This window comes from Astyanax mexicanus, chromosome 1, assembly GCF_023375975.1.
Source record: "Astyanax mexicanus isolate ESR-SI-001 chromosome 1, AstMex3_surface, whole genome shotgun sequence".
NCBI classification, from domain to species: domain Eukaryota; kingdom Metazoa; phylum Chordata; class Actinopteri; order Characiformes; family Acestrorhamphidae; genus Astyanax; species Astyanax mexicanus.
In genome coordinates, this window is record NC_064408.1 from 75680580 (window position 1) to 75742361 (window position 61782).

The 61782-nt window shown below is 38.9% G+C and overlaps 2 protein-coding genes and 1 long non-coding RNA gene across 19 annotated transcripts; 2 read left to right on the forward strand and 1 right to left on the reverse strand.

Moving 5' to 3' along the window:
- Positions 1–17438: 17438 nt before the first annotated feature.
- LOC125804520 (deleted in malignant brain tumors 1 protein-like) lies at positions 17439–22270 on the forward strand. Its single transcript, XM_049483242.1, has 7 exons — positions 17439–17748; positions 18083–18385; positions 18477–18776; positions 20193–20507; positions 20609–20923; positions 21240–21563; positions 21746–22270. Exons 1-7 carry the CDS (start codon positions 17538–17540, stop codon positions 22078–22080), a joined length of 2103 nt encoding a protein of 700 aa, XP_049339199.1. The 5' UTR covers positions 17439–17537; the 3' UTR covers positions 22081–22270.
- Positions 21935–49810, forward strand: LOC125780515 (scavenger receptor cysteine-rich type 1 protein M130-like). 17 transcript variants are annotated; one of them, XR_007440616.1, is made up of 32 exons: positions 21935–22066; positions 22736–23042; positions 24042–24113; positions 24346–24654; positions 25044–25097; positions 25190–25354; positions 25484–25573; positions 26270–26332; positions 26896–26958; positions 28841–29149; positions 33058–33101; positions 34658–34720; positions 35669–35864; positions 36002–36316; positions 36405–36728; positions 36911–37231; positions 37798–37866; positions 38929–39237; positions 39722–39880; positions 40010–40102; positions 43859–43958; positions 44219–44283; positions 44399–44425; positions 44547–44607; positions 44695–44776; positions 46671–46846; positions 46987–47027; positions 47106–47171; positions 48121–48218; positions 49160–49255; positions 49356–49426; positions 49663–49809. XR_007440616.1 is itself a non-coding variant. In XM_049483221.1 (21 exons), exons 2-21 carry the CDS (start codon positions 22793–22795, stop codon positions 43864–43866), a joined length of 3276 nt encoding a protein of 1091 aa, XP_049339178.1. In that variant the 5' UTR covers positions 21935–22066; positions 22736–22792; the 3' UTR covers positions 43867–43960. The 17 variants fall into 17 exon arrangements, 9 of the variants coding, with proteins under 9 accessions (XP_049339178.1, XP_049339176.1, XP_049339183.1 ...); XR_007440612.1 differs by having other exon boundaries at positions 44402–44425; positions 46671–46851; XR_007440610.1 differs by having other exon boundaries at positions 44402–44425.
- Positions 49811–55453: 5643 nt separating this feature from the next.
- LOC125804522 (uncharacterized) lies at positions 55454–57930 on the reverse strand. The gene is made up of 5 exons (XR_007440620.1): positions 57859–57930; positions 57033–57130; positions 55996–56091; positions 55825–55895; positions 55454–55588 (listed from the first exon to the last, which is right to left on the reverse strand). It is a non-coding gene; the product is annotated as an uncharacterized LOC125804522 (long non-coding RNA).
- Positions 57931–61782: the final 3852 nt, after the last annotated feature.

The following is a 61782-nucleotide window of genomic DNA, read 5'->3' on the forward strand; positions in this document are numbered from 1 at the left end:
GGACTCGTAGAGCAAACTTCTCGAAGGCTGCAATGTTTCCACGCTTCACCTTCGGTGCCTCCATAACAGCAGCTATTATCTTGAGAACCACATGGCGGGGCTGGCCGAATTTCTCATCCAACGCTGCCATGGTGTCTGAGTATGGAGTAGGCGAATTTAGGTAAGAATCAGCTATCAGACAGGCCTCTTCAAGTTTCAAGTGGTCGATAAGGAGCTCTGTGCTGTCTTCAGGTAGCAAATTCTCTAGACTTATCTTAAGTCTTGCGTACTCCACCGGATCTCTACTCTTGAAAATTGGAATTTTCGGCTTGGGTCCCCTATACACCTTCTCCCCAAACGCAGATGATACAAAAGACTGCTGGGCACCCAGATGTGGAGATGATTGGCCTGCTCGTGGGCTAGGCGATGAACTGGAGTGTTGGCCAGGTCCATATCGGGCTCTGAAGTTTGAGGGACTGAAGACTGGGGAAGGCGTAGGCGTTCCCATGGTTGGCGGTGGCGGAGCAGCTGCGGGCCTGCCAGGGTGCTTGGGCCCAGAGAAATAGCCTGTTTGCTGGGTGGAAGGCGAGCTAGCCATTGGCGTTGATCTTGAGGCAGCACTCTGCTTCAGTAGCTGTAGCTCATTCATCATTCTGTCTATTGCTGAGACCATTTGACCTTCATCGTAGCCTTCTGACTGTGGTGGCCATGGTGTGGGAGGGGGTGGCCAGTCACTGTAGTCCTCTCCTTCTCTGTCTGTGGCACGTGGTGCTGGAGGTGGAGGAGGGGGTAGATCTGGCCACTCTTCCTGTCGATGCTCTGCTTGAGCATTACTGAGGGTTGTCACTCTCTCTGTAAGCGACTTCACTTTTCTAAAAACATCTTTAAGTTCAGCCATACTGTCTAGTATATGCTGATGAGATAGCTGAAGTTTCATGTTCTCAATGCGAATCTCCTGTAGTTCAGCTCTGCATGCATTGACTGAGTCACTGCTCACATCATACTCAGCGCTGGATGGACGGGGCATCCCAGGCCGTTCACGCTGCCTCTCATGTCCTATGGCATGCAAGTGGGGATGTTCGTCCTCTTGTTCGCCGAGGGATGAATCCCACTGGACTTGGCGCCTGGGATATGAGGTGTAAGGGCGTGTGGTGGGTGTCATCTCGACTGCTCCCTCCATGTTGGATGTCCACTCCCTCCCTGGTGAGTGCATCTGCATCGCTGTCGGTCCACTGAGATGTTGCCTATAGCTGGCTGCATCAAGCTCATAATCTCCGAGGTAGGCAGGGAGACGGGTCTGCCGCTTAGGACAAACTGCTTCACTGCTTTGTTGCATCTTGATCCCAAATCAACAAAGAATCCGGCTCGAAGGACCTCAATGTTGGTGAGGACCACTAAAGGACTGTATGTGCAGGTTCTAATGATGGGATGTGTGTTGTATGGGGGGTGTCGGTCAGAACACCATGAAGCAGTTGTCTCCTTTTCATTTCTTTATTAAACTTCACACTTCAATTAAATGTGCAAGAGTCTCAGTGGTGTGTGGTTTGGTTGGAATACACGCACACAACTCCTCACATGCTATTCTCTTGAGGCTGTGATCTAGCCAACCTGAAGTGGTAACTTGCCTGAAGCAACAGAGTAAAACTAAACAGCAGTAGAACTAGACCAAACTGCACGTGAAGGGGGCGGGGTTAAGATTCAATGCCAGAGTCTTTCTTACACTATCACCTCTGCAAGTTTGGGCAAATTTCACTGTATTGTTTATATTATTATTATTATTATTTTATTCATGTTTAAAATTAAATTTCTCATGATCTCATGATCTCTACAATTTGAAAGAGTCTGTCCTAAGCTATGACTCCTGCAAGTTTGGGAAAAATTCACTGTATTGTTTATTTTATATTATTTATTTATTTTTATTATTCATGCTTAAAATTAAATTTCTCATGATTTTTCCATAATGCCAAAACAGGTCCACTTCCATATGAAAGAGTCCATCCTAGGTTAGCTCCTTGACAGTTTTTAAAACTGCCGGCGTACTGTCAGCAGGCTCCCTGACAGTTTTTAAAACTGCCGGCTTACTGTCAGCAAGCTCCCTGACAGTTTTTAATACTGCCGGCGTACTGTCAGCTAGTCCCCTGACAGTTTTTAATAGTGCCGGCGGACTGTCAGGAAGCTCCCTGACAGTTTTTAATACTGCCGGCGTACTGTCAGGAAGCTCCCTGACAGTTTTTAATACTGCCGGCGTACTGTCATCTAGTCCCCTGACAGTTTTTAGTAGTGCCGGCATACTGTCAGGAAGGTACCTGACAGTTTTTTTTTTTTGTACTTTATTTTTATTGGCACTTTAAAAGAACAAGCAGGCATACTCTACACCAGATAATTCCAAAAATTTAAAAAGAGAGAGGTTACATAACATCTACCTTCAGTCCTCATGATCTACATTATTAAGAAAAAGGTCCCATTTCCTCCAGAGTCCGTACATTCTTACTTTCTGCAGTCTCAAGGTTAGGGTCATACATTCCATTTGCTGAATCTCTTTAACTATTTCCATCCAGTGGATTATTGTTGGGGGTGCCACTTGAAGCCACATCCTTGTGATAGCTTTTTTGCTGGCAACTGTGAGAATTCTGAATAAGTATTTGTCCTTCTCTCGCCAGTTATCTGGGATAAAACCCAGGTAAAGAGAGGTAAAGTTATGTGGTATGTCCAACTCTAAAACTGTGGAAACTGCATCCCTGACCTCTCTCCAATAAGGGGTTATCACTGGGCAGGACCAGAAAATGTGCGTATGGCCAGCATTTTTTTCACCACAGTTTCTCCAGCAAGCTGGGCTTCTCTTTGTTTGCTTCCAGGTTTGTTTGGGGGATATGAAAAAACAGATAATAGATTTCCAACCAAATTCCCTCCATGACCTTGCCAATGTTGTTCTAGGTTGGGAATTGCAAATCTTTCCCCATTCCTCCTCTGTAATGTTCATTTCAAGTTCTTTTTCCCAGCGTTTTTTAATATAGCTGGTTGAAGTTTTCATGGAAGACAAGACAGCCCCATATATTTTAGCAATCATTCTGTCCAGATTTCCTTTTTTATATACATCAACAAAAATCTTTACCAAAGGTGACACATCCTTATCTAACTTTCGAACTTCTGTTGCAAAGTAACTTCTAATCTGTAAATACCTGAAGAAGTCTTGTTTTTCCAAATTAAATTCTAATTTTAAGTCTTCAAAGCATTTTAAAGTATCCTTCTGCATCATAACGCATAATGATGTAATACCTTTAGTAGCCCAATGCTTAAATCTTTCATCTTGCTGGGCAGGTTTAAAATGTATGTCATATCCTGGCCAAGAAAGCCTTTTTATGTCTCTATGTAGTTTATATTTAATTATCATATCTGACCAAATCTTAAGTGGGACCCCAACCCATTGACTCTGTTGTTGTTCTAAAGATTTTATCATGTTTATACTACTCAGAACTGATTGCAGTGGAAAACCTAGTGAATCGGTCTCAATGTCTTTCCATTTGGCCTTATATATAGGGCTACACCAGCATACTATAAATCTCAACTGGGCGGCTACAAAATAATTCTTTAAGATAGGTAAGGCCATTCCTCCACTATCCTTTGGAAGTTGTAGAGTTGCATATTTGACCCTAGATTTTTTCGCATTCCAGATAAATGTGGCAATTTGCTTATCCCACCTTTTAAATTGGCATTCTGGAATTTCTACTGGTAGAGATTGAAAGAGATACAGTAACCTTGGCAGAATATTCATCTTAACCGCCTCAATTCTACTACTGAGATCCAAGGGTAACAAGGACCATCTACTCAAATCCTCTTTTATTTTAGCAATAATCGGGGTATAATTTATTTTATATATATATCTCCTAAGTCTTTTGGTAAATTAATTCCTAAATATCTAATTTGTGAGGAAGTCCAACTAAAATTAAATTTGGATTGGTAGATTTGTGTTAATGTACAATTATATAATAGAGCTTGAGTTTTATGCTCATTGATAACATAACCTGAACAGGATCCAAAATATTTTAGAAAATCCATAAGAATTGGTATGCTAATTTCTGGGTCCTGCAAGAACAGAAGTACATCATCTGCATACTTACATATTTTATGTTCCACCTTACCTATATGAATTCCCCTCAGATCTTTATTCTGTCTTATTGCTTGGGCCAGAGGTTCAATGTATAAGGCAAATAGTGAAGGGGATAAGACACATCCCTGGCGTGTGCCTCTTTCTAACTGAAGTCTTTTTGAGAAATGGCCATTAATCTTAACTATAGCAGAGGGCGATGAATACAGAGTTTGAATGCTTTTTAGACTTGCCTCATTGAATCCAAATTTCTCTAAAACTTGATAAAGATAGTCCCACCCAACTGAGTCAAATGCCTTTTCAGCATCAAGGCTAAGTACCACAGCCTTTAACTTCCTTTGATTAATAGAGTCTAAAATATGCAATGACCTTCTTATGTTGTCCTGTGCTTGTCTATTTTGTATGAAACCCGACTGATCATTATCTATTAAATCTGATAATATTCTTTGCAGCCTTTTGGCTAAAATAGAAGCGTATAATTTATAATCTACGTTTAAGACCGAAATCGGTCTATAGTTGGCTACATCTATTTTATCCTTACCTTCCTTCGGTATTACAGATATCATTGCCTCATTCCATGAGGGGGGGGATTCTGCTTTTTCTAGGACCCAATTGAAGCATCTAAGTAACAGAGGAGTTAATTGTTCTTTAAAAGTTTTATACCACTCCGAGGGGAAACCATCTGTTCCAGATGATTTATTACCTTTCAGATTACTAATAGCCTCTAAAAGTTCCTCAGGTGAGATTTCTGATGTTAAAAAAGAATTTTGTTCTTCGTCAATAGTTGGAAGGTCTATAGAGTCCAGGAAACTCCTCATCTTATCAATGCCTGCATTCTCTGGTTGGGTATATAATTTCTGATAATATCGCTCAAATGCCATTAAAATCTCTTCAGGTTTAGACGTTATTTTCTTTGTTATTGGTTCTTTTATCTTTAATATATTATTTAATGACTGTTGTTTCCTGAGTTTCCAGGCCAACATTTTAGTAGCTTTTGGACCCTGCTCATAATATCTTTGCCTGGTAAATCTGTACTTTTTTTCAATCTCATCCTCGTAAATTTGATTAATTTCTTGTCTTACTTTTTTTACTTCCAGGAGTAATTTAGAATCTTTGGTTTGACTATGTTCCCTTTCCAAATGTTTTAATGTAGTTTGCAGTTCATTCATTTTAGCCAATCTCAGCTTTTTTATTGTTGACATCCTCATTATTATTTTTCCTCTGAGCACAGCCTTTGCAGCATCCCATAATATTGTGGGTGAGACCTCCCCACTATCATTTTGCTCCAAATATACTTCTATCTCATCCTTAATAAATGATATAAATGATGATTCATTTAATATGCCTACATTCAGTCGCCATAGATGATTTTTAGCTGGGCTGTCAAGAGAAAGTGTAAGGTAAATTGGACTATGGTCCGACAAGTCCCTCTGACCTATTGTACATCCTTTAACCCTCCATCTATCCACACCAAACATAAAAAAATAGTCCAATCTGGAGTATTCCTGATATCGTGTAGAGTAAAATGTATAATCTCTTTTTGAATAATTGACATCTCGCCATATATCTATCAGTCCTAGCTCTTGGGTTATTTTCCTAATCCTCGACATTTTTAATGGCTTACTCCTCTGTTTATTTGTACTATCAAGTTTCGGATTTAATGTTACATTGAAGTCCCCCCCACATACTAGTATTCCTGATGCCTCAGTAGCGATCAAGTTGAATACTCTGCCATATAAGGCCCACTGTTCATCTGGAGGAGCATATACATTACAAAGGGTTACCTCATTATTGTCAATTTTTCCTTTTACCATAATGTATCGCCCTTCTTTATCTTTGGATACCGAAATACATTCAAAATTGACCGAGTTTGAAATTAACGTTGCCACTCCCCGTCTGCCTTGCTTAAAGGAAGAGAAAAAGGTATTTCTATAAACAATTTTTTTTAATTTTTCATGTTCACTATCAATTAAATGTGTCTCTTGGATCATAATTACATCAATCTTTTCCTTCTTCATTTTAGCTAATATTTTTGCTCTCTTTATGGGACTGTTTAAACCATTAACATTCATTGATATTATCTTAAGTTGACGATGCATGTCCTCTAAAAATAAGAATCAAATATTTAAAGTTACCTGCGAAAAGTGCCATGAACAGAACATTTTTAAATTCAAACAAAATCTGAAAAGTAAATACACAAAACAATGAGATTTCCAATGTCAACTGACCATCGTGGTCTCTTGCCTCTGAGAGAGAAGTCCACAGAAAGGACCCCCTACAAGAGTGGTTGTGTAGGAAAAACACTCCTACAAGCTAACCAATGTTAAGAAACTCCCCAAACGACGACTTAGTATATCAAAATAAATACCAGGATTAAGCGTTAAACTTTGTACTTCTGCGGAAAACCTTTTACGGCTTATGACGGAATCTTAGTTGAGTATTTAACACTTAATTATCATGTGGGTCCCGTCGGAAGCCTCTCAATTTTTCTCGAATAGTTGCTTCATGCAGGTCGTGGTTACCCTGCTGTACTCCTTGCTGGTGTACTGAACGGCGCTGTGACTTTTTCCCGTCCACAGTGGACCAGGGGAGAAGCTTTTCAAGTTTATTTTGTAAAGACTGAGGCTGTGTTTTTACCCGGTAACCCGACTGGACCCCTCTGTTTTCCAGGTCTTTTGCCGCTTCGTCTGCACTTTCGTATGTGGTTGCCCCATCTTCCCAGAAAACCCTCATACGTGCGGGGAAAGGAGTCTGAAAACGGATCCCCTTCCCTTTCAGCGCTTTTCTAATAAGGGTGTATTCTTGCCTTTTCTTTAAGACCTCCTTGGCGTAATCATGGTCGAAATATATGCGTTGGTTCTGATAGTGGAGTGGTTTTCTCCATGCTTCCCTCAGAACTCTTTCTTTCACTGTGTACTGGAGAAACCCGACCACGATTGATCTCGGAGGGGCACTTTGGGGCTACCTTGGCGCTAAAGCGCGGTGAGCTATCTGGATACCTAGCGGGGTCTCAGCTCCCTCCAGCAGCGTCGACAGAAACTCCTCCAGAAAAGCCTGTACAGAGGAACCTTCAGCCCCCTCCGGTATTCCAGATATGCGGATGTTATTTCGCCTCGAAAATCCCTCCAGCTCAGTTAGCCTGCTCTGTAGGACTCTCTGCTCTTTTAGCGTATGTAGCAATGCTTCTTTAGCCGCTACGTTCCATGTCTCGGCTTCCCCAATACGTTGTTCCGCCTCGGATATTCTCGCGGAGGCTTCCTGGGTTGCCTCCGTGGTCTCATTTAACTTCTGAGAGATATCCTTCTGTATTTCCAGCAGTTCCGCTCGCATATCTTTCTTGAGTTCATCTCTGAAGACGGTGAGTGCTTCACGAAGTTCACTGCTAATCACCTCCTTCATCATTCCCCTTAAGGGCTCCTCTGTTAGCTGCTGTGCGCTAGCTCCCACCTTAGCCTTCTCCTCCATCCGAGTATTTGTGTCTTCACTCACCGTCTTAGGATTTTGCTTCGAGGTGCTCTTTCCTTTATTTCCCCCCGACATTTTGCACGTTTACTCTTCTCTTTTTTCTTCGCTTAATTTCTATATTTCAGGGGGGAAAAACACCCGTCGCTTGGGAGCTCTTTCTTTATGCTGCCATCTTAGATCCCGCCCGACCGGAAACGCCCTACCTGACAGTTTTTAAAACTGCCGGCATACTGTCAGCAAGCCCACTGACAGTTTTTAGTAGTGCTGGCGTACTGTCAGGAAGCTACCTGACAGTTTTTAAAACTGCCGGCATACTGTCAGCAAGCCCCCTGACAGTTTTTAGTAGTGCCGGCGTACTTTCAGGAAGCTACCTGACAGTTTTTAAAACTGCCGGCATACTGTCAGCAGGCTTCCTGACAGTTTTTAAAACTGCCGGCGTACTGTCAGCTAGTCCCCTGACAGTTTTTAATAGTGCCGGCATACTGTCAGGAAGCTACCTGACAGTTTTTAAAACTGTCGGCATACTGTCAGCAAGCCCCCTGAGAGTTTTTAGTAGTGCCGGCGTACTGTCAGGAAGCTACCTGACAGTTTTTAAAACTGCCGGCATACTGTCAGCAAGCCCCCTGACAGTTTTTAGTAGTGCCGGCGTACTTTCAGGAAGCTACCTGACATTTTTTAATACTGCCGGCGTACTGTCAGCTAGCCCCCTGACAGTTTTTAGTAGTGCCGGCTTACTGTCAGCAAGCTCCCTGACAGTTTTTAATACTGCCGGCGTACTGTCAGCAAGCCCCCTGACAGTTTTTAAAACTGCCGGCGTACTGTCAGGAAGCCCCCTGTCAGTTTTTAGTACTGCCGGGTACGTGCCTGGCACTGCCGGGTCGATGAAAAAGTGGCTGGCGGGTGACGTCACGCAGACCCACCACTGCCGCCTGTCTCCCGGCAGGCAAAGATCCAACCCCAACTGTTTGGACGTTTAACTATGACCACAACTTGGAGGACAATATGCAGTTAAACATTTGATCTTCGGACTAGGTAACTTTTTTTGGACGTTATGGTGACAGGTGCAGGAAATTGACATTATTAAAGAGTACATATAATTTTTTATTTATAATATATCAACATCATTGTTATAAATATTGTTAATCGGTATGAATATAGACTATTTGATTAAGCGTCATTTATTAATAATTATTTATTATTAATTATTTAGTAGATTATATTTTTGTATCTATTTAATTAATTAACGAATTTAGGTATTTATGTATGTATTTTTCTATTTGAAAATGCAATCTGTGCAGAAAATTGTTAGGTTGATTTTAACCAGTCAACACCACTCTGATTTGCTGAGACCGCACTGATCACAACCATAGACTGTATATAAGTATAGACAGCACGACAGGGGTTGAAAAGTGAAGCCACAATGTCTCTTACGCCCTCTGGTGGCTGGTTTCAGTACAGCTTTTAACCCTAAAGCCTATTTCCATTCAACTGAATGAAAGATGACGGAATTTTAATCTAAAATTACACATCCAGGATTTTTTTGGAAAGTTGATTTCTGTACATTCTGCAAGCCCCACTCCTTTGTTAATAACCCCAGTGTTTTTTGTTTTTTTTTACAGTACCCTCAGGAAAACTTTCTCTCCAGTTTTTTTTTGGGTAAGTGGAACATTTCTCTCCATCAGTTCATTAGTATTCATACTGTAGATCCATGCGGTTCTTGACTCACTTTCCAACTCGCGTTTTAGGTTTCCAAACCAAAGATTTATTTCTTTACAAAATAATACACAAGAAAACTGAACAAAAAACGATTAAAATGCTTATAAACAGAAAACTAGGTACTTATATTCATGTTCCTAATTCCTAAATCCTAAAACTGCGGTCAGAAAAGGTGAGGCTCCTTTGGCTTTTTACTGCTTGTCTTGTTTTTTCTCCTGCCCAAAAAACACTGTAATTATCCGAATCTAACCTGCTACAGGTGCCTAGTGGTAACACACATTTCTAATGCCGTTACTGTTATACTAATACTGTCCCTTACACATACTTCGTTCTTCTCCCTAATTTTAGTATTTACGTTAGGTTTTTAACCTAGCCTTAGGTACTTAACGATAGTTAACTAGGTTAGCCAACTCAGGTTAGCTAAGTAAAGTAACTAAACTTGTTTGGTGAAAATTACGTGGAGTGACTTCCTGACTTTCCCAGGTAACTCAAATATGAGCATGCTGAGGTTTGTCTCATGGAATGTACGTGGAGCTGGTTCGGGGGAAAAGAGGGTAAAAATTGCCCATCGGTTAAATGATTTAAAGGCTGACATTGTGTTTCTACAGGAGATACATGTATCTAAAACATCTGCGCAAACATTCTCCTTTCCACAGTTTCCTCACACATACTCAGCCTGTTATAACTCCAAACAAAGAGGTGTAGCTATATTGATTAACAAAAAGTTAAACTTCACCATCAGAAACACTATATCAGACCCAGAAGGCAGATTTATAATACTTAATTTATCTATTCAAAATATTAATTTTTGCATTGCTAGTATATATGCGCCAAATGTTGATGACCCCTCCTTCTTTCATACCTTTTTCACTTCACTTTCTGATCACTCTGACACCACACTGGTGATAGGAGGAGACTTCAACTTGGTACTTAATGAAGAGATTGACAGGCTCAGTACAGCAGTGAGTCAAAGGAACTGGCAGTCTGCAGACATTCTTAAACAGTACATGAAGGATTTTGGTCTATGCGATGCTTGGCGTTCACATCACCCCACTCTGAGAGAGTATAGTTTTTTCTCACACGTACATAAATCTCACTCTCGCTTAGATTACTTTTTAGTTAGCCGCTCTATGTTGAGGGAAATCACAGACACTCAAATTCACCCTATCATTATTAGCGATCACGCACCAGTGTCTATGTCTTTGACACGGAAAAGAGTTATACCACCAGCTAGGAACTGGAGATTTAATACATCATTACTTAATGAACAAGATTTCATTAATTACTTCAAAAAAGAGTGGGCTATATATTTAGAACATAATGACCTTCCTGGAATATCGCCATGTGTTCTTTGGGAAGCAGGGAAGGCAGTAATGCGGGGTAAAATAATATCTTACTGCGCACATAAGAAAATTAAAGAAAAAACTCGTGTGTCAGAATTGGAACAGAAAATAAAATCATTAGAAACAGCCTATGCTGCTTCACCACAAGAACATATAATTAACACCCTGCGGAAATTAAGATTGGAACTAAATGAAATCATTGATAAAAAGACACAATTTATGTTGCAGAGGCTGCGTTTGGAAAACTTCGAGCATGGAAATAAATCTGGAAAATTCCTGGCAAACCAATTAAAACTAAATAAAGAAAAAACAGCTATTTCTTCAATTAAAGACTCTGTTGGTAACATTACTCATGACCCACAGGAAAATAATAAAAATTTTAAAGACTTTTATGAGGCATTATACTCATCACAGATTAATCCATCTGATGCTGACATTGAAGAATTTTTGAAAAATATAAATCTACCTAAACTAGATGAGGAACAGGTTATGACTCTTGATTCACCTTTTTCATCTTCCGAATTCTTTAAAGCAATACAGGATCTCCCAAATAATAAAGCTCCAGGTCCAGATGGCTTTCCTGCAGAGTTATATAAAGAATTCTAGTCTGTGTTAGAACCCATTTTTTTTAGAATGGTCACTCAAATCAAGAAGGACCGCATAATATCTCCAAACATGAACTCTGCCAACATTACCTTGCTTCTTAAACCAGGCAAAGATCCAACACTCCCATCCAGCTACCGCCCAATTTCGCTTATAAATGTAGACCTTAAAATAATTTGCAAAGTTCTTGCAAGGAGGTTAGAAAAAATCACTCCATCCATTATACATTCGGACCAAACAGGTTTTATCAAAGGCCGGCACTCAGCCGATAACACACGTCGACTAATAAATGTAATAGATTACTGTTCCATTAACAAATTAGAAACCATAGTTGTCTCTTTAGATGCAGAGAAAGCATTCGACCGGGTAAATTGGAAATTTCTGTTAGCAGTTCTAAATAAATTTGGATTTGGTCCATCCTTCATAAACTGGATTGAAACATTATATAGCTCTCCCAATGCACGGGTTAGGACAAATGATCTTATTTCACAAAGCTTTAGTCTGCAGAGAGGCACCAGACAGGGCTGCCCGCTCTCTCCCTCACTTTTTGTATTTTTTATTGAACCACTAGCAGCAAAAATACGACAAAGTATAGATATTAAAGGAATTCAAACAGAAAATACAGACCATAAGATAAGCCTTTATGCTGATGATGTATTACTTTTCCTTAGGGACTCACAAACTTCTCTGCTAAAGACAATCACACTCATAGATAAGTTCTCATCTGTATCAGATTATTCCATTAACTGGAGTAAATCAACAGTTCTACCTCTGAATTGTACATTTCAGAGCACTACGTCACTACAGTCGGGCAACATTAAATATTTAGGTATACATTTTTCCCCCAAGCTATCAGACCTGATACGATTGAATCATACTCCTCTACTAAAAACAATAGAGGACGATCTCACACGATGGAATTCTCTACCTATATCTCTTATTGGGAGAGTTGCTACTGTAAAAATGCTGATTCTACCTAAAATCAATTATTTGTTTTCATTAATCCCTAATAAACCTCCTGCTGCTTGGTTTAAGTCATTAGACTCAAACATTTCAAAATTTTTATGGAAAAATAAAACATCGAGAATAAGTCTGAAGACTTTACAGAAGCTAAAATGCCATGGTGGTCTAGAACTACCAAACTTCTATCACTATTTTTTAGCCAATAGATTGCAATATGTTACAAGTTGGATTAAAACAAACCCTTTAGGCAGCCCTTGGCTGGACCTAGAACAAACACTCAGTGGAAAAGTGAAAATCTCTGACTTACCTTTCATTAGCTCCAGTATTAAACACTATAGCTGCTTTAAAAGCCTAAACATAAACACCACTCTGACAGCTTGGTGGGAGTTTTTAAAGATAGCTAAGTCTTCACTAATACCATGTAAAAGGACACCCATTTGGAACAACCCAGATATATGTCAGGAAAAAACAGTTATTAATTTTTCGCAATGGCAAGAGAAAGGAATTAAGAATTTAGAACATGTTATACAGGAGGGGACCTTTATGTCATTTGAAGATCTTATTTCAAAATACGAAATTAGCAGTAGCAAATTTCTGGAGTATCTACAATTAAAGTCCATTATACAAGCAAGATTTAATTTAAATAATCTAACATTAGAAATCCCAGTATTGATAAAAGAGTTCATGAATCTCTATACTCCTAAATTGTTATCAAAAATATATAAGTTATTATCCAAAATTAATGATTCAATATCCCTCCCAATTACAAAATGGGATCGAGATCTCTCCATGAACCCAGATAAGAACTTTTGGACACAGATATGTTTAAACAATTTCAAAATGACGAAAAGTCCAAATTTACAACTCATACAATACAAAATTCTCCATAGAACACATTATACAGGGCATAGAATGTTCCAAATGGGCCTTAGAGAAACAAATATATGCACTAACTGTTCGGGCAATCATATTGAGAATTATATACATGCTATATGGTTTTGCATGCCTGTTCAGAGATTCTGGAAGATGATATGTGAAGACTTATCTACCTGGTTTAATTGCAATATCCCAGCTTCACCCAAACTATGCATTTTAGGTGATGTAAGTGAACTAAACATGGAAACAAATATATTGCACATAGTTCTCACTGTCTTATGCATCGCTAAGAAAACTATCCTCATGAAGTGGAAATCAAAAAATGATTTATGCATAAATCACTATAGAAATTTACTTTTAGACCACATTAGTCTGGAAAGAATGTCTGCAACCTCAAAAAACCAATTGGCTACATTTGAATCTCTCTGGTTCCCACTGATCAGCTCCATCACATGATGGGGTGGGCGGCTGTAGTCGTGTCTCCTGGTGCGTCCGGCAGGTGGCTGGGGGGGAATCGGGGGATTCGGGTGTCTGATGGCCCTTGGACTGGGGACGGTGGCTGCCGCTTGGTGATTTCTGTGTGCGGGCCCTGGTTGTTGGTGGGGGGGGGGCTGGATGTATGCTCTTGTGGTCTTGGGGTGTGGGTCTGGGGGGCCCGTGGTGGTGGGTGCTGGCCCTGTCCGGTTGGCTGGGTTCCCCTGTGGCGGTCGGGGTGCGGAGTCCGGGGCCCTGGTGCCCGTGGGCGTCTGTCGCCTGTTTGGGTCCCTCCCTGCGCTGGGGAGGGTCTATGCCTCTCTTGGGCGCGCCGTCGTGGGGGGTGGTGGTTTGGTCCGTGTTGGGGTGTCTGGTTGGCATTCCAGGATTCTGGGTGCCCTCCCTGTGGGGAGGTAGGGGCGCTCAGGTGGGGAAGCGGCAGTCTCCCACTTAAGACCGGTTGGTCCTGGGCTCAGGACCACTGTGTGTGTATGAGAAAGAGTGGGATGTTGAGTGTAAATGTGTCTGTGTGTGTGTGTGTGTGTGTGTGTGCGTGTGTGTGTGCGTGTGTGTAATATCTGTTGTCTTTTGTATGTGAGTGGGGTGTGTATTTATGTTGTATTGCAGTGTGGGGATGGGGGCGCTGTCTTGCAGAGCGGCGGTGTCCTGGGGCCGTAGCCGCTCTACACCCTGGACTTGCCTTCCCTGTACTGCGGTTGGGTGTATGGAACTGGGTGCCTAGTGAGCCAGCAGTAGTTGGCTCTCTTCCTCCGGGGGGTAGTCCTCTGCCCCTCGGTCCTTTCCTGGCCCTTCCCCGACTCCTACTCAGTCTAACATCGCATTACACATACAAACTCATCATACAGCTTACACACATCATATTACACATAGGGTTTTGGGGGGCAGGTGCTCCCTGCTCCTCAATTTTATTTTTGCATTTTAGACATTGAGGGCCTTTGGGGGGGCAGTGTGGTTGGGTGCTGTTATTCAGTTCTCATATTACAGCTGTCCCTCCAATAGCTTTCATTCATTCTTCTCATTATACACATTCATATCACTGCAACATGCTGGGTGGGGGAAGGAGGGGGGTCAGGTCTTCTCACACCCTGGTTTCGTGCACCCTGCCTGGGGTGTGGGTCGGGTGGTTGTTCGGGGCCGGGCTGGCTGCTTCCCTAGGTTGCCGCTGGCTCGGTACTGGTGCCCGCATTAGGTGTCTATGTATGTTCTGTGTGTGTGACTGGGGTGTGTGACTGGTGTGCGTGACTGGTGTGTGTGACTGGTCTGTGAGTGAATGTGCACGTGTGCGACGGGTGTATGTGTGACGGATGTGTGTGTGACGGGTGTGTGAATGTGCATGTGTGCGTGAACAGTTGGTCCTGGGTTTGGGGCTGACTGAGCATGGACACCTGTGGGACATGGTTGCGTAGGGCGGGTTTTTGCCCTCCCTACCGCTCCACGCTGCTCTCCGCCGATCGTCACTGCCGTTCCTGGGGGGGTGGGCGTCCGTGGGTCCATGGGTGCGTGGCCGGATGCCCTAATGTGGTCTCTGGCCCGCCCCCTTGGTGGCCGTGGCCTGGGGGTGGCTTGGGCCCCCTTGGCGTGGGAGGGGGGGCCTGCCGGGTGTCGGGCTGTTCCCGGGTGCTTGGGATCTCGGGGGCCGCATGCTCGGCTCGTGCAGGGGGTGCTGGCCTGCCGGAGGGGTGGGCTGCTTGCTTCCTTTGGCTCTCTGGACTCTTGCTCTTTGCCATGGGGGCTTCGTCTGGAGTCTCCCCCGTCCTCATCTGGGGTGTGCACATGGTTACCATCGGGATGTGTGGCCGCGGGTCTTCTGGGCTCCTAATGGGCTGTGGATGGTCTGGGTCCACTGGGTTCTTCCCTATCTGCCTCTGGATCGCAGGGGCATGGTGGCGGTTTCTTGCCTCCATTGTGGTAGGCATTTCATGACATAATCCGTAACACATGACATATTTTTGCAAAAAACAATAGAATAGAAGTAACTGTGCGTGTGTGTGTATGTATTTATGTGTATGTATTAATATGTATGTATATTTATGTATGTGTGTATATGTATAAGCATATGTATAGTTAGATATGTGAGTATGTGTATATATGTATGTTTGTTTATTTTATGTTTATTTTATTTTATTATTATTTTTTTTGTTTGTTTGTTTGTTTGTTTTTTGTTTAGTTTTTTTTTTTTTTCTCTTTTCTTTTTCTTCTTCTTGTACCCCCCTCCTGTACCTCACACTCCGATCCTTCCAACCCTGAACTCCCACAACTATATCCACACAAAATATATATATATATATAAAAAAAATAATAATAATAAAAAAAAAAAAAAAAAAAAAAATAATAATAATAATAATAATAATAATAAATAAAATAAATAAATAAAAATAAAGTATTAATTGTCCTCCGAAGAGGGGGGGTGGTGGTTGGGCCAAAAAAAAAAAAAAAATTACGTGGAGTGGGCGGGGTTTGAGCAGTCACACGGCCCCGCCCCCCGCCTCCCACCTCTGTCACGCCAGTTCTGGCTCCAATTTGCCTCGACTGCCTCTGCAAGCGCAGGCAAGATGGCAGCTTCCATTTCGGCCATATTTTGGCTTTAAAACGCCTTAATGAGAGTAAATGGGGACCGTCCAGTCCATACTTTTATACAGTCTATAATCACAACCCAAACTCCACAACGCGCCAAGCAGCACATTTTTAGTTGCTGCGGAAGCACAGCTCATTTAGGCTCAGCTCAGCTCACCTCAGGACTTGTTGTGCTACTAAGATATAAGGTAAGTTCGACCAGGTCCTTTATTTTATGATCATGTATGTGTTTGTAGTGTCTTACACCACCTGCACGTGCTGGCCTTGCCTCTCTTTCTAGGTAGTTAGCTAACGTTAGTTGTCTAAGGATAGCTAAACATTGCCATAGTTTAAATGTAATATGAATTGCATTTGAAAATGAGCAGATTTTTAAAACTTGTCTTATGAATAAGCTAATTTGAAATAGTTTTTTTGTGGGAAAAACCTAGATAAAATAGCTTAATGACGAAGTGTGAGAAAATTAAAACAGCACAATATTTTTCCTCAGGTGTAAGCTTAGCGCTGTTAGCTTAGCATTAGCTCAGTGTTCGTGTGAAGAATAAAGTTAACGTTATATGTAAATTTCATATAAATAAGCCAACTTGTTGTTGAAATTGTTTTGTTAAAATACTGCACATATTTCTGGTCAGGTGTTAAAAGTGTATCCCCGCATTATATTAGCATTAGAAGTAACGTTAAGTAACTTACATGTAAATATTATGTAAATAAGCCAATTTTAAATAGTTTGTTGTTGGAAAAATTCAATAAAAAAGCCTAGCGATTAAAAAAAACCTTGCAAGATTAAAACTGCACATATTTCTCGTCTAGAGTTCAATGAATGTGTATTCCCACCATTAGTTTAGCATCAGCATGAAGAATGTAAATATTATATAACGTTAAATAAGCCAACTTTAAATAGTTTGCTATTGGAAAAACTTAATTAAAATAGCCTAGGGGTGAGACAAGGAATATTTCCAGTCCAGAGTTAACTGTGTTTTTGTAAAAGTGTATGGCTCCCCCGCTGCAAAAAGCCTGCAGTGTGTGGAGCGGTAGAGCTTAGATCGGGCCCAAAAATCCAGCCCGACCCGGCCCAAATCCATGCACTTTCTGCCCGAGCCAGACCCGACCTGAGCCATAAACTGTCCTTCTGAACCCGAGCCATTTTTTAGTAATTAGAGCGTTAAAATTGAGCTATTTAAAATATTTTCGGGCTGTTTGAATTAGCGAAATCTGTTAAGAATTATGTTAAATAACCTTGCGACGCTGAAGAAGCATAGACCTATTATTATTTCTTTTTTTTTATTCGCTTTTTTCTTTCTTTATTCCTTGTCTGTTGTACAGGCAGTGTGAGGTTGGTAGATGGTGACAGTCGCTGTGCTGGGAGAGTGGAGGTTCTTTATAGAGGACAGTGGGGATCAGTGTGTGGTAATAACTGGGATATGAGAGATGCTGCAGTGGTGTGTAGAGAGCTGGTCTGTGGAGAAGCTGTAGATACATATCATGAGTCTTACTTTGGATCAGCATCAGGACCAATCTGGATGGATAATGTGCACTGCAGTGGCTCTGAGTCTACACTGAGGAACTGTGAATCAGCAGGATGGGGTAAACATAACTGTGATCATTCTAAAGATGCTGGAGTCATCTGTTCAGGTAAATTGTATCAGTAAATTATTTTATGTTCCCTTCTGTTAACTAGGAACAGGAAACTGTTCATAATATATCATACATGTAAAACAAAGTCTTGTAAGTGGTGGGAAAGGACCCATTTTAGAGGCTTAGGGTCCATTTAAGCGTAGTAGTACTGTTTGTAAGGAAACAGATAGCGTTCATTTAGTCAACTTTTCCACTGAAGGTTAAATGCCATATCTCTTTTGACCATTCTTGCTGTGTTAATGTCAGAGATTCAATGACATGGAAAGACATTTTCATGTTGAAGCAGTGACTCACATATGTTTAAATTCAGCTTTATGTTCACAATTTTTAGGAGTCCGGGTGGTTGGTGGTTCTCACTGTTCTGGGAGAGTGGAGGTTCTTCATGGAGAGAGCTGGGTCACAGTGTGTGATGCTGACTTTAACCAGCAGGATGCAGAGGTTGTGTGTCGAGAGCTGGGCTGTGGTTCTCTTGTGGAGGTTCTGGGAGCAGCTGCTTTTGGTAGAGGGGAGGGTCCGGTGTGGTCAGAGAAGCTTCAGTGTAGAGGAACTGATTCTCAGATTCACTTCTGTCCAAAAACATCTTCACTCAAACACAACTGCTCCCATGATAATGATGTGGGACTGGTGTGTGCAGGTAAGTGTTTTTCAAAAAAATGTTTCCCATTTTTACTCTTACTAGTTCATAATTCGGTAATTTTTTCTTGTTCTTATTTTCTCTTACACAGACAGTGTGAGGTTGGCGGATGGTGGCAGTCGCTGTGCTGGAAGAGCAGAGGTTTTTCACAGAGGACAGTGGGGAACAATTTGTGGTGCTGGTGCAAATTTCATAGCGGGTTTTGTCATGTATAAAGAGTTGGGCTGTGGAGAGCCGTTTAGGACTGATGCAGCTGTTCCAGGATCTGCACCGATCTGGATGAGTCATGTGAAGTGTACTGGATCAGAGTCTACACTGAAACACTGTGGATTATTAGGGTGGGGTGAACACAGCTGTAATCATAATATGGATATTGAGCTTACCTGTTCAGGTATGTTTTAATTAGACAAAAACTGTAATACGTACGTATTACATGTATTACATTTGTGAACTTTCTGAGAATGTTTCGACACATCATAGACAAAATCAAATCAGAGATCATATGATGGAATGTCACTGTTTTGTATACCTATTCCGTATTAAATATTCTATTACATAGTAAATTCTGACAGTTACAGCTAATGTGAGAAGCAGTGATGTTTTTTTTTAACATTTGCTTTGACTTTTATTTTATTGCTGAAAATATTAACCCAAGATATTGTCTAGTCAGTTTCATTTTGTTTGATAAAATTTAATTTAATAAAAAAGGGTCTGCAGTACTGATTTGCTAGAGCACAACATTTGTTTTCAAAATTATAACCTGAATGAAACAAAATGCATTAGTCCTTTCCACTTCCAGACAACTTCTCAAACACTTTATGTGCCAAAACAAAACCAGTCAACACACTGTAATTAGAAACATAGTGCCATTTCCAGCTTAACAATTTAGTGCTGGACGATATGACAAAACTTATGTCACAATATATTAATTTTAGTCGATGTGTTATCGTTTTGATATAAATGTGTACAGCTCAACTGAACAACTTCCTGATGTGTACATTATCACACACTGAGATTGCCAGACTATGGTATTCTATACCACTCTGCTGTTTCGCTTAAAAAAAATCAGTCAGTAAAGATGCTGTAAATACTGTACATATCTTTAAAAAAATGTTATAAATTGATGCTCCTTTATTCGTATGCAAATTACAAAAAATATAAATGAAGGTCACACATGCCAGATATTCTAGGCTACTCTAAAATTGTTAACATTTTTACATTTATTATTACAATAACAGCTTAAATGCTTTGCTGTGTAATAATAAAATATACCAGCCCTGCTTAAAATGATTAAAAATAATATGCAAATATGGACAGAATTAAGATATCAAATATGGACAGAATTTAGATATTTAATTATATTTTGACCAACAAAAAAAGTCAGAATAAAAAAAAAGTTTTTTTTTTTTTTTTATTGTTTTTCTATAAATCTTTTGTTATGATTTTCAAAATGGCGGATTAGCCACTATGGCTATTTGGCGATGCCAACTGTTTTCCTAGCTAAATTAATCTGTATTATTAACATGGATGAATTGGATAGATTATGTGGTTTGATATGATCTGTGAACTGGGATCTAGCGTCGGAGGTCAGAGGGCACAAAGTAGGGTAATTAATGAGCAGTATTTTTGTTATTTGTGTTCATTTTTTTTATTCATTAATGAAGTGAACATGTTAATTTGACAACTCTAGTATTTTTTCATCTCATTACTAGCCTTCTGTTTTGTTTAGCATTTGTCTATTATACAAGTCTTTATTTAATCTGATTGTGAGAGAGAGAGAGATTTGACATTTTTGCATTACACACAGATCACAGGACATCCAGACTTGCTGATGGTCCTCATGTTTGCTCTGGGAGAGTGGAGGTTTTTCATGGAGCGTCTTGGTTCACAGTGTGTGATGCTGACTTTGACCAGCAGGATGCAGAGGTTGTGTGTCGAGAGCTGGGCTGTGGTTCTCCTGTGGAGGTTCTGGGAGCAGCTGCTTTTGGTAAAGGGAAGGGTCAGGTGTGGTCAGAGGAGCTTCAGTGTAGAGGAGATGAATCTGAGATTACTCTCTGTCCAATAACCTCTTCACACAAATACAACTGCTCTCATGGTAATGATGTGGGACTTGTATGTTCTGGTACAGTATAATATGTGATATTATCGTCTAACATTTCTTTATATAATATACAGTATAGGAGAGAACTTGCTCTTTTACGAGTCTCTTGGTTGTAAATTCAGGTCATACTCAGGCTCGGCTGATGAACGGCTCAGACTCTTGTTCTGGTCGAGTGGAGCTCCAGTACCTCAGTGAGTGGGGTACAGTGTGTCATGTAAGCTGGGATATGAGAGCTGCCAGTGTCCTCTGTGCTCAGCTGAAGTGTGGGAGTTCTGTGGCTGTGTTGGGGTCAGACTGGTTTGGGGAGGGGAGTGGCCGGATCTGGGCGGATGTGTTTGATTGTCAGGGGAACGAAACACACCTGTTAAAGTGTCTCATTTCATCATGGAGTCGAACTGCATGCTCTCATAAACAGGATGTTGGACTCCTCTGCAGTGGTGAGCTTTTAAGAATCTTAAACATTCTTATCAACGGGCTGTAAAGTGATTTTAGGAGGAAGTGCCCTTATAATGTTCTTATATATATATTTTTTTTAACTTCACTTCAATTAATTTACTAATGTATCTCAGTTTTGAACATGTATATACATTTCCATAGACAATTTTGATTTCTGAAAATCAATTTCTAATTTTGCTCCATATATAGCTCAGCTAATGCGTTTGTGTTTAATTTCTAAATCTGATTTATTTCAAGTGCTGTAAAAACAATCTTATTAAGCCTGTAAAATCTAAAATATATTTGTGGTACTTTCAGGTTCTTCTCTGGCGTCTCATGAGGGTGTAGTGAGATTGACTGGAGGGATGGAGTGTGAGGGGGAGGTAGAGGTTTTCTTCAGGCAGGACTGGAGGAGAGTTCTGCTGGACTCCTGGAGTGAGTCTGAGGCCTCTGTGGTCTGCAGACAGCTGGGCTGTGGTTCTGTACTCAACACCTCCAGCTCCTCTTCATCCAGTCCTGAACACAGCTACATGTGTGTGACGGGTTTCAACTGCTCTGGGAGTGAAGCTCATCTGAGGAACTGCAGCAGCTCACAAGCAGTTAACTGCAGCTCCACGGAACAGCTCTACATCACCTGCTCTGGTACATTTAATTCAAATTATTTGGAGTTGTAGTGAATAATGCCTGTTGTTAGGGGGAAATTGTTTTATTTTGTTTTATTGTAAGGGTTATTATAATTATTATGAATCTGAAATGAACCAATCATCATGTGACTACGGGTGAACTAAGAAATCATACTTTGAACTGGTTTCTCTTAATTTTAGGCTACAGCTCCATCAGGCTGGTTGGTTCTGGGGGAGACTGTGCTGGAAGGCTGGAGGTTTTCCACAGTGGATCATGGGGGACAGTGAGTGATGAATTGTGGGATATTGAGGATGCGCAGGTGGTCTGCAGACAGCTGCAGTGTGGAGTCGCCCTCAGTGCTCCAGTACCAGTACCAGCCCGGTTTGGATCTGGAACTGGACCCATTTGGCTGAATGAGGTGGAGTGTGAGGGGAACGAGGCGTCTCTGTGGAACTGCAGATATCAGCTGTGTGGAGAGGATGAATGTGGACACAAGGATGATGTAGGAGTCGTCTGCTCAGGTACAGTGTGCTGATTGCTGGTGTTCTTACATTGAACACTTCACCTGTCAGACCTCTAAATTTTCTCTTCAGTGCTGAAAGTGAGACTTAGTTAAACTGTTAAAATAAGACTTGTTAAACCAATCTAAAGTTGTTGCCATGTGGGTCAGCCAGACCTCTTCCTGTACCTTTTTTTCTTGTTTTTTTGAATGTGTCAGAATGTATCTAAAGGGCAAACTAAATTGTTTCAAATTGATCTGTATTTTGGTGTCTTTTTTATGTATTATGATAAAAGTGCAGTTTACTACAAAGTCAGCAGTAGAGTGCAGTAACACATTCTCTTCTAACTTTACTACAGACTAAGACTTAATTTATTCTTATTTTTGCGCCAATTTCCAAAGCTTTCTTTAAAACAAATATATTCAGGTTTTTTTTTTTTTTTTTTTTTTTTTATACAATATACACTTTTTTGGGATCCTTTTCTGTTTAAAGGCCCTGGCACTGCTAACTTTTGTACCATTTGAGCACACTGGATTTTGTACCATTTCAGGTTATTAACTGGGCTGGAGAGCTTAAATGGCAAAAAATGGGGGTGTTCTAAAACTTTTAACTATTAGTGTAGATTCATTAAGTTTGTTTTAGACTACATGAAAACTCCAGGGTCTAACATAAAGCATTTTCTCTCATCAGAGTATAAAGAGATCAGACTGACTGAGGGCTGTGAGGGGAATCTGGAGGTGTTCTATAATGGACCCTGGGGGGAATGTGTGTAACAATGGGATGGATGTAGAAACAATGGGTCTCATCTGTCGGGAGCTGAACTGTGGAAGATTTAAGACTGAGAGAGCTACCAAAGCACGAGTGGAATCAGCTCCTAACAGGCTGGATGATGTAAAATGTAGGAAACATGACTCTACTCTGTTTCACTGTCCATCTTCATCCTGGAGTCAGAACAATTGTGATAGAAGCAGTGAGGTGACTCACATTACCTGCTCCGGTATGTTGTTTTTCTTTGTAGTAGATGAGCATGAGTAAAACAGTTTTTCATGGAAAGTTGTGTTGAAAGAAAGTGTTGTGGTGACCGGATCACCCTCACTTTTCCTCATCCTCTTTCCCTGTGTAAGTGTATACAACCTGAGTAAATATAAAATAATTTTTAAATAATCATTTTATTTATTAAGGGAAAAAAAATATCCAAACACCCCCTAAAAAATAAAATGTGATTAATTACACTTTTTGGATAGATGAGTATTCAATTTCACTTAACTCAACCAGGCCTGATTACTGCCAGACCTGTAGAATCAAGAAATTCTTTAAATTCCTTTATTCCTCATCATTTAAAATGAGCTTTTTTATGTTTACTCAGGTTATCTTTGTCTGATGTTAAAGTTTTTTTTAATAATCAGAAAAATATCAGTATATCTGTAGGAGGCAAATACTTCTTCATGGCAATGTGTGTGTGCAGGATTGCTTGAGATTTTTTGGGACTACAAGCTACACCTTGCTGTGCTTTTTACACTCATCTGGTCATGCTGGGAACACATTTTAATAAAAAGTGTAAAGTGTATCAGAAAAAAATTACATTTGTGAGTGAAATAATAAGATATATTACATTGAATTACATTACATTTGGCAGATGCTTTTGTCCAAAGTGACTTACAATAATGGTGTACATTTACTAATAGGAGCCTGTTCTGTCCGAAAATCGCACTGAAAAATTGTTTTTGTCATTGCTGGAATAGTTCGGTGGGGTTAGAGAAAAAGAGCAGTCTGGTGCAGCTTGAAGTTTCCTGTGCGCCCTGTTAGAATGCCTGGTGTTATTTGAAAATCAGCACAACCAGACTGACTTTTAATTCTGTGCGTTGGTGTGAAATGAGGGGGTTTGCCGCTCAATTGAAACTCTCAATTGTTATTGCTGAGATCATTATTTTAGTAATGAGTTTAGTAGTATTGATTTGATTTTTGTAGTATTTATAGCATGTGTCTCCATTTCTAGGAGAGAAGAAACAGCTTGCATTTGAAAACCTTCAAAAATTCTTCTTATTTCCAAACCAGGGTCAGTGCTCAAGTACGAATATTTGACTACCACTCCATTCACTACTTGAATAAGTATACATATTAATCAGATTTGTTCGTGCCTACATTCTAACTTGTTTTGTCAAATAATTCTAAACTTCCCTTTTCATCAGTTGATCTTTGATTTGAGTGAAAACTGATTAAATAAAAACACTAATGCAGTTTGCTGTAGTTTTGTTATAAAAATGTAATATTATTCATGTGTCTGTTCATGTGTGATGTAGATTACATGCCTATTAGGTTGAGAGGAGGAGAGGAAATCTGTTCTGGGAGGTTGGAGGTGTATCATAATGCTGAGTGGGGGTCTATATGTGCTGATCTGTGGGACATCAGGGATGCTCAGGTGGTCTGCAGGCAGCTGGGTTGTGGGCCGGCGCTGAGTGCTAATAGAAGAGCTGTTGATGGTTCTGGTGGAGGAACTATCTGGATGAACAGAGTGAAGTGTAGAGGGAATGAGATTCACCTGTGGGACTGTCCTCATTCCCTGAAGATCCACACTGGCTGCTCCCACAGTGCTGGAGTCACCTGTGCAGGTGTGCGAGAACGTTTTTTAATCTAGTATTAACTTTTCTTAAGATAACTATGGTTATGTTAAGCAGTGTACTCTGTATTTCAGTCAGGTTCAATATTATTATTATTGTGCTCCTCTGACCTGTAAAAGGGAGAATAGCATTTATATTATGGCTGATTTAGGCTCACAACACTGATAAATACACTAAGTAACATTATGCAATAATGCAACAATAATGCAACAATATTTTTGAAAATACCTACAATATTACCATATCAGCCATATACTTCTTTTGTTTCAAAGACAATAAACACAAAAACAATAAATACCATTTCTTAAATAATGCTGCTCTAATCTCTTTCTCCTTCTGTAACCTCTTTTTCTTGACCATTTTTATGATATTTCTTTCAGACATATTTGTCACATTACCTTTTTCATCTGAAACAACTACAACTTACACCACAGGTACTCTTTTAATTAGTTCCTTTGTGTGATTTTTTTTTAAGTTTAAACAACACTATGCAGTGTTCAACAGTGTTTTTATTCTGTGTTTTCAGTACCAGCACAGCTAACAGAGAAAAAGACAGTCCCTCCTTCAAAAAATCCATCATCTAATTTTCCATACATCTATCCAGTGTCTCTCCTGGTTCTGGGATCTGTGCTCTTCCTGGCCTTAGTGCTTCTGGTTGTGCTGTTTTATCAGAACAGAGTGCTCAGGAGAGGTAGGGAGATTTAGAGATCATTTAAAATCCACTTTCTGTGCTTTCTATAATCATCATTAGTCCTTCAATCTGTCATCAGTCTTCTCTTCTACTGAACTGACTCCATGTTTCTTTCTTTCTCTCTCACAGTGATTTCTAAGGCGAGGAGGAAGACTCTGCTTGAGGCAGTCTATGAAGAGATTAACCATAAATGTGTCACTAACAGATATACTAAAAGAGGTAAATTATATGTAGAGAGGTTCACTGAAGGCAGTCTTCACACAGTATGTAAAGTGGATCTAAGGTCAGATATCAAATAGCAATTCTGAGTGTTTAAATGACTATAAATGAAAAAACTACATGCAGTAAATCAATTGTAGCATTGTTACCTTATCTTACAGGTTCAAAATAATATGTGTTACTCCACTGACTATAATAGGAAGAATTACATATCTGTTACTATCAATTCAGGCCTGTACTGCTGTTAAAAAGCAGAGGAAAGGGATGGGGTTTGTTAGCCAACTTTCCCATTTCACCTTAAATGGTGCAAGAGACAGCAGAGGCTGCATCATTTAACAATTAAATAAAATGAAAGCTAATCCAAGCTCCCCATAACAGGAATTAAGAAATTGACAATTGTTCCTTAATCACCAACCTTTCTGAATACATACAATGCCATAAAATTAGCTAGGTTACTGAACCTTAGTGCTTCTGATGACATATCTGGTGCATGAAGTGTTGTCCCAATTCTTATGGGGAGGATTTCACCCTTTACACTCAAAGAATGGTTGGGGTAAGTGGTAGGGCCATGGGGTGAAATGGGATTGGGCTTAAAGCCTCATCTCATTTTCAGACTAACAAATACATTTTTTTGCTGTAGATTTTGATTAAATAATTGAACTTTGGCATTCTGACTGTTCTGATCTCCTTTAACAGGAAGTTTTATCTCTGAAGATCAGCATTCAGGATATGAGGACGTAGATGAGGAGCTTCTCTCAGGTAAGTTGACATATACTGAATGTGTGTTAGAATTTTTAATGCAGAAGAAAAAACATATATATATATATATTTTTTGTTTTATAGAAAAAAGTTCCATGCAATATGTGTAGGGTTCTGAAGTGTTTTAGCAGTTAGCATCAGGCTTCAGGCCGATAAGACTCACCCCTGAACGGGAAAATAGTGAGCGTGGTTGGCGGGTAATGCTAATGCTAAATTCAATTTATCTTTGACTACTCCAGTATATCCATGTCACAAGTTAAAAACAATGTCTTGCCTACTGTACAGTTTGTAATAGTGATTTTAGGATTGCCCAGGGGTAACTACAGGATTGCAAAAGGCATGTTGAGGTGAGTTAATATCCTTTGGTGTGTGGGAGTTTTTTTTTTTTTTTTTTTTTAAAGGGACACACTTTGATTTGTCAACCAGTTCTGATCGCAGAGGGCGACAGTACCAATACATTGAAAACCCCTTAGTATTTTAAAAGTTTGAGTCTTTGAGTAACAGTGTCTTGCTGCCATCGTCCTGATGCTGCTGTGCTGCAATGCATTTTTTAATTTTTACAGAAAACTATGGCGAGGTCTATGATGATATCATACCTGCTGAAGAGAGCCCACACATTACAACAGGTTTGGATATTTTAATACGTACGATTTATTGTGGACACATGGTAAACATGCAAATTATATTTGCTTTTCACCTTAATCAAAAATATATCTATATATGTCTGTGCAGCATACATTATTATGGTTTTCTATATTATGATAATAAAGTGTGATTTTTTTCACACCTATAAAGAATGTGTCTTCTTTTTTTTTTTTTCATTTTTAAAAGCACACTGAGCAACATGTTTCAGTTAATTAATGCATTTCATACTGTTTTAGATAAATAAATTAATCATTACAGAGAGAATAAAGGTTTTCTCAACCACCCTCGTGGTCCCATGGGCTCAAGTTCCTGGCAGCGCCAGAGTCGGCCCGTTTCTCATTATAGATTAAGCAAGTTTGGACTCTTGTACTTTGTCAGAACGAACTTGGTAAGTTCGGCTCACGAGTGCATACTGCAGAGAACAGGACTTTTATTTTGTAATTGGAACTGCTGTGATCAGTAGAGTAGTAGGTGCATCCTTAGATGCATTTCCACAAACATACCCTACACCCGCCTCACAGGGCAGACAAACCGTCTTTGTTTGGTCCATCGCTCACCAGCCTTGCTGTAGTTCACAGGGAACCCACAATATTCCAACACTTAATCAGAGTTTCTGTAATCAGGATTAAAACTAGTTTTATATACTCTGTAAAAGCATGAGAAACACAAAAAAGTTGTTTGTATGTGTAGTTAAAAGAAACTGTGACTTATCTTCATGGTGGATGTTATGTGTTTGGATCTGCTGTCTGCAGGTGCAGCTTTAATGCTGTATTTTGTGTGTTTACTCTCTCTGAAGTTTGTCTCCAGAAGGTAGCTGACTTTGTACCTTCCTTTGCCCATAGACACAGACACAGACACAAGGAGGTGGAGCTGTGTTCATTAGTGCTGACGCTTTTTTAAAATATGGCGAAATGAAAAAAAAAGCTTCTTCTGATTTGTCACTGAAAATGTTTGATAATTTCCTCTCCTCTTTCTAATAAGGTCATAGTGAGTGTGATTGGCGGCTGTGGGGAATCTCTCTCTCTCTCTCTCTCTCTCTCTCTCTGTCTCTCAGGTTCTTGAGTCTTATCTGGCTGAGTAGAGGTAAAGCTTGTTCTGCTGCTGAGTTGAGCAGTGTGTGTGTGCAAGAGATGGACATCCGAGTTCTACTCATTTTTCTATTGACCACTGTCACTCTAGTCACATCTGGTAAGTATAATATACTGGTAAAAAAAAAAAAAAAAATATATATATATATATATATATATATATATTATATATATATATACAGCATATTTAAACTAACTTTGTGGACTGTATGTATACTGGCCTCTTTTTCTGTTAGGATGTTGTTGGAAAGGCAGTGAATGGTATAAATTCCTTTATCCTCGAAGAACTTAACTACTTTCTCCACATCGGGCCGGGGATTGTCATGCACCGTGAGAAACCACGGACTCACTGCGCCAGCGTAGGGTCTTACAATGGGTTCAAGGATTTCATCTCAATACCTAAGAGCAGGCAGGGTACTGTTGTCTAACCTGTAGAGGCCTGGGCATCTACAGGCCTCCCCAGACCATCACTGATCCCCCACCAAACCAGACATGCTGAATGATGTTGCATAAAGTGGCATTTAATTGAAAAGTATATATTTACTTTTTGATCTTACATTCATGTGATTTACACTTTGCTATCATCCAGTCAGCCCATTTTAGTATTGCTATAGAAGTACAAATTAGTGAACTGATTTCTTATAATCTCTAAATGGGAGCTTTTGATGTCCATGATTTGGTTTAAATGTATTTCAGCCTTGTTTGAGTATTATTATTTGAGTATAAGTGTAATTATTCTCTGATTATCAGTGTGTTTGTTTTTTTCTCCACACAGACAGTGTGAGGTTGGTGGATGGTGGGAGCCGCTGTGCTGGGAGAGTGGAAGTTCTTCATAGAGGACATTGGGGAACAGTGTGTGATGATTACTGGGATATGAGAGATGCTGCAGTGGTGTGTAGAGAGCTGGGCTGTGGGGAAGCCATAGATGCACCACGGAGAGCTCGCTTTGGATCAGGATCAGGACCGATCTGGGTGGAATATGCTAACTGTGCTGGATCAGAGTCTTCACTGAAGAACTGTAGGTTGTATGATTGGGGTAGACAGAGATGTAATCATGATGAAGACGCTGGTGCTGTTTGTGCAGGTAAGATGCAAAAAAATAAAACATATTACACAGAGATGTAAACAAATGTGATGAGGCCTGTGTTGGAATGTACTGAATTAATTAAACAACTGTTAGTTGTTTTATATACACCCCTGTAAAAAAACTTCTTTGTAACATGAAAAGTTTAAGCCTGAACCTAAATTCACTTTCATACACTTAATAAATGGATTATTACAGAGGTGGTTTTGAATGCTTTGGTTTAGAATTAGCAACTAAGAAATAATATATATATATATTTTTAAAATCCTTGTATTTCAGTTAAGGAAAAGTCCAATCCAATCCAATCCACCTTTATTTATATAGCACTTTAACACTTTTGAAGAAAGGACAAAGTGCTGTACATAAAAATAAAAGAATATTCAGAATAGAAATAGGTACATACAACAATCAATACAATAAACACTCTAGGTATCAAAGGCTAAGGAGAAGAGGTAGGTTTTAAGAAGCGATTTAAAACTGGATAGTGTGGAGGCCTGTCTAATGTGCAGGGGCAAGCTATTCCATAACCTAGGTGCCACTACAGCGAAGGCACGGTCCCCTCTAAATTTGTATTTGGTTTTTGGGACACTAAGAAACAGTTGGTCAGCTGACCTGAGCGAGCGTGTGGGCTTGTAGGTGTGTAGCAGCTCTGAAAGGTAGGGTGGTGCTAGACCATTTAGAGATTTAAAAGTAAATAAAAGGATTTTAAAATGAATCCTAAAATAAATGGGCAACCAGTGGAGTGAGACTAAAATGGGGGAAATGTGCTCATATTTACGTGTGCCAGTTAAAAGCCGTGCTGCTGCATTTTGTACAGATTGTAACCGGGCGAGAGAGAAGCCACTAACTCCTGTATACAGTGAGTTACAGTAATCCAACCGGGTGGTAACAAAGGCATGGATTACTGTCTCAAACTGTGTTTTTGGGACAACAGATTTTACTTTGGCCAGCTGTCTCAAGTGAAAAAAGCTTGATTTTACCACTGCTTTGATTTGAGTGTCCAGCTTAAAATCTGGGTCCATTTTTACTCCCAGATTTGTAATGATAGGTTTAGTATACTGAGCCAAAGAACCTAGATCTACAGGTTGGGTCCCAGTGGTGCCACCGAAGACCATCACTTCTGTCTTATCTTCGTTTAGCTTAAGAAAGTTACCCGCCAACCATGCTTTTATGTCCTCAAGACATTTTAACAGAGGTTCGATAGAGCACTTATCTTTTTTCTTTAGTGGCACATAGATTTGACAATCGTCTGCATAGCAGTGAAAAGAAATTCCATGCTTCCTGAGTATGGAGCCAAGAGGGAGCAGATACAGGGAGAAAAGCAGTGGGGCTAATATTGAGCCCTGTGGAACCCCACAAAGGAAAGGTGCAGAAGTTGACTTAGAATCGGCAAGGCTAATACAGAACGTTCTGTCAGTTAAAAATGACCTGAACCATTTCAGGGCTATGCCCCCAATGCCCACCCACTGCTCCAAGCGGGAGATCAGAATTTCATGGTCCACTGTATCAAAAGCAGCAGTTAAATCAAGGAGTAAGAGAACAGCACAGTCACCAGAATCAGTGAATACAAAGGTATCATTAAAAACTCTTAAGAGAGCTGATTCCGTGCTATGCAAAGTTTTAAAACCAGATTGAAAAATATCAAGAATATTGTTCTCCTCCAGAAAAAACATTAGCTGGCTATAAACAACCTTTTCCAGGATTTTTGACAAAAAGGGCAATTTTGAAATGGGCCTGAAATTTGCAAGCACTGTAGGATCCAGACCAGGTTTTTTGATCAGAGGTTGTACTACTGCATGTTTTAGGTTTTGTGGAACTACACCTGTAAGCAGACTACTGTTTACAATTTCAAGAACCGAAAGTCCTATAGTAGGAAAAACCTCTTTAAAAAGTCGTGGAGGGACAGCATCGTTTGGAGAGCCTGAGGGCTTTAACTGATCAACAATCTTCTGTACACAGGACAGAGATACAGACTCAAAAGTATTAAAAATAGCATCACAGGGGACAGAAACTGAGGGGTCGTTTGAGGGAACAGTGATTTGTGCCCTAGTAAGAGCAATCTTATTAATAAAAAAGTATAGAAAATTTTCACAGACAGCAGGAGAATTCTCTATACAGGTGGTCTGGGAAACATTAAGAACCTTATTAATAGTCTGAAACAGAACATAGGGCTTGTGAGTGTTAGACAGGATAATTTCGGAAAAATGTTTTCTTTTCTCATCTTTCACAACTTTCTGATAGAGACGCCAACACTCCCTTAATGATTGAAAAGACACTTGCAATTTATCCTTTTTCCACTTCCGCTCAGCTCTACGGCACTCACGTTTAACAGCACGAGTAGTGTCATTTAGCCAGGGCTCAGATTTAGCTTTTGGTTTCCTGATTTTTAAAGGAGCCACAAAGTCCATAACAGTTTGGCAGGTAGAATGAAACAAAGAACTAAGCTCCTCCGGGCTGTTTGAATTAGACTCATTAAAAAGGTTTTTCTGACTGAAGACATCCGAGAACTGATCAGCAGTGGAATGGTTTATAATACGACAGCGCCTAACAGGGGCGGGCAATTTACCAGTGCTACTGTCTGTAAGAGGAACATCAAAAATCACAGGCTTATGATCTGAGAAAACAGCGTCACAGATCTCCAGATTTGAAACAGGCAGACCATATGATAGCACCAAGTCAAGTGTGTGTCCAAGTTCATGTGTAGATCCCACCACAGATTGACCGAGACTAAAAGAATCAATAAGATTTAAAAAGTCCTTTACCATTGGTTTTTCAGGACAACAGACATGAATATTAAAATCTCCTACAATCAGGACACGGTCATAATTAGGCATAATTTCAGCCAAAAAATCAGAAAAGTCATTAATAAATTCCTTATTATATTTGGGAGGTCTATACACCACTGCACACAACACTGTGTGAGAGCGACCAACTTCAAAAGCACTCAGTTCAAAGCTGCCTTGTAGGGATAGATAAGATAGCTGTTTACATTTATAATCATTCTTAAAGACCGTTGCTATACCTCCCCCTCGGCCTGACATCCGCGGAGAGTTCATAAAGGAGCAATCCAGTGGTAAAAGTTCAGTGAAAGCATCGGACTCACCAGTACCCAGCCAAGTCTCGGTCACGCAAAGAAAGTCCAGTCCTTTCGAGGTGAAGAAATCCTTGATAATAAAAGTTTTGTTTGTCAGCGATCTGGCGTTTATCACGCCAAACCTAGCAGGAGCCGGCATATCCGCAACGTTAGAGGTACAGGGAGTCCGACACAAAGACTGCAAATTACGCAGATTTACTCCACGCCGGCGGAGTCGAGGGGAGCAGGGACCGCGAGGTTGAAACACTCCATCCCGATCCACGACAGGCACCAGCCATTCGCCAACAGGGTCCAGAAAGCGCCGTGAGAGAGAAAAGCGAGGCATCGCGCCGCATACAGACCGTGAGATACCCTCCAATACTAAGGCCTTCATCCTCGCCAGTTTGCCGCTGCGTTTCCCACGCCGGCGGTGGCGTTTTCGGCGAGGAGTTGGAGCCGGGGCGCGGCACAGGTAAGCTGGTATCCCCGACATAAACGGTGGTAGCGTTTTATGTCCACCGCGATCCGACTCTTTATCCTGCGAAAAACTGGCAGGGAACCGAAGGTCCATCAGTGTTTGGCGATCATACACCAAAAGAGAGTTTGCATTTTCAACGCCAAAAAGCACTAACACCACAACCACGCACAGCGCCAGAAGCGACAGACGGCAAGCCCCACACACTGGCGCCATCTTGACAGACAAAAGTGCAAAATATAAAAATCACTGCCCCATATTATTTAATTCCCTTCTATTCAAATTAACTTCCCAGCCCTCCCAATGCTGTGTGTTAATATTAACGTACATGTTCTCTTTGCTCTTATAAACACATTGTAGAAGTCAGACTGGTGGGCAGATCTCGCTGCTCAGGGAGAGTGGAGGTTCTTCATGGAGAGAGCTGGGTCACAGTGTGTGATGCTGACTTTAACCAGCAGGATGCAGAGGTTGTGTGTCGGGAGCTGGGCTGTGGTTCTCCTGTGGAGGTTCTGGGAGCAGCTGCTTTTGGGAGGGTCAGGTGTGTTTAGAGGAGCTTCAGTGTAGAGGCAGCGAATCACAGATTCACTTCTGTCCAAAATCATCTTCACTCAAACACAACTGCTCCCATGATAATGATGTGGGACTGGTGTGTGCTGGTAAGAGCTAAATGGCTTATGTATTAATTTTGAGATTCAGTCTGATTTTTCAGATTTCTACATCGTTTCCTCTCTCTTTCTCTCTCTGTTGTACAGACAGTGTGAGGTTGGTGGATGGTGGCCATCGCTGTGCTGGGAGAGTGGAGGTTTTTTATAACAGAACATGGAGATCAGTGTGTGGTAAAAACTGGGATATAAGAGATGCTGCAGTGGTGTGTAGAGAGCTGGGCTGTGGGGAGGCTGTATTTAAAAATGTTCAGTTTGGACCAAGATCAGCCTGGATGGATGATGTGAACTGTAGTGGATCAGAGTCTTCAGTGAAGCACTGTAGATCAGCTGGATGGGTGGAACAAATTTGTAATCGACTTGCTGGAGTCATCTGTTCAGGTGAGCTCTCCTAAATCTTAAAATACTTGTCGTTGGAATGTATATCAGTTGTGCACAATTTATTTATTATAGCATTTCTTCCTAATCTGCCATAATCATGACCTACTTTCACCTATATTAACCCACTTTTATTTGGTTAAGACCACTAGATCAGTCACTGTTTGCTCAATCTCAGACCTGGTTTTGCGTTTAAAAAATAATGTGGCAAATTACTGTATAGAAGAAAACTATAAGCTGTAATAAACCTAGTTAACACTTATAATACAGCCTGTGTTTTAGAGCTTAAGTTCCCATAACTTACAGTGTGATTTCTCTGTATGAACTAGCACATACAAAATACTTACCGGGTCTTACTAGTACTTAAATGTGGGTAATAACTTGATATACTAAGTCAAATTATTAAAAAAGCAAATTATTATATGGAGATGAAAAGTGATTTTCACTATAAGACAATACTTAATTATAGAAAGACTATTGCTGTAGGCATGATGGAGAAATACATTTTTGTAATCTTTCCTTTCTGGTAGAAAATAATGGATTTCCATGCAGAAGTCCCATTCACAAAGAAACAGGCGTTAATATTTTTTAGTTAATTACAGTTACACCTTAGTTCAGTGGTACATGGCCAGAGTTTTTATCTTTATATATTTTAAGCAGTTAATTAGTACATTTGTTTGTGTTTAGTGCTTAAACTGTTAATTGACTCCATGTGTAAGCCCACACTGCAGTTTTTCACTGTCATCAGTTCTTCACTAATATTAGTTTCATCGGTCCTACAGTAGAACCCTGTGGAACTTCTTAAGGTTTCCAAGTACTTAATGCTGTGTGTTAATGTTAATGTACATGTTCTCTTTCTCTTATAAACTAATTTTGGGGTCAGATTGGTGGGCAGATCTCGCTGCTCTGGGAGAGTGGAGGTTCTTCATGGAGAGAGCTGGGTCACAGTGTGTGATGCTGACTTTGACCAGCAGGGTGCAGAGGTTGTGTGTCGAGAGCTCGGCTGTGGTTCTCCTGTGAAGGTTCTGGGAGCAGTGCGTTTGGTAGAGGGGAGGGTCAGGTGTGGTCAGAGGTGCTTCAGTGTAGAGGAAACGAATCACAGATTCACTTCTGTCCAAAATCATCTTCACTCAAACACAACTGCTCCCATGATAATGATGTGGGACTGGTGTGTTCTGGTGAGAGCTACATATTTTATTTATTTTTTCTTTTTAGAGTCTTGATGAAAAGATGTTCTTTTCTTAGTGGTCCGTGTATAATGTACTTCATGAAACATATTCTTCTTAATTCTTTTATTGATATAGTCCATATTTGTGCATGCTGGAATATAGCACCTGTGAATAGCATTAAAATGAAGTTTTACCAGATTTTAAAAGATGCAAAATGATGTTGTGCATTCAATCTTTCTCTTTCTGCTCTTTAGAAAGTGTGAGGTTGGTGGATGGTGGGAGTCGCTGTGCTGGGAGAGTGGAGGTTCTTCTTAAAGGACAGTGGGGAACAGTGTGTGATGATAACTGGGATATGATAGATGCTGCAGTGGTGTGTAGAGAGCTGGGCTGTGGAGAGGCTGTAGATGCACTTAGTGGTGCTTACTTTGGATCAGGATCAGGACCAATCTGGATGGATAATGTGGAGTGTAGAGAATCAGAATCCATACTAAAGAACTGTAAATCAGCAGGATGGGGTAAACATAACTGTAATCATCCTAAAGATGCTGGAGTCATCTGTTCAAGTGAGTTACACTAAAAACTTAGTATGAACTTCTGTAATCAAAAAACCTTTTAACCCACTGCATAATGTTTATTATATTTTGATCATACCTAGGAGTCAGGCTGGTTGGAGGTTCTCACTGCTCTGGGAGAGTGGAGGTTCTTCATGGAGAGAGCTGGGTCACAGTGTGTGATTCTGACTTTAACCAGCAGGATGCAGAGGTTGTGTGTCGAGAGCTGGGCTGTGGTTCTCCTGTGGAGGTTCTGGGAGCAGCTGCTTTTGGTAGAGCAGAGGGTCAGATGTGGTCAGAGGAGCTTCAGTGTAGAGGAAACGAATCTCATATGTACCTCTGCCAGACATCTCCTTCCTTGAAACCCAACTGCTCTCACAACAAGGATGTGGGACTAAGATGCTCTGGTATGATGAAGTATGTTTGTAAAAGATTTAGATTAGTACTAAACCGTGAGCAATTAGTTTGTAATTACTGTATTTTTTATTTTTTTTATTATTGTATTGTATTATTGTTGCCTACTATTTTTCCTCTGTAAATTCAGGTCACACTCAGGCTCGGCTGATGAACGGCTCAGATTCATGTTCTGGTCGAGTGGAGCTCCAGTACCTCAGTGAGTGGGGTACAGTGTGTGATGTAAGCTGGGATATGAGAGCTGCCAGTGTCCTCTGTGCTCAGCTGAAGTGTGGGAGTTCTGTGGCTGTGTTGGGGTCAGACTGGTTTGGGGAGGGGAGTGGCCGGATCTGGTCTGATGTGTTTGATTGTCAGGGAAACGAAACACACCTGTTAAAGTGTCCCATTTCATCATGGAGTCGAACTGCATGCTCTCATGAACAGGATGCTGGAGTTATCTGTAGTGGTGAGATCTTACAGTTGCAGTATAATAAATAACTGAAAGTTTATTACTCCCTCATTTTAAGCCAAGTAATATATTTTTTTCTCTTCAGGTTCTTCTCTGGCGTCTCATGAGGGAGGAGTGCGGTTGTCTGGAGGGATGGAGTGTGAGGGGGAGGTGGAGGTGTTCTTCAGGCAGGACTGGAGGAGAGTTCTGCTGGACTCCTGGAGTGAGTCTGAGGCCTCTGTGGTCTGCAGACAGCTGGGCTGTGGTTCTGTACTCAACACCTCCAGCTCCTCTTCATCCAGTCCTGAACACAGCTACATGTGTGTGACGGGTTTCAACTGCTCTGGGAGTGAAGCTCATCTGAGGAACTGCAGCAGCTCACAAGCAGTTAACTGCAGCTCCACAGTACAGCTCTACATCACCTGCTCTGGTACACTTAATTCAAATTATTTGGAGTTGTAGTGAATAATGCCTGTTGTTAGGGGGAAATTGTTTTATTTTGTTTTATTGTAAGGGTTATTATAATTATTATGAATCTGAAATGAACCAATCATCATGTGACTACGGGTGAACTAAGAAATCATACTTTGAACTGGTTTCTCTTAATTTTAGGCTACAGCTCCATCAGGCTGGTTGGTTCTGGGGGAGACTGTGCAGGAAGGCTGGAGGTTTTCCACAGTGGATCATGGGGGACAGTGAGTGATGAATTGTGGGATATTGAGGATGCGCAGGTGGTCTGCAGACAGCTGCAGTGTGGAGTCGCCCTCAGTGCTCCAGTACCAGTACCAGCCCGGTTTGGATCTGGAACTGGACCCATTTGGCTGAATGAGGTGGAGTGTGAGGGGAACGAGGTGTCTCTGTGGAACTGCAGATATCAGCTGTGTGGAGAGGATGAATGTGGACACAAGGATGATGTAGGAGTCGTCTGCTCAGGTACTTAGTGTCTTGAATTGCTCAGTTTGTAATGATCTTGTAATCAAGTACCAATGCCCTATCTATGTACAACTGGAGGTACATTTTGAATAATTAAAGAAGAAACTTTTGCACGTTTAAATCAATGTGCATAACTAGCTAGCTATCTTTCTCCCGCCAGAGTATAAAGAGATCAGACTGACTGAGGGCTGTGAGGGGAATCTGGAGGTGTACTATAATGGAACCTGGGGGAATGTGTGTGTAAATGGGATGACTGATGAAACGGCAAAATTGATCTGTCGAGAGCTGAACTGTGGAAGAACTGGCAGTGAGTCTTGGTCTAAAGCAAGAGTGGAATCAGCTCCTAACTGGCTGGATAATGTAAAATGTAGGAAACATGACTCCACTCTGTGGCACTGTCCATCTTCTTCCTGGGGGAGAACAGGTGTGATAATCGCAATGAGGTTGCTTGCATTACCTGCTCAGGTAGGCAGATATGATGAGGTGTTAAAGACTTTAAAGAATGCTAGAACTAATGTAGTTTGTAATTGGAATTTCATAATATTTGATTTTTTGTCCTACCACAGAGAATGGAAATACACTAGATTTGACAAATTGGCTGTGTGATTCATCTCCTCATGAGAGACCGTGCTCAAGTAAGAAAACTTATCATTATCAAAATGATCATGTCTTTGATAAACTACATTTTCTTTCTTTTTGACTGCATGTTCTGCCAGCATGCTTTCACTAATAAGCAATTTTTGTCTTTGCTCGCACTGTTTTATTTGTAGTTTGCATATTTTTTTGCACTTTAACATATTTTAGATAACACTTCTACAGTGATATTTTTAACAAAGGTTTAGAGAGGGATTCTGGGTAATGGAGTCCATCAGAGTGTCTATGTAAGTCTGAGGAATTCAGGTGTAGACAGGACAGGTGTGGTGGATGGGGGTGGGTAATATGGCCCTAAAACAATATCACGATGTTTCATGGCATTTATCGCGATAACAGTACTCTTGGTGATATGACAAAACACTGAATTAAAGATATTATTTTAAAAATACACTACTGAAACAAAATAAAAATTAAATTCTGTTTTTGCATATGATATGGCACCCCCCCAAACTACAATATAAAAAAATACAAGACTTTTTATCAGATGGTAACAGACATCAGTGATCAAGAAAGTCATGATACTATTAATGCACTCTATATAATCTATATAATTAATAATAAAGTAAAATGAATAATATTGGACAGATAAAAACAGCAACCCCAGTGGTGCCCTGCAGTGGTAATTAGGGGTGTGTGATATGGCACGATATTTCAGGGTATAGTATCGTTTTTTGCGTTTGATACGATATGGCACAGCCCTAGTGGTGGAAATAACAGGTGTAACAGACAGCTTGCTGAAGACAGACAAACTACACTCTATTAGAAGCAATATCTTATTTAAAAAATATATTAGTTTAAAAAAATCAACTGTTTCAACTAAAACGGTAAAACAAGGTAAGTGCTTTTTTTTTTACTATGGCTACTTCTGTTTTTTTTTCTCCTGCTCTCTTCTGCTTGTACATATTTTTCATCTTACAATGCTTTTTTGTGGTTTACCACATCTCTATAAGAACATATTTCATCATACAGTATATACGACTGTTGTAAATGTTTGTAAGTCTTTGATGGATAATCATTTTTTTCCCTCTGTGGTGTGTTTGTAGAGCACATTCCTCTGAGGCTGAGGGGAGGAGTAGGAAGCTGTTCTGGATGGCTGCAGGTGTATCATAATAAAACATGGGGGTCTGTATGTGGTGACCTCTGGGACATCAGGGATGCTCAGGTGATCTGCAGGCAGCTGGGTTGTGGGCCGGCGCTGAGTGCTAATAGAAGAGCTGCTGATGGTTCTGGTGGAGGAACTATCTGGATGAACAGAGTGAAGTGTAGAGGGAATGAGATTCACCTGTGGGACTGTCCTCATTCCCTGAAGAACCACACTGACTGCTCCCACAGTGCTGGAGTCACTTGTGGAGGTCAGAGGAACAGACACAACTGAATATATTTGCCTCCTAACTGTTACAGAAACTTTACACATGCTTGAGAAAAATACTTACATCACATTGTTATTTTATGCTCACTCACTAGGCTTCCTGTATCATACTTTGCCTTTAAATAATAAAAGAGGACAGATGGGACATTTTGCTTTGCAAGGTCAGGGACCACTTTTCTCCATTGTAAACAGGCTTGATAGCAACTTCGGTAACTATTGTTGATCATAATGTTGGTCACACACATTTGGTTTCCATCATTTAATAATTGTAATGTTTTTGGGAAGGATAGAAAGTAACAATAGTGAGAGTCTGTATGTGCTTTGCACCAGTCTGTCTAGATCATTCTGTGTTTATAGACATTTCATATGTCATCTTCCATAATATTCATCACAAAATTATTCACATCCAATAAAAGGACTGTGTTCATGTATAAATTGTCTATACATTTTGTATATTTGTTTTTTAGATTCTCAACCACAGACAAGAAGAATCATACTTCCACAAACTCCTCCACCAGCTGTTCCCTCCATCTATCCAGTGTCTCTCCTGGTTCTGGGATATGTGCTCTTCCTGGCCTTAGTGCTTCTGGTTGTGCTGTTTTATCAGAACAGAGTGCTCAGGAGAGGTAGGGGGATTCAGAGATCATCTACAATCCACTTTCTGTACTTCCTCTAATCATCATTAGTACTTCAATCTGTCATCTGTCTTCTCTTCTACTGAACTGACTCCATGTTTCTCTCTGTCTCTCTCACAGTGATCTCTAAGAGGAGGAAGACTTCAGCTGAGCCTGTCTATGAGGAGATTGACACCAGGCTCATCCCTAAAAGAATTACTGTCTCAACTGAAAGTAAGAGTAAAATGTTTTTTTTTCTCTCAAAGCAGAAATGTCTGGTCTTTACAGAAATAATGTAGCAGTTAATCAAATACTTGTCAGATAACTCTCTTTTCATATTGTTATATTTTAGTGTTTAAATATTTAGTGTTTTTTGTAGATTTTCTTCCTTTGTTAATAAATTACACCAATTTATCTATCTTTTCTTCCCACTGAATAATGTTCTGAATAATGTATCTTCTCATTCAATAAAATGTATTTATAAAAGCTATTGGATAAAAAAACTTTTAACAATAATTTTAGTTTTCTTTGCTTTTTATTGTTCTATGTATTGCTCTTTTATTGCAACTTTAACATTCACTATCATAGGGCACTACCAGTATTTTCAGTTTCCAGTAGAGGGCAATGTTAGACTTTTAGACCCTGTGGATGTTTAGTTTCTGTAACAGTAATGCAAGATGATTGACAGGGATTATTTTATTGTTTGTGCATGGAGTTTCTGTAGGTTCACATGTGCTGTAGGTACCAAACGTGTAGCACCTCAAACTATCAAAATATGTTACTGTGCCTGTTTACTTTTTTGAGACCAGAAAGTTATTTCTGTGGCGAGAGGTCATGAGATCTTGGGGAAAAGGGAAAAGAAAGAAGAAAAAAAGGAAGAAATAGGGAGACACTTAAATCAGGCCCTCAAACCCACATTTACATTTTTTTGTAACAAATAAATAGAAAACACAGACACAAGCAATAACAATGAAAAAAACACTTATTTAGAAAGCAATTTACAAAGCTTTGATCTGCTCTCCCTCTCCTCTCCTCCTCTTTACATCCTGGAAGCCTCCTTCTGCTGATCTTCCTCTTTCGGGTGGGGATGGAGACGGTGGAGTGGCAAGTGCTGCTGCTTGAGCTCCAGGACACTGAAGATGCTGGGTCTTCGGGGACTGGGCCTGAATTTACAGAAGAGAAAGATCTGTAGATTTACTTTCACATAGTTACTGTAGTCCTGTAATAGTTTATCCAAATAAGAAGATCTACAGTTCTCCATAGTTCATACATTTGTCGCATTAACATACACTGCTTTTAGCTTGTATGGGATCCTGGGCAAACCCCTGATTCAGCACTTCTCTCATACCATTTTATACACTGCCTGTATTTGTAATTAATGTACTAAACTAGAAATGTCAAAAAAGTAACCAAATAAATAACTTTACTGCAGGATACACACTATCATGATGAAATAATAGAATTAGTAAAACAACTATTTTTTTTAAACAAGCAAGCCTGGATGAAAATGTTCAGAACAGAGAATTAAGAATGACAAGTATTTAAAATTAAGTACAGATACAGTCCAGCATTCATTCTGACAGGTGACTTTAATTTAGTTTTAGTCTTTTGTTTGTCACACTTTAGTCATTTAGTCAACAAAACATTTTAGCCTAGTCTAGTCAAATAAAAAGTATGTATTACATTTATGGTTTTACTGTTTTAGATGTGTATTATTTATTGCTAATATTTATTAAAACACCAGCTTTTAAGTTTTGTTTCATTTAAATTAAGCACAATCTATTTAAAACAAGGTGTATGTATGGACATATTGACAATTTAAAGAACAACTCCCAGGTTCAGATGATGCAAAAATGAAAGACAACCAAAACTGAGATAAAATGGCAATACAGCTAATTGACATTCTTAAAACTACATTTCATTTTAACAGTTTCTCAACTAGAATCTCTCCTTTACTCACAGCTAAATTGGTGTACTCTCATTATATATATGTATATGATATATATGTGTGTGTGTGTGTGTGTATATAATAAAATAGCATTTTAAAATCTAAGAACTTGCTGACAAATATGATTCATCTTTATTCTGAAGTGCTCAGAATAGCAGAGGACTGACAGCTTAGGTACCATACTAATGCATACATAACTACATAGGTAGTTAGTTATCTATATTGTAATAAGTTGTTCACAGTCATTACATTGCAAAAAACTAAATCTTAGCAAGTGAAATTATCTAAATTTAAGGCAATAAATCTTATTTTCTTCTCTGATAAGACTTTTTGTCTTACTAAGCATGGTGTAAGTGTTAGATTATTTTGCTTATTTTAGGGATAATTATCTGAATCATTCTTACTTAGAATTTGTACCTTATTTTAAGTAATTTGAACTCAAAATAAGCACAATTAAGCAGCAATCAAGTTATTCTGATTCTTGTGTCCATAAACAGTGACTTTTTTTGCTTGATTTAGGTGTTACTTCACTCATTTTGAGACTTTGCCATTGCTTAGAAATCTTACTAAGAAAATTTTGCTTACCCGATTGGCAGATTTGTTTTGCTTAATACATATATTTGTCTTAATTTGCATATATTTTATGTCTAGTTTTTTTTTTTTTTTTTGCAGTGTAGTGTAAACTGCACTGTGAAGTTTTAAATTAAGGGATGAAATTAGTCCCCCTGTGTTAAAAAAAAGCTTCTTTTACCCGGTGAAAATAGTCACACTTCCATTACATTATGCTAACATTACTTTGTTTTAAAGCAACTGACCTATAAAGATAGTGAGCCAAATTTAGGTCGAGCCAAGTTTATGAAACTACACACTTTTACTGCAGTACAGATTTACACTCTCTACTAAATAATCCATCTCAAAAGCAGAAAAAACGTACTTTATACTGGGAGGCTATATCGTTAAATATAGGGAGTATAGGGAATGTTTTCTTCTGATTTTGAGCTGGACTTTTTAGCAGGGTCAACATTACTGGCTTTCAGGAGCCTAATCTTTAAATTCTTAACAATTAGCTATATTGTAGCGAAGCTGCTTTTATATTCCGTTCACTGTGAATTCACTGTTCTGTTCTGTGCTGGGCTTGTGATTGGGGTAGGGGGAGGGGCAGAGCAGGAAAGCGCGTGTGTGTGAAGGGAGAGAGAGAGAGAGAAGAGCTGCCCGTGAGTGTGTGCTGAGAGTGAGAGCTAGAGTTAACCAGTTAGCACTAGCCTTTTGTTATTTTTCGTAGTGATGGGCATAACAGCTCTTTTAGATGAACTGAACCATTAGAATAAGTTCACTAAAAAGATGGGAGACGGAAAGGTCTCCCGTTTTTTTTACAAGTGTTGTAAAAATATATATATAAATAACAAATATTGAAATATGTAACTAAATGTTGGGTTTATTATACGATATCGTATAAGGTCTCCCGGGGTTTTAAATATATTTAAAACCCCTTCAGTCCAGTAACAGCTGTGTTTATTTGTTTTTTAAAGTCAATGGTTAGCACTGGTTGATCTCAGTTCATAATATTGCAGCAAATATCCAGCACAACAAACCCAGCTTTAAACCCAAACCATCGCTGTATAAACAGAGACAGAGGAGAAGTTTTCTTTCAGAAACAGCGAGGGTTACCTGCGTGTTTACTAATCCGTTACTCGTTCGTGCTGGCGTTAAGATCATTTGCACGTTAGGTGGATTTACAGGGCTAACGTGTATTTTATCTTATTAATCTTTAGTGATAGCAGGTAAAATCTTGGCAATGAAAGCTATATGAGTCTCGTGGCTCGAGTTTATGGGGCGTTTGGGGACAGTAGAACCAAAACAGCTTAGCTATGTAAGTTAGTTTGCTAACTTACGGAGCTACTTCATGACGCAGATTAGTCCATTCATCATTAAATTATCATACAGTGCAAATAACAAATGCTGTGTTCAGATGATGTGGTAAACTATTCATCTACATGTTGTTCTTTCTTAGCTATTCATGTGATTTTCTCTATCATTAACAGGGTGGTGAGCTTCCTGAGGGCTTTGAGGATAGTTATCCTGGTGCGTGTCTTTCGTCTGGCCTCTCAGAAGAAAGATCTGGAGAAGGTCACTACAAGAAAGGTGAGGATCTAAATGGGTGCTGGCCATCATTCTTTTATTTTAATTAAATTATATCAATTATTCATATAGATTCTAATGAAATGTTAAACTTAATTACAGTTTGATTATTTCATCATGATTCAGAGAGAATTAAATAAAAAAATAAACATTTTGATGTATTTAGAAATAGGTTGGAAAATTATTAAAATCCATCAAAACCTTTTAAAATACACCCAAGTTACTGTTTGTATGCTGATTTGTGGCATTTGTGAATCTTGCAGGTATCTGAGAACAAAAGGCGGTAACAAAAAGGATGGATTTGATTTGGATCTCACCTATGTCACAGGTTGGGATGCTTTACCTAATTATGTAATCTTATTTGAATCTAGATTTTCTGCTTATGGTTTGGGATCCAATAGTTAATAATGTTTGTTGCCATGTCTTTTCCCTCACCTGGAAAGCAGGCACTCTACAGAAATCCCATAAAAGTAAGCTTAACAATTAAGAAAATAAAATAAAACTGAAAAGTCTGTAGAAGGCAATTATTTTAGCTGAATTACTGATTTAAACAGATTTTTATGTAACAATGTTACAATTTGCTGTATTTAGGAAGCTGCCATATTTCTGGACACAAAGCATCCCGATCATTACAGAGTTTACAATCTCTGCAGTAAGTTAGATCATATAATATTATATTATATTGCTGGAGACACTCAATAAATGAGTGGTGCTGAGCATAGCTTTGGTCTTGTTTCAGGTCAAAAAGGCTACGATCCACTGTTCTTCCATTACAGAGTGCAACGAGTGATGATTGACGACCATAACGTACCGACATTAGAGTAAGTAATGAGCAGCACTTTACTCAAATGCTTCTTCTGCCGTTAACGTTGTGTTCCATTTAGCTTTTATGTTGGATGTTGGAGCTGGGAATAACTTCACACCTGAGTCGACAACGTTCTGTTAAAATAACTGTACAAAATATGTCGAAAAAATGTCTTACCCTATAAGTGAAACTTGCACCTGTACATAACTAGCTATTATTGAGGTGTATATGAAGCACTGTGGAACAGGGTCATGAAAAACCTGGAAACGTCAAGGAACTTGAAAATAGTCATTTTCAGGCCTGGATAAGTTTTGGAAAAAAAAAAACAAAAAAAAAAGTCAAAAGTCAAAGTCAAATTTACTCTTTGTGATCTTTGTGTTTCCATTTATTGACTCTGTTTATCGACTCCGTTTATCGACTCTGTTTATCGACTGAGAAAAGCTATTTAAAAAATAATTTGATAACTTGATTGGAGTTTCAGATGGAATATAACTGTAAATTCACAGAGAAAAATCTAGGTGTTTAGGCTGTAATTAAGCTCTTGCTCTCTTCCACTCTTTGGGAAGCATATTGGTTATATATGCAAGTAAATTACCAGTAATGGTGACAAGAAGGCAACATTTAAACAGATGCATTTAAAAGCTGTTAAAAAATAAAGAATCTACACAATATAGACACAACCTAAACATATTCCCTGACAGCCAGATATATGACAAATTAGTTTATTTAAAAATTGATTCTGTTCAAAGTTTTAAACAGAAGATTCTATATCATGTTTGATGAAAGTGTGAAATACTGTTTACAGGTTAAACATTAGAAATGTTTACCAAATGTTTATGGGCCTGAGCTGATTAATACATCAGTGCAGAGTAAAGTAATTTAGCCCTACATTATGGAGCGCTCAGAATTTGACACATTTTATTATTGAAGATTGTGTCTTAGCATTGCTTAAATAAATGTTTTTTTTAATTATTTAAATATATTTAATGTAAATATAGGCCTACTATAATCAGTTTTGATATACATTCTTGTCTACTCTGATGTTTTAAACACGCTATGGTCATTAAAATGTGCTGCGAAAGCATAGAAAAGGCACAGAAAATAATTTAAATTTATAGGTTAACACTATTTGTAATCTACATGTGTATACATATTTTACCCTTGTTTTCTTTTTTTCCAGAGGGAATTATAAAATAAGCTAAAGACTTTCATGTTTACTACAACTTAATTATTAATCATGTACCAGTGTTTTATAGCAAATGTAACCAAAAAATGTCCCACATTATATGTCCCAGGTTATAATTTTTTGCATTGTCAGCGATACCAGACGCACATTCACACACACAATGGAAACATGAACAGCTAGACGTGCTAATGAAACGTAAAATACTACTGCTTTTACTACTGTTGATGTTTGGTGCAGCCATCTTGCGTTCTGAACTTGTGGGTTTATTCCAGTTGAAATGTTCTACTTAGAACTTGGAAATTTCCAGTTCTGAATTCCTACTTCAGATGGAATGCAGTATAAGGATTCACATTAGAGCTCGACCCAACCTGCCCCATACACTGTCATTTTGAGCCAAAGCCTGAATTAAACCTGACCTTTTTTGAGTAAGTAGAGCATTAAAACTGAGCTTTTAAAAAACATTTCCGTTCTGTTTAGAATGAGTGAAGAATGAATAAGACCTATTATTTAAGAAAAATATTATTAATTATTAGGAACAGATCTCCAAAAGATTATAACATGAACAATGCAAACAATGATCCAAAGGCCTAAACATTAGGCTACAACAATGTCTGAATAACTTTCCTCTAATCTAGTATAATATAACATGGTTTAAGAAAAGAAAATAAATTCTTTTATAATTTTATTTATATATTTTTTCCCATTTTCTCCCCAATTTACACAGCCAACCCACTCGTTAGGACTCCCCCTATCACTAGTAATGCCCCAACACACCAGGAGGATGAAGACTAGCACACTCTTTCTCCGATACATGTGAAGTCAGCCACCGCTTCTTTTCGAGCTGCTGCTGATGCAGCATTGCCAAGCAGCCAGCACATTTGGAGGAAAGCGCAGCGGTAGGTGAAGTGCGTAATATGGACAGTGTGCACTTTGCACTTGTGCAACTTTTTTTTAAAAACAGTTTGATTTGTTTCTGCTATATTTTGATTCATAGCTTTATATAAAATGAAAATGACTTATAACTATATTATTTTCTTTAGCCCAAGGAACCTGAGGAAAGTGGTGGGAAATCTCGAGCCAGGTCAGACCTTGGGTTGGGTTTGGGCAGAGAACCTAAGCTCTTATTCACATATTGAACTTTGTGTTATTGTGTTCTCAGTGACATGTTGAACTACACTGCCAGTTTGAGGGAATGTCATTGCCATCCACTGCAAAGGAGGCAAAGGTGATGCTGAAGTTTTCACTGATTTAAAGACATCATCAATGTTTTCTATATGTATTTGATTTGATTTTTAGGTTAACCCATCACCATAGTTGTTCAGCTGAATGTCTAAAGCCATATACAAACTGGATTCACTTATTCATTTTAGCAGAGGAGGTTTTTTTTTCACGGGTACGATGGTGTGTACATGGTTGATTGACAGCGTTTAGTTTGAGAGTGCGCAGGTACTGTATTTCTCCTGAGGTGAGGTGAATGTGTATGTATATATTCAGTATGTCAGAACTGCTCCTTTAGTTTCTGCTGTGCTCAGTTGAAGACTGAGACCAAGTAGTTAAACATACAGCTCTGGGGAAAAAAATGGTTTTCATGCATCTTGGCATGTTCTCCTCCACCAGTCTTACACACTGCTTTTGGATAAGTTTATGCCATTCCTGGTGCAAAAATTCAAGTAGTTCAGTTTGGTTTGATGGCTTGAGATTATCCATCTTCCTCTTGATTATATTTCAGAGGTTTTCAATGAGATTTTTAAGTGGTTTCTTTTTTTCCCAGAGCTGTATGTCTGCACTCTCCTACAAAAGTATTGAAACACTGAGGCCAATTGATTTTTTTTTTCTTCTGCTCTAGTGAAAACATTTTGGTGTAACAAAAATATAATTTAAAGATGAATATTGAAGACAAATTGGTAAGTTCGGACAAAAGCTGAATTGTTGACCTTTTGTCTCCTATTCATCTTTTAATGTCAAACCCAATTTGTTTTCAGTCTAAAGCAGAAATAAAGAAATGAGACTGACTTATCAAGTACTTTTGGGGGGCAGTGTATGTTTAGGGGCTGTTTCCTGTGTAGTTCCAATTAAAATCTGCAGTCAGTCTGCTCCTTTCAGAGTGACTGCACTGTTATGTGTATTGGTTATGTAATTTAATGCTCCTGGGCATTGCTGTGTTTGTTGTGCAGGTGTGGGAAAGGGCAATGGCAGTGATCTGAAGGTGCGGATCATAGTGAAAAGAGAGCAGGTGTTCCAGTGTGTCTGTGCCACGCAGACGAACTGTAGGGTAACAGTATAAAACTGTATTTACTTCCTCATAGTCAAATGACAAGAGTAGTTTCAGTACAAAAAAGTGAAAAACTGTGAACCTTAAACACAGTGGTTTCCTAATTAAAACCAGAGCTATATGGCATATCCAGAACAGACATGTGAAGTGGGCTAATCCCACAACCCCTAAATGATTTAGTAGTTTAGGGTGATTTCACACCTACTTTTTTTATTTGTCAAAATAAACTGTTCATATTTACGTGTAGTGCTGTTTGTTTGGACATGGATGAGTACAGTAATCACAACTGCAATGAGACTGCTGAGAACTGTTGGTCTGAACTCTGAATTGGTTGGTTTGTGATGAGAACATGATCTGACCTTGATCCAACCCATCTGTCAAGCATACTCAGTTTTAAGATGTGGAGTCAGTCAAATGAACACATGCCACCTCTGCTGTTGTTCCATGTTAAACTGCACAGAAATCTGTTTACTTTCTTGCTCCCAGCCAAGACAGCTCTGACCAAAGAACCAAAGAGATTACAAAGATTGTTGTGACTCATTTTGGTGAGCTTGAATTTTATCCTCTGTTAAAACAACAAACCATGAGGGAAATGCTCCAAGAGAATCAATTAATTACCTGACTTGGACCAGAGCAAACAAACTATAGTGTGAAAAAACAGCCTTACATACACTATTAAAAGATTTTGTACATACATACACTAGTGAAAGCGTTTGTGAATCGGTATCATCTTAACCCCAAATCATATTTTAAATATGTACTAAAGAACAACTTTTAAATATTCAATAAGCTCATAATATTGAACCTTTAAAGACAGTAGCAGCCCACTAAAACATAAATCACATTGTAATTGTTGGGAAAGGTCTTTCAGATGTTTGTCTTATGTTCCTTTGTGTTTATTTTACTGTTCGCTCATATACTGTGTTCTCATATTTTACCAGCTGTTCCCAGATACTGAAAACAATGCCGTGGTGATCAGCTTTCAGGAAGGGCCAGTGGTTTGTGGTGATGTTAAGGTCATGTTTGAATCCAGGGCTGTAAGTTCCCAATCTATTGTAACGTAAGAATGATTTTATGGACATCGTTTTTTCCAGTTGTTTGGCAAAATGTTTTTTCTCTATTGTTCTCTATGCCCAGGGTCTTCCAAAGGGGTATGAGGACTATCCTTTCTATTTCTGGTTCAACACTTCATTTGTAGAGAACAACAGGTGAGGTTTTTGCTGTCCATTGTCCTCAGAAGCAGACACTGGCTTTGTTTACCTACCAGACCACTCTGGTTTTAGATTTTATATATAAAAATGCAAGGCCACTTAATTCATTAATTAGAATATTTTGATATTTTGTCCCCTCTCAGTTTAGTAAACATTACTGCTTTCAGTGTAAAAGGAAAAATCATATGGACTGCTGCTTGAATGCAATCTATAATGCTTTGGTCCCAAAACAGGCTCTATCTGTCAAGGGAGGAACTGGACAACCCACGTAAGTCCAAAACCTGGGACATCTACAAGGAGGACTTTGGTGTGACCGTGTCTTTCAGTGACCCTGCACTTATGTAGCAGACGACACTTGCTTGTGTATCTCAACCCTTAAGCCCTTAAGCCCTGTATCTCAACCCTTAAACCCTTAAGCCCTGCACAAGGTCTAAATCTTTGCTCTAATGTAGGTTTTCACACACTTATAAAAGGTGAGTGATGTTTAGGCATATAGTGCCCCTAAAGCTATAGCTATAGCTATATAACCTCAACTTTATGTCCATCCCCCATCTTCACTGTAAGAGCTTTTTACTGAGCCGTGCATACATCACAATATTATGCATTTGTTTGTCAAATGTTTTTTTGTCTTTAAATGAAGACAAATGTTTGTGTCAGTTTAGCATATTAAGCCTCCAAAATGTAAATCTTACTCTTTAAGCTTGAGTGTACATCAAATAAAGCAATCGAGGCTGCCACTGTGAAATGGTCAATGGTTATGTGTGCAGAAACATTTTTTTGTAGTACACATGTATTGAAATAAATACTAATGTCTCTGTAACACTTGTCTGTCTCTTTTTTGAATTAACAACTGATCTGGGTTGCTGAATTTCTGCAATTGTTTTTAAGGATAGATCTGAGTGACTTGTTTTTTTAGAAGTAAAAAGTCTGGTCTTACAGGTGGGCATGCAACTCTAAACTCTTTAGAATCAGCAGTTTTAGAGGTGACCTTTTTCAGAAGCACTGTCAGTGCCATTCTCATATAAAAGGCTTAAAATCAAATCTCAAATGTGCAGCTTTTATAATAGTAAATAAAATAATGTACTATGTAATTGTGTAGAACACAAACTGTATAAACACAAAATTTAATTCTAGAATTGATATACACTATCTGCTGCTGTCAGTACAAATGGATGGCTGGATCAAAAATCAGAGGGAAAATATTAAACTGGGGATTCACAAAAATGCTTTTTCTTAAGTTCTTAAGTTTATACTTAACTTAAGAGGTCTGTTTTGGTTATTTTTCTTAATGTTTATTTTGTACCAAAAAAATGGAATAATAATATATATATACCTTTTATGATACACTCACATTTCAGTGCTTGGTTTGACTCTGTTTTTTTTATTTTCCTAATGTTTTCTTAAGCCTTCACATCAGTGTATCAGCACTGGCATTCAGAGCCCCTTATTCACCATCGTACTCCATTGGACATTTCAGGGACAACAGCCTTTTTTGCCCAATTATAAACACTCTTCTTGTAAAAGTTATCCAGACATAGGTAAAAAAAAAAACAAAAAAAAAAAACAGTTGAACTACAAAGTATTGAAAGACTAGGATACTAAAAGCCAGTAATGTTAGCCCTGCTTTATTTGTCTCACTATCTTTATATATCAGTTGCTTTAAACATTATAATGTTAAGCATAATTTTATTTATAAATTTAAATAGAACAAAACATAAATGTTGTTTTAATAAACGTTAGCAATAAATAATCTCAAAATAACACATCTAAAATACAGCAGACTAATAGTTTAAACCATTAAACCCAGCCTTTCATTGAGCTGAGAGAAAATTAAGTGTGCTGTTCAATTTCCAACGTTAAGAAATGGGTTAGACAAGCTATACTAATGCACCATCCATCTCATCAGCAGTTCAGCTGTGACTTTTGGAAGAAACCAAAGTCGATGGAAAAGAGCGGGGGGGGGGGGGATGTCTGAGATTTAATATAACAATATTATTTTAATATAACTGTTCATACTTAATTATTATACTTACTCTGAATTACATAAGAGTGCTAGTAAAATATAAAATAAAAAAAAACATTTTATATATATATATATATATATATATATATATATATATAAACATTTCGGGCACCGTAGCCCCCACACCTAGTTTTGAATGGTCGTGTCTCGCCTGATTCAGTCAGTAACAACAAGACGGTCGCCCTTTTCTTCGGGATCTTCAGGGAGTTTGCAGGAGGTTAAACCCTCGGTGTAATTTTGGGTCAAATAATCTAGTGTTTTTTCACTCTGGTGCTGAAGGTCCGCTGCGCTGCTCTTTATTGTGTGTTTCCCCTTTACTCTGTTTTCATTAAAAGCCCCTCAGTCTTAAAACAGCGGCAGTAAAACAGGCGGAACGGTGGGCCTCCAGCAGCAGTAGTAGAGTGCCTGCCGGTGTAGAGTGGAGCAGCGCGAAGGGAGCTCTTTCAGTCCCGGTGAGTAATTTAGCTAGCTGGCTCTCGGTGAAGCGCGGTCTTATTATAATACTTAACTACAGCGTGGTGAGACTATTTAAACTGAAGCGTGTTAATGGCGAATAACGCTGTAAGATAGCTAAGGTGGAGCTGGCTAAGCTAATTAGCTTAGCCAGCTCCACCGTAGCTCGCTAGCCTTAGCTTCAGTTAGCCCGATTACCTGCAGCAGCTGCCCGTTCAGAAAAAAAAAACACAACCAGCGCTGTTTAAGAGCTGCTTTACGAGCTTCTCTCCCAGCATAGGGTGTGTTTTTCTCAATCAGCAGCTGCTTTTAAACCACGCTGTAGTTTAGTAATAAGATCGCGCGTCACCGAGAGTTGAAACAGCCAGTTAAATTACCTAACAGGGCTGAAAGAGCTCTTCTCTGTTCACCGGTCTAATTCGGTCTAAATAAACCGAATGGTTTAAGTTAGCAGTTTGTTCTCTCTAGACAAAAAACGAAAATAAGAATAAAAAAAAAAATGAAAAATAATAATAAAATAATAATAATAAATAAATAATAATAAAATAAAGGGGGCGCGGTCTGCGCATGCGCCAGATTTTGCGGCCGCGCGTGCGCAGTAGACAGATTTTTTTGCGGTCTTCTGCGCATGCGCGGCCGCAAAATCTGGCGCATGCGCAAAAAAGTCGGTCTACTGCGCATGCGCCAGATTTTGCGGCCGCGCATGCGCAGTAGACCGATTTTTTGCGGTCTTCTGCGCATGCGCGGCCGCAAAATCTGGCGCATGCGCACTGGACCGCAAAAAAAATCGATCCACTGCGCATGCGCCAGATTTTGCGGCCGCGCATGCGCAGAAGACCGCAAAAAAATCGGTCTATTGCGCACGCGCGGCCGCAAAATCTGGCGCATGCGCAGACCGCGCCCCCTTTATTTTATTATTATTTATTTATTATTATTATTTTATTATTATTTTTCATTTTTTTTTTTATTCTTATTTTCGTTTTTTGTCTAGAGAGAACAAACTGCTAACTTAAACCATTCGGTTTATTTAGACCGAATTAGACCGGTGAACAGAGAAGAGCTCTTTCAGCCCTGTTAGGTAATTTAACTGGCTGTTTCAACTCTCGGTGACGCGCGATCTTATTACTAAACTACAGCGTGGTTTAAAAGCAGCTGCTGATTGAGAAAAACACACCCTATGCTGGGAGAGAAGCTCGTAAAGCAGCTCTTAAACAGCGCTGGTTGTGTTTTTTTTTTTCTGAACGGGCAGCTGCTGCAGGTAATCGGGCTGACTGAAGCTAAGGCTAGCGAGCTACGGTGGAGCTGGCTAAGCTAATTAGCTTAGCCAGCTCCACCGTAGCTCGCTAGCCTTAGCTATCTTACAGCGTTATTCGCCATTAACACGCTTCAGTTTAAATAGTCTCACCACGCTGTAGTTAAGTATTATAATAAGACCGCGCTTCACCGAGAGCCAGCTAGCTAAATTACTCACCGGGACTGAAAGAGCTCCCTTCGCGCTGCTCCACTCTACACCGGCAGGCACTCTACTACTGCTGCTGGAGGCCCACCGCTCCGCCTGTTTTACTGCCGCTGTTTTAAGACTGAGGGGCTTTTAATGAAAACAGAGTAAAGGGGAAACACACAATAAAGAGCAGCGCAGCGGACCTTCAGCACCAGAGTGAAAAAACACTAGATTATTTGACCCAAAATTACACCGAGGGTTTAACCTCCTGAAGATCCCGAAGAAAAGGGCGACCGTCTTGTTGTTACTGACTGAATCAGGCGAGACACGACCATTCAAAACTAGGTGTGGGGGCTACGGTGCCCGAAATGTTTATATATATATATATATATAAAATGTTTTTTTTTTATTTTATATTTTACTAGCACTCTTATGTAATTCAGAGTAAGTATAATAATTAAGTATGAACAGTTATATTAAAATAATATTGTTATATTAAATCTCAGACATCCCCCCCCCCCGCTCTTTTCCATCGACTTTGGTTTCTTCCAAAAGTCACAGCTGAACTGCTGATGAGATGGATGGTGCATTAGTATAGCTTGTCTAACCCATTTCTTAACGTTGGAAATTGAACAGCACACTTAATTTTCTCTCAGCTCAATGAAAGGCTGGGTTTAATGGTTTAAACTATTAGTCTGCTGTATTTTAGATGTGTTATTTTGAGATTATTTATTGCTAACGTTTATTAAAACAACATTTATGTTTTGTTCTATTTAAATTTATAAATAAAATTATGCTTAACATTATAATGTTTAAAGCAACTGATATATAAAGATAGTGAGACAAATAAAGCAGGGCTAACATTACTGGCTTTTAGTATCCTAGTCTTTCAATACTTTGTAGTTCAACTGTTTTTTTTTTTTGTTTTTTTTTTTACCTATGTCTGGATAACTTTTACAAGAAGAGTGTTTATAATTGGGCAAAAAAGGCTGTTGTCCCTGAAATGTCCAATGGAGTACGATGGTGAATAAGGGGCTCTGAATGCCAGTGCTGATACACTGATGTGAAGGCTTAAGAAAACATTAGGAAAATAAAAAAAACAGAGTCAAACCAAGCACTGAAATGTGAGTGTATCATAAAAGGTATATATATATTATTATTCCATTTTTTTGGTACAAAATAAACATTAAGAAAAATAACCAAAACAGACCTCTTAAGTTAAGTATAAACTTAAGAACTTAAGAAAAAGCATTTTTGTGAATCCCCAGTTTAATATTTTCCCTCTGATTTTTGATCCAGCCATCCATTTGTACTGACAGCAGCAGATAGTGTATATCAATTCTAGAATTAAATTTTGTGTTTATACAGTTTGTGTTCTACACAATTACATAGTACATTATTTTATTTACTATTATAAAAGCTGCACATTTGAGATTTGATTTTAAGCCTTTTATATGAGAATGGCACTGACAGTGCTTCTGAAAAAGGTCACCTCTAAAACTGCTGATTCTAAAGAGTTTAGAGTTGCATGCCCACCTGTAAGACCAGACTTTTTACTTCTAAAAAAACAAGTCACTCAGATCTATCCTTAAAAACAATTGCAGAAATTCAGCAACCCAGATCAGTTGTTAATTCAAAAAAGAGACAGACAAGTGTTACAGAGACATTAGTATTTATTTCAATACATGTGTACTACAAAAAAATGTTTCTGCACACATAACCATTGACCATTTCACAGTGGCAGCCTCGATTGCTTTATTTGATGTACACTCAAGCTTAAAGAGTAAGATTTACATTTTGGAGGCTTAATATGCTAAACTGACACAAACATTTGTCTTCATTTAAAGACAAAAAAACATTTGACAAACAAATGCATAATATTGTGATGTATGCACGGCTCAGTAAAAAGCTCTTACAGTGAAGATGGGGGATGGACATAAAGTTGAGGTTATATAGCTATAGCTATAGCTTTAGGGGCACTATATGCCTAAACATCACTCACCTTTTATAAGTGTGTGAAAACCTACATTAGAGCAAAGATTTAGACCTTGTGCAGGGCTTAAGGGTTTAAGGGTTGAGATACAGGGCTTAAGGGCTTAAGGGTTGAGATACACAAGCAAGTGTCGTCTGCTACATAAGTGCAGGGTCACTGAAAGACACGGTCACACCAAAGTCCTCCTTGTAGATGTCCCAGGTTTTGGACTTACGTGGGTTGTCCAGTTCCTCCCTTGACAGATAGAGCCTGTTTTGGGACCAAAGCATTATAGATTGCATTCAAGCAGCAGTCCATATGATTTTTCCTTTTACACTGAAAGCAGTAATGTTTACTAAACTGAGAGGGGACAAAATATCAAAATATTCTAATTAATGAATTAAGTGGCCTGGCATTTTTATATATAAAATCTAAAACCAGAGTGGTCTGGTAGGTAAACAAAGCCAGTGTCTGCTTCTGAGGACAATGGACAGCAAAAACCTCACCTGTTGTTCTCTACAAATGAAGTGTTGAACCAGAAATAGAAAGGATAGTCCTCATACCCCTTTGGAAGACCCTGGGCATAGAGAACAATAGAGAAAAAACATTTTGCCAAACAACTGGAAAAAACGATGTCCATAAAATCATTCTTACGTTACAATAGATTGGGAACTTACAGCCCTGGATTCAAACATGACCTTAACATCACCACAAACCACTGGCCCTTCCTGAAAGCTGATCACCACGGCATTGTTTTCAGTATCTGGGAACAGCTGGTAAAATATGAGAACACAGTATATGAGCGAACAGTAAAATAAACACAAAGGAACATAAGACAAACATCTGAAAGACCTTTCCCAACAATTACAATGTGATTTATGTTTTAGTGGGCTGCTACTGTCTTTAAAGGTTCAATATTATGAGCTTATTGAATATTTAAAAGTTGTTCTTTAGTACATATTTAAAATATGATTTGGGGTTAAGATGATACCGATTCACAAACGCTTTCACTAGTGTATGTATGTACAAAATCTTTTAATAGTGTATGTAAGGCTGTTTTTTCACACTATAGTTTGTTTGCTCTGGTCCAAGTCAGGTAATTAATTGATTCTCTTGGAGCATTTCCCTCATGGTTTGTTGTTTTAACAGAGGATAAAATTCAAGCTCACCAAAATGAGTCACAACAATCTTTGTAATCTCTTTGGTTCTTTGGTCAGAGCTGTCTTGGCTGGGAGCAAGAAAGTAAACAGATTTCTGTGCAGTTTAACATGGAACAACAGCAGAGGTGGCATGTGTTCATTTGACTGACTCCACATCTTAAAACTGAGTATGCTTGACAGATGGGTTGGATCAAGGTCAGATCATGTTCTCATCACAAACCAACCAATTCAGAGTTCAGACCAACAGTTCTCAGCAGTCTCATTGCAGTTGTGATTACTGTACTCATCCATGTCCAAACAAACAGCACTACACGTAAATATGAACAGTTTATTTTGACAAATAAAAAAAGTAGGTGTGAAATCACCCTAAACTACTAAATCATTTAGGGGTTGTGGGATTAGCCCACTTCACATGTCTGTTCTGGATATGCCATATAGCTCTGGTTTTAATTAGGAAACCACTGTGTTTAAGGTTCACAGTTTTTCACTTTTTTGTACTGAAACTACTCTTGTCATTTGACTATGAGGAAGTAAATACAGTTTTATACTGTTACCCTACAGTTCGTCTGCGTGGCACAGACACACTGGAACACCTGCTCTCTTTTCACTATGATCCGCACCTTCAGATCACTGCCATTGCCCTTTCCCACACCTGCACAACAAACACAGCAATGCCCAGGAGCATTAAATTACATAACCAATACACATAACAGTGCAGTCACTCTGAAAGGAGCAGACTGACTGCAGATTTTAATTGGAACTACACAGGAAACAGCCCCTAAACATACACTGCCCCCCAAAAGTACTTGATAAGTCAGTCTCATTTCTTTATTTCTGCTTTAGACTGAAAACAAATTGGGTTTGACATTAAAAGATGAATAGGAGACAAAAGGTCAACAATTCAGCTTTTGTCCGAACTTACCAATTTGTCTTCAATATTCATCTTTAAATTATATTTTTGTTACACCAAAATGTTTTCACTAGAGCAGAAGAAAAAAAAAATCAATTGGCCTCAGTGTTTCAATACTTTTGTAGGAGAGTGCAGACATACAGCTCTGGGAAAAAAAGAAACCACTTAAAAATCTCATTGAAAACCTCTGAAATATAATCAAGAGGAAGATGGATAATCTCAAGCCATCAAACCAAACTGAACTACTTGAATTTTTGCACCAGGAATGGCATAAACTTATCCAAAAGCAGTGTGTAAGACTGGTGGAGGAGAACATGCCAAGATGCATGAAAACCATTTTTTTCCCCAGAGCTGTATGTTTAACTACTTGGTCTCAGTCTTCAACTGAGCACAGCAGAAACTAAAGGAGCAGTTCTGACATACTGAATATATACATACACATTCACCTCACCTCAGGAGAAATACAGTACCTGCGCACTCTCAAACTAAACGCTGTCAATCAACCATGTACACACCATCGTACCCGTGAAAAAAAAACCTCCTCTGCTAAAATGAATAAGTGAATCCAGTTTGGATATGGCTTTAGACATTCAGCTGAACAACTATGGTGATGGGTTAACCTAAAAATCAAATCAAATACATATAGAAAACATTGATGATGTCTTTAAATCAGTGAAAACTTCAGCATCACCTTTGCCTCCTTTGCAGTGGATGGCAATGACATTCCCTCAAACTGGCAGTGTAGTTCAACATGTCACTGAGAACACAATAACACAAAGTTCAATATGTGAATAAGAGCTTAGGTTCTCTGCCCAAACCCAACCCAAGGTCTGACCTGGCTCGAGATTTCCCACCACTTTCCTCAGGTTCCTTGGGCTAAAGAAAATAATATAGTTATAAGTCATTTTCATTTTATATAAAGCTATGAATCAAAATATAGCAGAAACAAATCAAACTGTTTTTAAAAAAAAGTTGCACAAGTGCAAAGTGCACACTGTCCATATTACGCACTTCACCTACCGCTGCGCTTTCCTCCAAATGTGCTGGCTGCTTGGCAATGCTGCATCAGCAGCAGCTCGAAAAGAAGCGGTGGCTGACTTCACATGTATCGGAGAAAGAGTGTGCTAGTCTTCATCCTCCTGGTGTGTTGGGGCATTACTAGTGATAGGGGGAGTCCTAACGAGTGGGTTGGCTGTGTAAATTGGGGAGAAAATGGGAAAAAATATATAAATAAAATTATAAAAGAATTTATTTTCTTTTCTTAAACCATGTTATATTATACTAGATTAGAGGAAAGTTATTCAGACATTGTTGTAGCCTAATGTTTAGGCCTTTGGATCATTGTTTGCATTGTTCATGTTATAATCTTTTGGAGATCTGTTCCTAATAATTAATAATATTTTTCTTAAATAATAGGTCTTATTCATTCTTCACTCATTCTAAACAGAACGGAAATGTTTTTTAAAAGCTCAGTTTTAATGCTCTACTTACTCAAAAAAGGTCAGGTTTAATTCAGGCTTTGGCTCAAAATGACAGTGTATGGGGCAGGTTGGGTCGAGCTCTAATGTGAATCCTTATACTGCATTCCATCTGAAGTAGGAATTCAGAACTGGAAATTTCCAAGTTCTAAGTAGAACATTTCAACTGGAATAAACCCACAAGTTCAGAACGCAAGATGGCTGCACCAAACATCAACAGTAGTAAAAGCAGTAGTATTTTACGTTTCATTAGCACGTCTAGCTGTTCATGTTTCCATTGTGTGTGTGAATGTGCGTCTGGTATCGCTGACAATGCAAAAAATTATAACCTGGGACATATAATGTGGGACATTTTTTGGTTACATTTGCTATAAAACACTGGTACATGATTAATAATTAAGTTGTAGTAAACATGAAAGTCTTTAGCTTATTTTATAATTCCCTCTGGAAAAAAAGAAAACAAGGGTAAAATATGTATACACATGTAGATTACAAATAGTGTTAACCTATAAATTTAAATTATTTTCTGTGCCTTTTCTATGCTTTCGCAGCACATTTTAATGACCATAGCGTGTTTAAAACATCAGAGTAGACAAGAATGTATATCAAAACTGATTATAGTAGGCCTATATTTACATTAAATATATTTAAATAATTAAAAAAAACATTTATTTAAGCAATGCTAAGACACAATCTTCAATAATAAAATGTGTCAAATTCTGAGCGCTCCATAATGTAGGGCTAAATTACTTTACTCTGCACTGATGTATTAATCAGCTCAGGCCCATAAACATTTGGTAAACACTTCTAATGTTTAACCTGTAAACAGTATTTCACACTTTCATCAAACATGATATAGAATCTTCTGTTTAAAACTTTGAACAGAATCAATTTTTAAATAAACTAATTTGTCATATATCTGGCTGTCAGGGAATATGTTTAGGTTGTGTCTATATTGTGTAGATTCTTTATTTTTTAACAGCTTTTAAATGCATCTGTTTAAATGTTGCCTTCTTGTCACCATTACTGGTAATTTACTTGCATATATAACCAATATGCTTCCCAAAGAGTGGAAGAGAGCAAGAGCTTAATTACAGCCTAAACACCTAGATTTTTCTCTGTGAATTTACAGTTATATTCCATCTGAAACTCCAATCAAGTTATCAAATTATTTTTTAAATAGCTTTTCTCAGACGATAAACAGAGTCGATAAACGGAGTCGATAAACAGAGTCAATAAATGGAAACACAAAGATCACAAAGAGTAAATTTGACTTTTGACTTTTTTTTTTTGTTTTTTTTTCCAAAACTTATCCAGGCCTGAAAATGACTATTTTCAAGTTCCTTGACGTTTCCAGGTTTTTCATGACCCTGTTCCACAGTGCTTCATATACACCTCAATAATAGCTAGTTATGTACAGGTGCAAGTTTCACTTATAGGGTAAGACATTTTTTCGACATATTTTGTACAGTTATTTTAACAGAACGTTGTCGACTCAGGTGTGAAGTTATTCCCAGCTCCAACATCCAACATAAAAGCTAAATGGAACACAACGTTAACGGCAGAAGAAGCATTTGAGTAAAGTGCTGCTCATTACTTACTCTAATGTCGGTACGTTATGGTCGTCAATCATCACTCGCTGCACTCTGTAATGGAAGAACAGTGGATCGTAGCCTTTTTGACCTGAAACAAGACCAAAGCTATGCTCAGCACCACTCATTTATTGAGTGTCTCCAGCAATATAATATAATATTATATGATCTAACTTACTGCAGAGATTGTAAACTCTGTAATGATCGGGATGCTTTGTGTCCAGAAATATGGCAGCTTCCTAAATACAGCAAATTGTAACATTGTTACATAAAAATCTGTTTAAATCAGTAATTCAGCTAAAATAATTGCCTTCTACAGACTTTTCAGTTTTATTTTATTTTCTTAATTGTTAAGCTTACTTTTATGGGATTTCTGTAGAGTGCCTGCTTTCCAGGTGAGGGAAAAGACATGGCAACAAACATTATTAACTATTGGATCCCAAACCATAAGCAGAAAATCTAGATTCAAATAAGATTACCTATTTAGGTAAAGCATCCCAACCTGTGACATAGGTGAGATCCAAATCAAATCCATCCTTTTTGTTACCGCCTTTTGTTCTCAGATACCTGCAAGATTCACAAATGCCACAAATCAGCATACAAACAGTAACTTGGGTGTATTTTAAAAGGTTTTGATGGATTTTAATAATTTTCCAACCTATTTCTAAATACATCAAAATGTTTAATTTTTTTATTTAATTCTCTCTGAATCATGATGAAATAATCAAACTGTAATTAAGTTTAACATTTCATTAGAATCTATATGAATAATTGATATAATTTAATTAAAATAAAAGAATGATGGCCAGCACCCATTTAGATCCTCACCTTTCTTCTAGTGACCTTCTCCAGATCTTTCTTCTGAGAGGCCAGACGAAAGACACGCACCAGGATAACCATCCTCAAAGCCCTCAGGAAGCTCACCACCCTGTTAATGATAGAGAAAATCACATGAATAGCTAAGAAAGAACAACATGTAGATGAATAGTTTACCACATCATCTGAACACAGCATTTGTTCTTTGCACTGTATGATAATTTAATGATGAATGGACTAATCTGCGTCATGAAGTAGCTCCGTAAGTTAGCAAACTAACTTACATAGCTAAGCTGTTTTGGTTCTACTGTCCCCAAACGCCCCATAAACTCGAGCCACGAGACTCATATAGCTTTCATTGCCAAGATTTTACCTGCTATCACTAAAGATTAATAAGATAAATACACGTTAGCCCTGTAAATCCACCTAACGTGCAAATGATCTTAACGCCAGCACGAACGAGTAACGGATTAGTAAACACGCAGGTAACCCTCGCTGTTTCTGAAAG

Coding starts and splice junctions, on each gene's coding strand:
- LOC125780515 (XM_049483220.1), top strand. CDS start 22,793: ATGGACCCTGGGGGGAATGTGTGTAACAATGGGATGGATGTAGAAACA. Junction 26,959..28,840: donor GAGCCCACACATTACAACAG/GTTTGGATATTT, acceptor TTCTCCACACAG/ACAGTGTGAGGTTGGTGGAT. Junction 39,238..39,721: donor TGCTGGAGTCACTTGTGGAG/GTCAGAGGAACA, acceptor TTTGTTTTTTAG/ATTCTCAACCACAGACAAGA.
- LOC125804520 (XM_049483242.1), top strand. CDS start 17,538: ATGAGAGATGCTGCAGTGGTGTGTAGAGAGCTGGTCTGTGGAGAAGCT. Junction 18,386..18,476: donor TGTGGGACTGGTGTGTGCAG/GTAAGTGTTTTT, acceptor TCTCTTACACAG/ACAGTGTGAGGTTGGCGGAT. Junction 20,924..21,239: donor TGTTGGACTCCTCTGCAGTG/GTGAGCTTTTAA, acceptor TGGTACTTTCAG/GTTCTTCTCTGGCGTCTCAT.